The sequence below is a fragment of the Cervus elaphus genome, chromosome 15, assembly GCF_910594005.1.
Source record: "Cervus elaphus chromosome 15, mCerEla1.1, whole genome shotgun sequence".
Taxonomy (NCBI): Eukaryota; Metazoa; Chordata; class Mammalia; order Artiodactyla; family Cervidae; genus Cervus; species Cervus elaphus.
Genome location: NC_057829.1, coordinates 93,668,415 through 93,740,503, shown reverse-complemented (window position 1 = coordinate 93,740,503; position 72,089 = coordinate 93,668,415). Strand labels below are relative to the sequence as shown.

General features: G+C 43.6%; 3 protein-coding genes across 3 annotated transcripts; all 3 read right to left on the bottom strand.

Annotated features, from left to right (window-relative positions):
* Window positions 1-4,243: 4,243 nt before the first annotated feature.
* LOC122708574 (olfactory receptor 13A1-like) lies at window positions 4,244-8,963 on the bottom strand (the record flags this gene model as incomplete). Its single annotated transcript, XM_043924783.1, has 2 exons — window positions 8,019-8,963; window positions 4,244-4,255 (listed from the first exon to the last, which is right to left on the bottom strand). Coding segments are annotated over exons 1-2 (957 nt in total), but the record flags the coding sequence as incomplete, so codon positions are not given.
* Window positions 8,964-49,036: 40,073 nt separating this feature from the next.
* Window positions 49,037-49,975, bottom strand: LOC122708621 (olfactory receptor 13G1-like). Its single transcript, XM_043924903.1, has one exon. It carries the CDS (start codon window positions 49,973-49,975, stop codon window positions 49,037-49,039), a length of 939 nt encoding a protein of 312 aa, XP_043780838.1.
* A 16,536-nt stretch (window positions 49,976-66,511) lies between these two features.
* Window positions 66,512-69,344, bottom strand: LOC122708573 (olfactory receptor 13A1-like). Its single transcript, XM_043924781.1, has 2 exons — window positions 69,211-69,344; window positions 66,512-67,472 (listed from the first exon to the last, which is right to left on the bottom strand). Exon 2 carries the CDS (start codon window positions 67,430-67,432, stop codon window positions 66,512-66,514), a length of 921 nt encoding a protein of 306 aa, XP_043780716.1. The 5' UTR covers window positions 67,433-67,472; window positions 69,211-69,344.
* Between the last annotated feature and the right edge of the window lie 2,745 nt (window positions 69,345-72,089).

The following is a 72,089-nucleotide window of genomic DNA, read 5'->3' as shown; positions in this document are numbered from 1 at the left end:
ATATTTTTGTCCCTTTTGATAAATATAACCAGGTATTTTGTTTGTCCCAGCATTTTAAGTATCTCTATGTCATGTTGTCCTTGAGAAACACCTCTACCATCCTATAGCTTTGACACAACTAAAGTTTTTCTTTTTAACAGGAGAATCACATTTCTTGTGACTGCTGGTGAATATGGCTTTATGGTATATATCTTTCTCTATCACTTGCTGAGATTGTCATATTTTGTTTGTCCCTTTTCTTCCTTGATGTTTTGGTTTATTTCTGTCCTGTTGATATTCTACTAATGATTACCCTTAAGTCTGAAAGTACATAGACTTATTAACCTGAAGAGTTAATCAATATCACTTAATCTGATCAAAAAGAGACCTTTAGCATACTTTTCTTATCTATTTTCCAAGCAATGGATCTTCCCTGGTGGCTCAGAAGGTAAAGCATCTGCCTGCAATGCAGGAAATGCAGATTCAATCCCTGAGTTGGGAAGATCCCCTGGAGAAGGAAATGGCAACCCACTCCAGTACTCTTGCCTGGAAAATTCCATGGACTGAGAAGCCTGGTAGGCTATAGTCCATGGGGTTGCAAAGAGTCAGACACAACTGAGAGACTTCTCTTTCTTTCTTTCTTTCTTTTCCAAGCAATACACCACTCCTTCCCAAATGTTAGGAATTTTAGTTTCATAACAGTAGTTTTAGATTTGTCCAAATGTATTTTCTTCTGTTTTTGTAAGTCAACTTTTGCAATTACTTTAATATTTATAGTCATCTTATCAAGTCAGTATTTGTATTTAAATATTCACTTTACTGGTTTCTTTGCCTGCTTATTCTACATCATATTTTGTATTTCTTGGATTCCTGCTCCTTGAAGTGTAAATTTACACTCAGCCAGGGCTTATGGGGAGAGAATGGAGGACACGTTTGGAATCTCTAGTGAGCCTTTTCTCTGCAAGACAGCTGCTGGCTGTGGCCTCTCCCCACAGGCTCCTTGACCTTCCTCCATGGGTCAAGTTCCCCTGAGCAGTAGCTTCAGTGGCAACAGTGTTTTCTATCAGGTTGATGTAGTGCACTGGTTCTCCCTTCCCTCCTAATCACAGGAAGGACATACAGCTATCCCCAAATTTCCTTAAGAGGCAACCCAGCAGTCATGAATCCTTAGACTGAAGAGGTGAAAAGTAGAATATTACTTCTCTGGGTACCCAAAAGGCAATAGATAAGCAAGAAGGGAGTAAAATAGAGACTGAGTTGAAAATATGCTCAAAGAGTTGCTTTAAGGAAGCTCTCCTGAAAATTCCCTCTTACTTTGTATGTAAAAGGATCAAGAACAGACAAATTAAAGTGTGGGCAGGCAAGTATGTAACATTTAATGCACTCTGGGCTAAAAAGAATGACCTTGACAAAAGTCAAAAATCTCTTCCAAGTTAAACAAAAATAGAGAACACACAATTTCCCAGGTACAAAGGGCCAGCTGGCTTGGACCAGGAACAAAACTTTTCACATCAAAGGAACTGGGGAGCATAAGCATGTGTTCTCTTATCTGCCCCTGGTTCTACCTTCATCTCAGAGCTGCTGTTGAAGATCGCGGATCAAGCAAAACTGTTTACTTGTGTGCAGAAGTTTTAACCCTCCAGGTGGAGGAAGGGGCCCTCCTGGATTCCAGGGGCATGGTTGCAGCGTCCTAAGACTCCAACGACGATGCCAGCACAGAGTTGTGGGGAATGGCCGGGGGGGTCGGCAGGAGCAGGGTGGGGGGCAGGCAGTGGCAGGTTGACATGGCAAGAGAAGAATCTGCCTAGGACAGTGATGTCTGTGGAAGGATGGACTCAGAGCGGGGACCAGCCATTGTAAGACCCACCAGAGGGCGCCAGAGAGAGGCAAAAGGAGAAACACCTACTGAAGCTATTTGTTCTTTGCTACACACAGACATCACCAGATAGATGGTCGATACCAAAATCCGATTGGTTATATTCTTTGCAGTCGAAAATGGAGAAGCTCTATATACAGTCAGCAAAAACAAGACCAGGAACTGACTGTGGCTCAGATCATGAACACCTTGTTGCAAAATTCAGACTTAAATTGAAGAAAGAAGGGAAAACCACTAGACCATTCAGATATGACCTAAATCAAATCCCTTACAATTATACACTGAAAGTGAAAAATAGATTCAAGGGATTAGATCTGATAGACAGAGTGCCTGAAGAACTATGGACAGAGGTTCGTGACATTGTACAGGAGGTGGTGACCAAAACTATCCCCAAGAAAAAGAAATGCAAAAAGGCAAAATGGTTGTCTGAGGAGGCCTTACAAACAGCTGAGAAAAGAAGAGAAGCTAAAGGCAAAGGAGAAAAGGAAAGATATATCCATCCAAATGGAGAGTTCCAAAGAATAGCAAGGAGAGATAAGAAAGCCTTCCTCTGTGATCAATACAAAGAAATAGAGGTAAACAATAGAAAGGGAAAGACTAGAGATCTCTTCAAGAAGATTAGAGATACCAAGGGAACATATCATGCAAAGATGGGCTCAATAAAGGACAGAAATGGTATGGACCTAACAAAAGGAGAAGATATTAAGAAGGTGACAAGAATACACAGAAGAACTATACAGAAAAGATTTTCATGACCCAGGTAATCACCGTGGTGTGATCACTCACCTAGAGCCAGACATCCTGGAATGTGAAGTCAAGTGGGCCTTAGGAAACATCGCTATGAACAAAGCTTTTCTAAAGCCAACTTATATATCTTCAAGTTCTCAGTCCATGTACTGCTGAACCCTAGCTTGAGGGACTTGGAGCGTTACCTCACCAGCATGTGCAATGAATGCTATTGTACAGTGGTTTGAACTTCCTTTGGCATTGTCTTTCTTTGGGGTTGGAATGAAAGCTGAGTTTTTCCAGTCCTGTGGCCACTGCTGAGTTTTCCAAATTCACTGCCATATTGAGTGCAGCACTTTAACAGCATGACCTTTGTGGATTTGAAATAGCTCAGCTGGAATTCCATCACCTCCACTAGCTTTGTTCTTGGTGATGCTTCCTAAGGCCCATTTGACTTCACATTCCAGGATGTCTGGCTTTCGGTTAGTGATCACACCACTGTGGTTACCCAGGTCATTAAGCAGAAGATGGTGAGAGTGAACATCAGCATTTTAGAAATCAGTGAATTAAATTGAAAAGGAATGGGAAAATTTAATTCAGATGACCACTGTATCTACTGCTGTGGGCAAGAATCCCTTAGAAGGAATGGAGCAGCCCTCATAGTCAACAAAAGAGTTCCAAATGTAGTACTTGGGTGAAGTCTCAAAAATGACAGAATGATCTTGGTTCATTTCCAAGACAAACTATTCAATATCACAGTAATTCAAGTCTATGCACCAACCACTAATGCCAAAGAAGTCTCAAAAATGACAGAATGATCTTGGTTCATTTCCAAGACAAACTATTCAACATCACAGTAATTCAAGTCTATGCGCCAACCACTAACGCCAAAGAGGCTGAATTCAAATGGTTCTATGAAGACCTACAAGACCTTCTAGAACAAACAAACACCAAAAGAAGATGTCCTTTTCATCATAGGGGATTGGAATGCAAAAGTAGGAAGTCAAGAGATACCTGGAGTAACAGGCAAGTTTGGCCTTGGAGTATAGAATTGAAGCAGGACAAAGACTAACAGTTTTGCTAAGAGAATGCACTGGTCAGAGCAAGCACCCTCTTTCAACGACAGAAGAGATGACTCTACACATGGATACCACCAGATGGTCAATACTGAAATCAGATTGATTATATTCTTTGCAACAGAAGGAGAAGTCAGCCAAAACAAAACCTGGAGCTGACTGTGGCTCAGATCATGAGTTCCTTTTTGTATAATTCAGACTTAAATTTAAGAAAGTAGGGAAAACCACTAGGTCATTCATGTATGAATGATAACCATATCCCTTATGATTATACTGTGGAAGTGACAAATAGATTCAAGGGATTAGATCTGATAGAGTGCCTGAAGAGCTATGGCTAAAGGTTTGTAACATTGTACAGGCAGTGGTGACAAAAATCATCCCAATGAAAAATGCAACAAGGCAAAATGGTTGTCTGAGGAGACCTTAAAAATAGCTGAGAAAAAAAAAAAATAGCTGAGAAAAGGAGAGGAGACAAAAGGAAAGATATACCCAACTGAATGCAGGGTTCCAAAGAATAGCAAGGAGAGAAAAGAAAGCCTTCTTAAGTGAGCAATGAAAAGAAATAGAAGAAAACAACAGCATGGGAAAGACTAGAGATCTCTTGGAGAAAATTAGAGATAACAAGGGAACATTTCATGCAAAGATGGGCTCAATAAAGGATAGTAACGGTAAGGACCTAACAGAAGCAGAAGAGATTAAGAAGAGGTGGCAAGAATACACAGAAGAACTGAACAAAAAAGGCCTTAATAACCCAGATAAGCACAATGGTGTGGTCACTAACCTAGATATCTTAACTGCTAAGTTGAAAAGAATGTACAAGAAATGCTTGATGCAAATTAAGGTATAAAAACATAATCCACACCAAGCAATCCACTGCTAACCAGAACTGCCACATCCCCTCCAACTGCATCTGCCTGCCTATCCCCCTGCCTCCCTTCTGAGGTGACCACTGTCCCAAATTTCCCTTCTAATTTTCTCAATAATTTTATTACTTGTACTGTTTCATTTTTCTTACTTTTGTGTTTCTAGACGTGATTCCATCATAACCTCTATGCACCTTGTGAGCTGCAGGTGCCAGTTAGTGACCAGGGTGGTCCACTATCCATCAGATCACTCCCATGTTTCTGTTGCTGCAAAGAGTGTTGCTCAGACCATTTTCATGCATGCTTCCTGGAACACTTTGCAAGAGCATCTCTAGATCAGGTGTGTCAAGGGCTACATGATACATAACACCATGTGACTTCCTAAGTATTTGAACTTATGTCATCTGGTCCCATAACTTCCTGGCAAATAGAAGGGGAAAAGGTGGAAGCAGTGACAGATTTTCTTCTCTTGGGCTCTAAAATCACTGTGGATGGGGTCTGCAGCCATGAAATTAGAAGATGATTGTTTCTGGGCAGGAAAGCTGTGTCAAACTTGAGTGCTAAGTTGCTTCAGTTGTGTCTGACCCTGTGACCCCATGAATTATAGCCTACCGGCTCCCCTGTCCATGGAATCCTCCAGGCAGGAATATTGGAGTGGGTTTTCATGCCCTTCTCCAGGGGATCTTCCAACCCAGGGATCGAATCTGTGTCTCTTATGTCTCCTGCATTGGCAGATGGGTTCTTTACCACTGGCACCATCTATTAAAAAGCAAAGACATCACTTTGCTGACAAAGGTCCATATAGTTAAGGCTATGTTTTTTTTCCAGTAGTCATGTATGGATGTGAGAGCTGGACAATAAAGAAGGCAGAGCACTGAAGAACTGATGCTTTCAAACTGTGGTGCTGGAGAAAACTTGGGATTCCCTTGGAAAGCAAGGCAATCAAACCAGTCAACCTTACAGGAAATCAACCCTGAATGTTCATTGGAAGGATTAATGCTGAAACTGAAGTTCCAATATTTTGTGTACCTAATGCGAACAGCTGACTCATTGGAAAAAAACACTGCTGCTGGGAAAGATTGAAGGCAGAAAGAGAAAAGGGTGACAGAGGATGAGATACTTGGATGGCATCACCAATTCAATGGACATGAACTTGGGCAAACTCCGGGCGATGGTGAGGGACAGGGAAGCCTGGTGTGCTGCAGTCCACGGGGTTGGGAAGAGTTGGACATGACTTAGCAACTAAACAACAATAAAAACTCTTATCAGCTGTCCAAGTGGTCCTGTCCATTTGCAACACTAAGTACTAATGGGTTTTTTAATGTTTACCCATCTAACAGATTAATGGCAGTTAATCCTGGTCCCAATGTGCATTTCTCTGATTATGAATGAAGTAGAGAATCTCTTCATGAATGTTTATTCTTCAAACTTGTATCTTCTTTTGTAAAATGCCTACTTATGTACTTACTCTTCCTTTGTGGTTTCTTTCTCTCATTGTTTGTAGGAATGTATATGTATCCTAGTTAATGATCCTTCTTAAGTTTTATGTATTGCATTGATTTTTCCTTCTCTTTGGGCTATGTTTTCACACTATTTGTCGAATTTTTCTTATAAACAGTTTAAAATTATCAGTCTTTTATTTTGGAATTAGCACTTTTTTGACTTTAAAATCTGTCTTTGCCCTAGAAAGATCAGAAGGCTAGTTGCCATTTTTAAAGTTCTGCCTTTCATATTTATATCTTAAGTCATGTGGAACTGATTTTTGCATATGTTAGGGGCTAAGGATAAAATTTGTTTTTCCCATATAGATATTAATCATCCCGGGACAGTTAACTAGGCTTTATGGCTCATACATGCAATTTCAGCTGTGGTGCACACATTGATGCTGTCTGTGAATGGTTTGCTCTGTCTGAGCTGAGACCAGGACACAAACTGAGAGGAAGTAGAGTTTCCTCAACTCAGGAACAGGACTTCTCAGGTCCTGCAGCCTCTCTGTTATTTTTCACCCCTTCCTTAGAAAATGTTAAGTTTCTCCATTACTAAGTCTAAGCCATGGACATCCAGAAAACAGTCACTTCTACTGTTGGGCAGAGAGAGTTCCAGGTAAGGCTGACCACACAGGCTCCCCTACTCTGGGGGTAAACCATGGGCCTCTCCAACCTCATATCCCTGAGCTATGATGCAGCTTGCATCCAGCCTGCTAAGGGACCCTGCACCTGCATGCCTGCTCTGCTTCTCCAAGGCCAAGGATTTCGATCTTCCCTGGGGTGGGGGAAACCACTCTTGTCTGGACACCAGCCTCAGATTCCCCTGGGGATTTGCCTTTGGCCTCAAAAAGCTTGACTGTTTGGTTGTTGATAAGAGCATTGGAATTTTATCTTAACTCCAAGCTGCACACTCAGACTTTTCGTTATTCCTTTGTTTTCTTCTTTCATGATATATGACCACTTTAAGACTTACTGATGTTGCCTCGATGATAAAAGGTTTAGAATAGAAGAAAGACTGGGAATGAAACATCAATCTCCCTACATTCTCTGAAGGAAGTTTTATTTGATTGAACATGTTTATCTGAAGAGACCCATTATTCATCTATGCAACACCAAGAACAAGAACTAAAATGTAGGGAATTCCCTGGTGGTCCAGGGGTTAGGACTTGGTGCTTTCATTGCTCTTGGCCTGGGTTCATTCTGTGGTTGGGGAACTAATTCCACAAGGTTGTGGTACAGGCAAAAAAATAAAAAAGAACTAAAACGCGGTCAAAGAGACAGTTGTTACATGGATTTACAGTTCAAAGTAGAACCAGGGAAGGTTGAGTAAGGCCAGGTAGATTAGGAGTCAGATTGTGTGGTCAAACAGAACAGGTGACAGGACTCTGAGCCCAGGTAAAACAAGGGATAGTTCCATGAGGCCCAGGTAGAACATGACACAGGCTGAGTGAGGCCGAGCGGAATGTGGATGAGTTATGTGGGCTCCAGGCAGATGTGCGGACAAGCTCTAAAGGCCCAGGTAAAGCGGGACCTGGCCATGTGATGCCAGGTAACCAGCTGCAGGAGGCAGAGGGAGGGGCTGTTGGGGAAGATGAAGGAAGTTGAGGGATGTGGCAGGGTAACTTGAAGATCAGGACCCAACCGTGCACTGAGGGAGGGTCTGTGCAGAGACCACAGAAGGTGAGAAGATACAGCCAGTGGCCCTTTCAGCTGGAGCTAGTACTGTGTGGCAGGTTGGGACAACCAAGGAAAAGCTGAGTTGAGAGGGGCCTTGAAGAAGGTTGAGGGTCAGGTTCCTGGAGGCCACCCAGGGGTGGAGAGATGTTTACCTGGATGCAAGAAGGCCACCTCCCAGGACCTGGGTCTACAGTTCTGCAGCTGAGGCCTTATTGGGTGCACAGGGCCCCAACTCGAGGGTAAGGGTACTGAGAGGATGATAGCCAGCTCTTTCTCCTCCAAGCTGGTCTCAGGGAGGCAGCCCATGCACCCCAGGGCGGAGAAGGGCTTGCACAAGTCTCCCCAGGGCATGTTTAACCTCCGTGTTCCTCAGAGAGTAGATGATGGGGTTCAGGGTGGGGCTCAGCATCGTGTAGAGCACTGCGGACACCTTGCTTCTCTCAGGGCGGTAGCTGGAGGCCGGACTGATGTAAGCACAGAACACTGCGGAGTAGTACACGGCGACCACCAGAAGGTGGGAGGAGCAGGTGGAGAAGGCCCGCCGCCTGCCGGCAGCCGAGCGCATGCGCAGGATGCTGGCGACGATGCAGCCGTAGGAAGCCAGAGTGAGCAGGAAGTTGACGACTCCATAGAAGGCATCGGCTAAGACAGTCATGATGCTGTTCACAAGTGTGGGGCTGCAGGAGAGCAGCAGGAGTGGGGGGATCTCGCAGAAGAAGTGTGCGATAACGTTGGGGCCGCAGAAGGACAGCCGCGTCATCAGCCCAGCGTGCAGCGACCCGTTGAGGGCACAGACGGCCCACACGCCCACGGCCAGCAACCTGCACAACCGCCGGCTCATCCATGTGCTGTAGTGCAGCGGGCGGCAGATGGCCACGTAGCGGCCGTAGGCCATGACCGTCAGCAGCAGCAGCTCGGAAGATGCGGACCAGGTGAGGAAGAACAGCTGGGCCATGCACCCCGGGAAGGAGATGGTGTTTTCCTCGAAGGCCAGGCCCGCCAGCGCCTTGGGCAGCACAGATGAGGTGCAGACAATATCCATGGCAGCCAGATTACAGAGGAAAAAGTACATGGGGCTTTGGAGGCTGGCGCTGTGGCTGACCACGGCGATGATCACAGCGTTGCCCGTGAGTGCCACGGTGTAGAGGGAGAAGAAGCAGCCGAAAAGGGGCAGCTGCAGGCGGGGGTGCTCCGAGAAGCCCTGAAGCACGAATTCTGTCACCAGAGTCTCGTTGGACCTTGTGGCCCAGCCGGGAGCAGCCCCAAGGCCGTGCTCCATGTGTGCACAGACCTGTGACAGAGGTTACACGACGCTGGCGCCAGACTCTACCCAGGTGACCATCTCAGAAGGCAGCCTGGTCTTGGAAAGGAAGGGCTGACCCGACTGCTTCACAGGAGTCTGTTTATTCCTTAACTTCCAAACCCAACACTCTTCCGAAAGCCGTATACCCTTCATTTACTTCTCTTTTCATTTTGTACTCCGAGAAACACTGTCCTCTAGCGCTTCTAGCCCCATCCCCGTCCTCACTTCCTTGTTTGTGATCCACTTACAGCTGAGCCAGTTCCCAGGCGCCACGGCTGAGCCCCTCCCCCAGCCCATGCTCCCGCCTCCAGCCCCATCTCCGTAAAGGACATACTGCTGCTTTTCAGCTGTTCCCCCTGGGTTCCCATCTCCATCTTTTCTGAACTTGTGCTCCTTGCACTTCAGGATTACTTCTGTGGCTGATCCTGCCCTCAGTCCGACATCACTCCTATCTACCCCCAACCCCAGACCCGTGAACTGCAATTCTGCCTCAAACTACAGGCTTTCAAACTCAAAATTCAAACCTAAACTGTTGGCCCTTGCCCCAAATGTGTTCATCGTGTAGTTTTACAGCAGCAGAAGGTAACTCACCCATCCTCCTAGTCACCCAGCCACCCAAAACCCTGGGTGTAGGCTTTGGGGCAACAGGACCTCGCTTGGACCACATCAAGCTTTAGTTCCTGGTCATGGAGGTTCTCAGAATATATTTGTTCCAGGAGCCTTTTATGGTTTTCTTACTTCTCAGCCTCTGGTTCCCGAGGCCTGTAGGCAGAGCTTCCTGCACAATGTTCACAGATGCTCCATCTGTCATTCACAGATATGTACCTAACTTCAAGCTTTTTGTCACCACCTGTATGTCCGGTTTCTCCCTCCAACACCCTCCGGTATGTTCCCAACTGGGTTAACGGTGATGCCCTGGGATGAACACCTGATCCTGAAATTTCATTCCCCTCTGTGAAGCTCACCAAGACTTAGCAGAGTGCTCAGGTGAAAAATCACAGAAAACTAACCAAACTGATCGCATGGACCACAGCCTTCCCTAACTCAATGAAACTATGAGCCAGGCCTTGTAGGGCCACCCAAGACGGACAGGTCATGGTGGAGAGTTAAAACATGGTCCATGGGAGAAGGGAATGGAAAACCACTTGAGTATTCTTGCCTAAGGAACCCCATGCACAACATGAAAAGGCAAAAAGATACAACAATGAAAGATGAACTCCCCAGGTTGGTAGGTGCTCAATATGCTACTGTAGAAGAGTGGAGAAATAACTCCAAAAAGAATGAATAGATAGAGCCAAAAGGAAAACAATGCCCAGTTGTGGATGTGACTGGTGACGGAAGTAAAGTCTGATGCTGTAAAGAATATTGCATAGGGACCTGGAATGTTAGGTCCATGAATCAAGGTAAATTGGAAGTGGTCAAACAGGAGATGGTAAGGGTGAACATCAACATTTTAGGAATCATTAAACTAAAATGGACTGTACTGGACAAATTTAATTCAGCTGACCATTATATCTACTACTGTGGGCAAGAATCCCTTAGAAGAAATGGAGTAGGACTCAGAGTCAACAACAGATCGGGAATGCAGTTCTTGAGTGCAGTGTCAAAAATGACAGAATGATCTCTGTTCGTTTCCAAGGTCAACCATTCAACATCACAGTAATCCAAGTCTATGCCATGACCACTAATGCTGAAGAAGCTGAAGATGAATGGTTCTATGAGGACCTACAAGACCTTCTAGAACTAACACCAAAAAAAGATGTCCTGTTCATCATAGAGGACTGCAATGCAAAGGTAGGAAGTCAGGACATACCTGGAGTAACAGGCAAGTTTGGCCTTGGAGTACAAAATGAAGCAGGGCAAAGGCTAACAGAGTTTTGCCAAGAGAATGCACTGGTCATAGCAAACACCCTCTTCCAACAACACAAGAGACACATGGACATCACCAGATGGTCAATAGCAGAATCAGATTGATTATATTCTTTGCAGCCAAAAATGGAGAAGCTCTATACAGTCAGCAAAAGAAAGACTGGGAACTGACTGTGGCTCAGATCATAAACACGTTATTGCAACATTCAGACTTAAATTAAAGAGGTAGGGAAAACCACTAAACCATTCAGGTATGACCTAAATCAAATCCCTTACAATTATACAACGAAAATGACAAATAGATTCAAGGGATTAGATCTCATAGAGAGCCTGAAGAACTATAGACAGGGGTTCATAACATTGTACAGGAGGCGGTGATCAAAACCATCCCCAAGAAAAAGAAAGGCAAAAAGGCAAAATGGTTGTCTGAGGAGGCCTTACAAATAGCTGAGAAAAGAAGAGAAGCTAAAGGCAAAGGAGAAAAGGAAAGATATACCCATCTGAACGCAGAGTTCCAAAGAATAGCAAGGAGAGGTAAGAAAACCTTCCTCAGTAATCAATATTAAAAAGTAGAGGAAGACAACAGAATTGGAGAGACTAGAGATCTCTTCAAAAAAATTAGAGATACCAAGGGAACATATCATGCAAAGATGGGCACAACAATGGTATGGGACAGAAATGGTATGGACCTAACAGAAGCAGAAGATATTAAGAAGAGGTGGCAAGAGTACACAAAAGAACTACCCAGAAAAGATCTTAATGACCCAGATAACCATGATGGTGTTAAGTCAAGTGGGCCTTATGAAGCATCACTATGAACAAAGGTAGTGGAGGTGATGGAATTCCAGTTGAGCTATTTCAAATCCTAAAAGATGATGCTGTGAAAGTGCTGCACTCAATATGCCAGCAAATTTAGAAAACTCAGCAGTGGCCACAGGCCTGGAAAAGGTCAGTTTTCATTTCAATCCCAAAGAAAGACAATGCCAAAGAATGTTCAAACTACCACACAATTGTGCTCATCTCACACACTAGCAAAGTAATGCTCAAAATTCTCCAAGCAAATCTTCAACAGTATGTGAACTGAGAACTTCCAAATGTTCAAGCTGGATTTAGAAAAGGCAAAGGAACCAAAGATCAAATTGCCAACATCTGGTGGATCTTAGAAAAAGAGAGAGAGTTCCAGAAAGACATTGACTTCTGCTTTATTGACTATGCCAAAGCCTTTGACTGTGTGGATCACAGAACCTGTGGGAAAGTCTTCAAGAGATGAGAATACCAGAACATCTGACCTGCCTCTTGAGACATCTGTATGCAGGTCAAGAAGCAACTTTTAGAACCAGACATGGAACAACGGACTGTTCCAAGTTGGGAAAGGAATATGTCAAGGTTGTTTATTGTCACCTTACTTATTTAGCTTCTATGCAGAGTACATCATGTGAAATGCCAGGCTTGATGAAGCACAAGCTGGAATCAAGATTGCCGGGAAAAATATCAACAACCTCAGATATGCAAATAACACCACCCTTATGGCAGAAAGCAAGAGGTACTGAAGAGCCTCTTGATGAAAGTGAAAGAAGAGACTGAAAAAGCTGGCTTAAAACTCAGCATTCAATAAATGAAGATCATGGCATCCAGTCCCATCACTTCATGGCAAATAGATGGGCTAACAGTGGAAACAGTGACAGACTTCATTTTCTTGGGTTCCAAAATCACTGCAGATGGTAACTGTAGCCATAAAATTAAAAGACACTTGCTCCTTGGAAGGAAAGCTAGAACCAAACTAGACAGCATATTAAAAAGCAGAGATATTACTTTGCCAATATTACTTTGTCTAGTCAAAGCTATGGTTTACCCAGTAGTCATGCATGGATGTGAGAGTTGGACCATAAAGAAAGCTGACCACCGAAGAACTGGTGCCTTTGAACTGCGGTGTTGAAGAAGACTCTTGAGAGTCCCTTGGACTGCAAGAAGATCCAACCAGTCAATCCTAAAGGAAATCAGTCCTGAATATTCATTGGAAGGACTGATGCTGAAGCTCTGATATTTTGGCCACCTGATGTGAAGAACTGACTCATTGGAAAAGGTTCTGATGCTGGGAAAGATTGAAGGCAGGAGGAGAAGGGGACAACAGAGGATGAGATTGTTGGATGACATCACCAACTCAATGGACATGAGTTTGAGCAAACTCTGGGAGTTGGTGATGCTTCAGGGAAGCCTGGCATGCTGCAGTCCATAGGGTCACAAAGAGTCGGACACAAGTGTGTGACTGAACTTAACAGGTGAGCTGATGCTCCTTACCTCTTGAGATGGCCCCATGACCCCTCTTGCAGGTTTCCTCACTGAGGCATCAGTACCCACCCCAACCCTCAACTGATAATCCCTGGAGGTGCCAGTTCTTCACACAGCTTCTTCCCTGGAAATACCCTCTGGTTTCCACCTCCTCTTACTCTGCCCGCAGGAAAAAGACCTTCATCCTTCAAGGTGTGTCACTACATGTCCTACTTCAGGAAGCTCTTCCCATCCTTATGATCATCTCAAGAAAACTCATCTTCTCCCCACTTTCCTCCCAAGAGCTTTTGCTGTTCAGTTCCCATGACAGCCCTCAAAAGCTTCCATTGTCTTCCATGTACTGACTCTTTTCTCTAAAGGCTTTTCCACAGTAGGATCCACAGCCCATTTTTCTTCCTATCTCAATGCTGACCTCTGAGATCAACAGAGAGCGTTTCTCAATCAAGGTTCAAACAATAAATGAATGAGTGACTTTCATGACCATATTGGGCTCTTCACTGACCCCAAACTCGTCCCTTACCAGCCAGGAATTTAAATAGAAAGTGTTTCCACCAAGGCCATCAGGGGCTCTGTTATCACTGAAACTGGGGGGAGGAGTGGTACTCAGCAGACCCTGGCAGCATCTGGCAGCTACGCTGTGGTGGCTTCCATCCAGAATCGGGACTCTGTTGCTGCTGCATCGCTATCACTCCCGCAGGCTCTCACCCAAGCTGAAGGTGTGCCAAGGCCAACTCCTGCCCATACAGGTAGTACGTCTGTCTGACCGTGCTTCCTTGCTGTCACAGAAATGGAAAATTGCTTCCACTTCATCACCACTTGAAAATCTCACACTAATGCCTCTCATTAGCAAAATCAAAGTCACAGCAAGAACCAGCCTAAGGAGCTCTAGGAAACCCAGGTTTTGCATCACAGTCAATTTGGTCAGGCAGTAACACACAAGTGGGTGGTGGGTTCTGCTCCCAACAACAGAGCAGTGATCACACTGGCCATTCTTCAGCTAATAAGCATCATCTGTAGTCAAATGTTAAAACCACCACTTGAAATCTTCAAAGAGCGTTCAGAAGGAGGCAGGTGTCAGGTGGGAATCTACCTGGGGAAGGAGGGATCTTTCTGAAGATTTCTGCTTTATGGCTTTTCACCTAAGGCTACTCACAAGCCTGTGCAGATGTGAGTCTGGTAAGATAAGCTGAAATCTGAAATTTTATAGGGTTTGTTTTGATGGAGAATATTCACCTCACATTTATTCACAATAGCCCAAATATGGAACATCAATGAAAAAAATGGGTTAACAAACTGAGGTATATTCATAAAACTGGAACATTGCCACAGAAGAGACTGAACTAAATACATAATAACATCGATCACAAAGCAAAGGGGAGTGAAAATAGGCTGGTCACAAAGAAAATACATTATGTGACTCCATTTATGTGATTTTAGAACAGGCAAAACTGATCTCTGACAGGAAAAAATGAGATCAGTGCTTGCCTTTGAGGGCCTGAGTGGGGCTGACCAAGAAGGAGCATGGCAGGAATTCTGAGTCAAGAAAGTGTCCTGCATTTGACAGAGATGGGCTACTTAGCATTGCACTTGTCAAAACATCTGTCACATGGTTCATCTACGATGCATGTGTTTCATTAGGTAATCCAGTGGTAGAGAATCCACCTGCCAATGCAGAGACACTGGTTCGATCCCTAGGTGGGGAAGATCCCTTGGAGAAGGAAATGGCAACCCACTCCAGTATTCTTGCCTGGTAAATCCCATGGACAGAGGAGTCTGAACAGTGGACTAAAGTCCATGGGGTCACAAAGAGTCAGATACAAATTAGTGACTAAACAACAATTTCCCTTAAAAACTGCAAATAAATCTTATGTTTGGTTTTAAAAATGGCATAGGTCATCCACCCTGAAACTGCTTTCTGTGTGTCTCAGGCCTCAGCAAAGGGGTGATGGGAGCCACTTGCTGAGAAGGGGGAGACAAACGGCTGCTTGGTGCTGTGTTAAGCCTGGAGACCCCAGGCACTGATGCCTTTGGGGCAACTCTATCAAGGTGTAATTTGAAAATTTTTCACTGATGTGTATGTCAGTGAAGCCACCACCACTCTCCTGTGATCTCATGTCTTAATGCATAGATGGACACAGGAATAAGTGTGTGTGTGTATACACAGCACACCCTTTCTACCTCTGTCCTCTGAGACCAACTGAAGCAAGGAGAGATGAGTAACTATGAGAATCCAAACTTTTATCCCTAAAGATCAGTTTCCAGTAAAAAGACCCAAGTTTGATTCCATGAGTGGGGCAAGGAAAGCACAAGATGAGTTCAGAATATCTTCCTTTGTGCCAAAATGTGAGAAATTGCTCAAAGATTAATGACAATACATCAAAAGGAGACAGAGGCAGTCTGACAGGGTTCCAACTGGTAAAGTCTTAACCCATTTGAGAACTAAAATAAATAATGTTAAGAAAGGACTAAACTCCACTGAGAAAGATTCGTGAATCTACACTTAACGTTAAATAATTTGAGAGAAGGGACAATATGTTCTTAAAGTATATACAGCTAGTGAATTTCATAGGAAAAGGGACTCCCAGACCATCAGTCATTGTAAAAATTGGTGGATGAGTGAAAGTTGGCCCAGAGGCAGGGCTTTTACCTAGTCTCTACTTGGATTATTTTCCCCACATTTTATCTGCTAGTCAGAGAGGTAAACAGTAAGTTCCCTTTATCACCTTCGCCGAGTGGCAATAGGCAGTTCTGCTGATGAGGGGCAAGCATCTGCCCTGGGGTATATGCAGGAGTCTGCCTGCTTCTTCCAGTGCCTTGTGGAAATTACATCAGAGACGTCAGGAATGGACTGGGAACTTCACCCCAGTAGACACTGGCCACCCCCTGCCTGGACCTGGCCTGGGAGACTGCCTTGCCTGGGCTAATCCACCTGCCAAAATTCATGTATTCTCTGTATAATATTTTGTATACACAGCTTAGATTAAATGATAAGATTAGAATGACTCATTTAAAAAAAAATCAAGAATTGGTCTGATTCCTGTCCATTTTCCTGAACAGAGACTATTTTAATGCCTGTCTTCCTGCTGGCAGGAGAGGTAAGTATTCTTATCCCTGTATTTCAGGTACAGGAACTGACATCCAGAGGGTATGAATCACGTGCTCCCCAGCCCCAACACACAGAGGACCAGGCGAAGGATTCTCTGGATGCACATTGAGGGAACTTCACACTCATGCAGGCTGTTTGGGAGTAGAGCTTGGGCTCTGAAATGTCCATCCAAAGAAGGCCAAGAGTTGAGCTGCTGGGGCTGCCCCATGCAAGAGAGGACGCCAACTGTCTGGAAATGAAGTGGTACTTTCATGGAGCTTGGGGCAGCCTCACAACAGCCCACAGGCATTGAACAGGGGAATGATCCTACAGGGCTGACCACCCACCTGAGAGCTGAGATCCAGCAGAACATGGCTGCTTTGGGCCCAAGTTCTGTTCAACTTGAGATGCCCCAGGGCCCATCAGCCCCAAGGTGGAAGCTTTGTGCCCCACCCGAGAGCCCAGCCCTCTTATCACTGTCCTGGCCTCTCTGAACTTTCTCTCCTGGTTTTTGCTCTGACTTGAAGGTCAAATGATGTGAATGTTTATTTAGGCGGTTTCTTGTCATCCAGGGGCTTGGTGAGCTCTGATGTGACTGGGTCAGTATTTTTCTTTCATTGAGAGGCAGGGTCAGGGACTGTTGACAAGGGGTCAGAGGCTGCTGCTGCTACAGCAGTTTCTCAGAGTTCTCTGGAGGCCATGACTGAGTGAGAGGACCCCTAAGTCTTGCCTAGTCATAGATTTGGGTGTTAGATTCTTCAAAGTTTGCTTCATTTCAAAAGTAGATTTATTGCATTACAGATGAGTAAGAAAACCAGGTTTTGAACATGGGTAAAAATAACATGTATGAATGAAAATGGTCATTAAAAAAGGATTTTTTATATAATTTATATTCTTTTATATAATGGAACATAAGACCAAACTTTTCTACCATATTCTTATCTTTGATCAGTAACTTCCCAAAAAAATTTGAAGAAGTGTTAGTTCACTTAGAATACAGTGCCAGAACTCCACATTGAGTTCCAAGAACCGTGACAAAACTCCATTTGTAGTGAGAAGTAAATATCTGTTCTCTTAATAACTCATGATAGAACAGCCATACTTACCTCCCCTTTGTTGGCTCCTAGTGGCCTCAGTGGATGTTCTGGACAGAGGCTCCAAAGTCAGCACTTTGTAAGACAGGCCACGGATGCTCTCTGTCCTGCGAGAAGTCACTCTGCAGGGTCCTCCTGACTGCACCTCTGGGTTGAGGTTTGACTGGTCTTCAAGCAAACCTCTGTGTTTCCATGATCAAGCCAGGTGTTTATCCTGGGGACCCTGGGGAGGCAAAGTGGAAGAGAAAGCTCTCAGGGACAATTAAACGTGGCTCGAGGGTTCCTGACCAATGCTTCCTACCAAATAGGTGTTGAGGAGATATGTAGGCAGCAAGAGCCTCCCTCCATAAGGGCGAGCACAGCCCTTCCATGAAGACCATCCCTCCTGACCCCCGCTCCCCACATTCACCTGCAACATGCTGGCATCACAGCCTCAGACTGGCCTGTGTGGAAGCCCCTGTTCAGACCAAGTCAACTGAGGCTCTTTTGTCTTAATTGTGCCTTCTACTAACAATACCTCAGTTAAACTCATTCATGATAATATGGATCTATCCCTAGAGTATTTTTGCATGTTTTATGTGTATAACTACCTTTCCTACACAAGCAAGTTAATAAATTGCCAAAACTTCCTAAAACGATGTTCCTTTAGCACTTCAATTTATCCCATAATGGTCTTCAGTGTGGTTGTGGTTTGACTAAATTTACCTATTATTCATCATTCTTTCCATTTAATGAGGATTTTATTCCTTTTCTTTTATTTTTAATTTAAACATTTATTGAGATGAAATTCCCGCAACTTGAAATACCCACCTTAAAGTGAGCCATTGGGTGGCGCTGAAGTGAAGATTTTGTATCCACTTTATTGAGACATCTAGTTGATCCAGGAATCCTGTGGGAGTTACTCTGAGTATAATTTACAGTCAGCCTCAATATCAGCATCTGTGGATTCAACCAACCATGGATCATTAGTAATGACTGTAATATTTACTACTGAAAAAATGTCTGGGTGTAACTGGCCCACACAGTTCAAATTCATGTTGCTCAAAGGTGAACTGCGATCAACATTGAAAGTCACAGGTTATCATTTTGATGCTTATATACACCATGTCACCACCACTGCGCATGAGAGAGAACAGCCATGACATTCCTGGGTGTTGTCTTGTACCCTTGGCTTCAGTTTCGCCCCCAGCCACTTGCTTCCTGCCCCAGCACCACTGCGTTTACATCTAAATTCTATTCGCTTCTTCTAGGATTTCCCATAAATGGAATCATGCAATACCTCCAACTTTAAATAAATAAGTAAAACATCTGTGAGATTTATCCATGTTTTTCGAAGTGTTAGGAATGTGTTCATATTTCTTGATAGTAGTATTTCATGGTATGGGCAAACTATGATTTTCAAAAAAATCTATTTATCTATTGATAAACATTGTATTGCCTCTAGTTTTAAACCTTATATGAACAGTTGCTATGAATCTTTTCAGGCAGTCTTTTTATTGGTGCCAATATATGTTTTTATTTGCCTTGAGTGCACACTTAGAAACAAGTTGCTGGGTTATAAGGCAATGAGCTAAATTGTCTTCCAAGCTGACTGCCCCATTCTAGAATCCTTTGCCTTTCTCTGACAAATAATGATGACAAGCACTTTTCTTGTTCTTATTAACCATATATATATATATATATATATAATTCTATGAAGTGCCTGTACAAATGTTATTTTTCCATGGGTGGAGTGGGGCTTGCCCTATTATTGAAATGTGGAAGGCTTTTATAGTCTCAGGAAAGAAGTCCTTTGTCAAATATGGACTATGAAAAAGTGTCACTGTATTGTATATAGACATACAGTCTGTTTCTTCAACTCTATGCCTTGCCTTTTCATTTTCTTAAAGACTTCTTCCAAAGAGCAAAAGTCTTTGTGTTGATGAACTCTAATTTAGCTTCGATCTGTTTGCTTTTAATAGTTGTGTCCTTTTCATGACATTACTTGCTGACAAAGGTCCATCTAGTCAAAGCTATGGTTTTTCCAGTAGTCATGTATGGATGTGAGAGTTGGGCCATAAAGAAAGCTGAGCACCGAAAAATTGATGCTTCTGAACTGTGGTGTTGGAGAAGACTCTTGAGAGTCCCTTGGACTGCAAGGCGATCAAACCAGTCAATCCTAAAGCAAATCAGTCCTGAATATTCATTGGAAGGACTGATGCTGAAGCTGAAGCTCCAATCCTTTGACCACCTGATACAAAGAATGACTCATTGGAAAAATACCCTGATGCTGGGAAAGATTGAAGGCAGGAGGAGAAGGGGATGACAGAGGATGAGATACTTGGATGGCATCACCGACTCCATGGACATGAGTTTGAGCAAGCTCCAAGAGTTGGTGATGGACAGGGAGGCCTGGAGTTCTGCAGTCCAAGAGGTCGCAAAGAGTCGGACATGACTGAGCAACTGAACTGAACTGTTTTCTTTTACAATTAGTACCTTTGAGGCTTTAAGAAATATGTCCTAGATATGAAAATTTTCTTCTAACCTTACTTCCAGAAATGTTATGAATTTACAATTTCAGTCTTAGGTTAAGGTCCAAAATCTCTTTTTGAAATAGTCTATTGAAGCATAATTTACACAAAATAAATTGCACAAATTTAATGTGCAATTTGGTAAATTTTGACATAAATCTATTCCTGTGAAACCATAGTCAGTTGATGAACCCCTCTATCCCCCAGCGTTCTTCATTGCTCTTTGTTGTATCTTTCTTCCACACCAACCTCCACCTTCCCTTCCAGGATAACCACTTATGTGCTTTTCATCACCACAGATACATTTGCTTTTCAAAATTTTATAAAAATGGAACAATATAGTATGTGTTCTTTTTTGGTCTTCTTGTTTCTCTTACCAAAATTATTCTGAGATCCATCCATATTATAGCATCTATATCAATAGTTCAGCCCTTTAAATGACAAGAAGGAACACCTTGTATGGCTGTACCATGATTGGTTAGGGTTAGGGTTCAAGTCAGACTGCTCACACCAGTTCAAAATGCAGAAAAGGCACTTGGCAAAATTCAACATTTTCTCATGATAAAAATGAACAAGGAATGAAAAGGAACTTTCTCAACCTGATAAAAAGCACCTAAAAAATCCACAGATCCCACCACTCTTGGTGAAAATCTAGATGCTTTCCCCTTAAGATCAGAACATGTCAAGGATGTCCACTCATGCCACTTCTAACCAACATCATACTAGAGGCTGTAGACAGGGCAATTGAGCAAATTAAAAATGCACACAGATTGGATCATCTTTTTTCCAAGGTGGGTTTCCCTGGTAACTCAGATGGTAAAGAATCTGCCTGCAATGCAGGAAACCTGGGTTTGATCTCTGGGTTGGGAAAATCCCCTGGAGAAGGAAATGGCAACCCACTTCTGTATTCTTGCCTGGAGAATTCCATGGATAGAGGAGCATAGCAGGCTATAGTCCATGGGGTAGCAGAGTCAAGACATGACTGAGCAACTACCACTTGATACAGTTGATACAGCTTCCCAAGATGCCTTAAAAGCAGAGAGGATCTGGGGCTTAGGAGAGTGAAATGCACTTCTTGTTTAACCAGTGGGCTTGGGACAGAACAACCACTTCTGCTTAATAAATGAGCAGAGGGTCAGAGGAAAGCCTCAAACCAGAAACAGAAACACATAATGAGGTGCAGACTGGAGTGCAGTCTGCCTCTGGTTACTGCAAGGAAGTAATTTATTAGTCGGGCTGCAGGGAAAGCTGATGCTGTCTTAGCCCATGTCCCCTATTATTAATTGTCTCCAGATGTTAGCTAAATTAAATTGTTGGGCATCTTCAAAATGTTAAGCAAACCTGAAACATCTAGTGAATAAGTTTGAGGCAAGTTTAATGGAAAAGATCAAGTGTGAGGATGAATTCCAGGGCCCACAGCTCTGACCTGTAAGTGCTTCTATCTGCCTCCAAAGGCTTCACTTTGTATAACGGAGTACATATGAATTATCTCTATTGCCTTATTACAACTTTAAACTTGGAAAATTACTTTTTTCCCCTACCAAAACATACACTGCTACAGTTACTGTTTTAAATTTGAATTTAGAATTTGATTGCTACACTAGTGTCTTCTCCATGTTATAATACTTTTGAAGATACAGTGACTTTTATAAATATGTGATTGACTTAGTGGCACTTACTATGGCATTTAAGAGTTGGTGATGGACAGGGAGGCCTGGCATACTGCAATTCATGGGGTTGCAAAGGGTCGGACATGACTGAGCGACTGAATTGAACTTGGTGGCCTAAAAACCTTACAAACATTGTCTATACATATTAAGCCATTTCATTCTTCACTACTGCTTCCAGACTGTTGCAGTCTGACTTTTACATCTATCACCTTTACTCAGATTTTAATTGTCCTAGAAATTAACCCTATGGTTAAACTCAATTAAGTCTCATGGTTTTATTGAGTGCTCTCTCACTGGGTCTTTCTGTAGTACTCAGGGCTCTATTTTCCTTTCTTTTGCATCAAAGGCATGGCACTCTTCAGATGATACTGTTGTATCTTAGGTAATTCCTTAAACATTTTTTTAATTAGCAAAAACTTCAAACAAGAAGTGGGAAAAATAGTATAATAAATCCTTGTTTACCTATCAGCCGGTTTCCATAATGGTTAATACTTTGCTATTCTGAAATGCTGCTGTGAAAGTGCTGCACTCAATATGCCAGCAAATTTGGAAAACTCAGCAGTGGCCACAGCACTGGAAAAGTCAGTTTTCATTCCAGTCCCAAAGAAAGGAAATGCCAAGGAATGTTCAAACTACCACACAATTGGACTAATCTCACACACTAGCAAAGTAATGCTCAAAATTCTCCAAGCAAGGCTTCAACAGTATGTGAACCAAGAAATTCCAGATGTTAAAGCTGGATTTAGAAAAGGCAGAGGAACCAGAGATCAAATTGCCAACATCCATTGGATAATAGAAAAATCAAGAGAGTTCCAGATAAACATCTACTTCTGCTTTATTGTGGAGAAGGAAATGGCAACGACTCCAGTATTCTTGCCTGAAGAATCCCATGTACAGAGGAGCCTGGCAGGCTACAGTCCATAGGGTTGCAAAGAGTTGGACACAACTGAGCAACTTTTACTTTTTCATCTTCTGCTTTACTGACTACACCAAAGCCTTTGATTATGCCAAATTAAAAGACACTTGCTCCTTGGAAGGAAAGCTATGACAAACCTAGACAGCATATTAAAAAACAGAGGTATTACTTTGCTAACAAAGGTCCATCTAGTCAAAGCTATGGTTTTTCCAGTAGTCATGCATGGATGTGAGAGTTGGACCATAAAGAAAGCTGAGCGCTGAAGAACTGATGCTTTTGAACTGTGGTGTTGGAGAAGACTCTTGAGAATCCCTTGGAAAGCAAGCAGATCAAACCAGTCAACATTAAAGGAAATCACCCCTGAATGTTCATTGGAAGGACTAACGCTGAAACTGAAACTCCAATCCTAACATGAAGAACTGACTCATTGGAAAAGAACCTGATGCTGGTCAAGATTGAAGGCAGGAGGAGAAGGGCATGACAGAGGATGAGATGGTTGGGTGGCATCACTGACTTGATGGACATGAGTTTGAGCAAGCTTGGGGAATTGGTGATGGACAGGGAAGCCTGGTGTGCTGCAGTCCATGGGGTCGCAAAGACTGAGTGACTGAACTGAACTGAACTGAAATTCTTTGACTGTGTGGATCACAACAAACTGTGGAAAATTCTTCAAGAGATGGGAATACCAGACCACCTGATCTGCCTCCTGAGAATCTGTATGCAGGTCAAGAAGCAACAGTTAGAACTGGACATGCAACAATGGACTCATTCCAAATTGGGAAAGGAGTACATCAAGGCTGTATATTGTTACCGTGCTTATTTAACTTCTATGCAGAATACATCACACAAAATGCCAGGGTGGATGAAGCACAAACTGGAATCAAGATTGCTGGGAGAAATATCAATAACCTCAGATATGCAGATGACACCACCCTCATGGCAGAAAGCAAGAAGGAACTGAAGAACCTCTTGATGAAAATGAAAGAGGAGAGTGAAAAAGCTGTCTTAAAACTCAGCATTCATAAAACTAAGATCATGACATCTGGTCTCATCACTTCATGTCAAATAGGTGGGGAAACAATGGAAACAGTGACAGACTTTACTTTTTTGGGTTCCAAAATCACTGCAGATGGTGACTGCACCCATGAAATTTAACGACTCTTGCTTCTTGGAAGAAAAGCTATGACAAACATAGACAGCATATTAAAAAGCAGAGATATTACTTTGCCGATAGAGGTCTATCTAGTCAAAGCTATGGTTTTTCCAGTAGTCATGCATGGATGCGAGTTGGACCATAAAGAAAGCTTAGTGCTGAAGAATTGATGCTTTTGAACTGTGGTGTTGGAGAAGACTCTAGAGAGTCCTTTGGACTACAAGGAGATCAAACCAGTCAATCCTAAAACAAATCAGTCCTGAATATTCATTTGGAAGGACTGAGGCTGAAGCTGAAGCTCCAATATTTTGGCCACCTGATGTGAAGAACTGACTCATTGGAAAATACCCTGATGCTGGGCAATACTGAAGGCAGGAGAAGGGGATGACCGAGGATGAGATGGTTGGATGGCATCACCAACTCAATGGACATGAGTTTGAGCAAGCTCTGGGAATTGGTGATGGACAGGGAGGCCTGAAGTGCTGCAGTCCATGAGGTCACAAAAAGTTGGACGCAACTGAACTGAACTAAACTGGATTTTAAAGACTACACAGAGTTTGCACTGAAACATCCGGTGAATGAACACATGTGGGGGCTACTGGAGTCACCAAAGGAGGAAGGAGTTCAGCTCAGAGAAAGTCCATGAGTCGCGGTGCTAACCTTAACTAGCGGCACTCCTGCCTCTCACTGGCACTGTGTTGTGGGGCAGGAGAGGACGCAGGCCCCACTAGCTATCAGCAGAAAGAATTCCCATGGAAGACACCCAAGAGAGGGTGAGCACATTCTGCAGAGCACCTTAAACTCCCTCAAGGTCCTTTGTCACACTAATCACCTTCTTCCAGGAGCATTCAGCCATCGAGTGCCTTCAAGATCCACATTCTGCAGCCAGGCCTCTGCTTCACCTGCTTCACCTTCACCCTTCAGGCACCTCTGACCCCGCTCTGTAATGCCCCAGCCCTTTCTCTGAGCTCTTCTGGCCAACTGCATGCCTCCAGCTCCACCTTCCACCCTCCACCCATGTGCCCTGAGCTCTCAGACACACTGCTGTGTCTCCATCAGCTCACACACCAGTTTGGCATCTGCAGAAAGTGTGACGGTGCACCATGTTGTGTCCTGGGCTTGATAGTGCTGGGGAATTGAGTCTGGAGGTAGTCCCTACACAGCATCATGTTTTTGACACATTTTGTCCTTTAACTGTATTTTCACAAGTTGTTGTTGTTATTATTATTATTATTATTATTATTATTATTATTGCTAGGAGTTAATGCAAACATCTATGTATTTAAACTCTACATTTGTGTAATGTCAAAGGGGTTTCAAGGGGCCCTATTTCTGTTGGTTTGAATTCAAAAATATCCAGAGCACATGTTTCTAAATGGAAGGTACTAGGTGTCAATGAATTTAGTCTTTGTTCCCAGTAGAAGATGCCACCTAATGAGTACATTCTAGGTTATGATAACTTGTCATTTCAGTTTCCTTGAGCCAGCATTTGATACTTTTAGACAGTGAGTTTATAGTTTTTCTGCTAAAAATGTAAGGACTTTTGTGAGGGCTGCCTTGACATCCTTGTTCCTCAGGGTGCAGATGAGAGGGTTCAAGGTGGGGCTCATGGTAGAATAAAGCACTGCCATCACCTTGCCAGTCCCTGGAAGTAGCTGGAGCAAGGGCTCAGGTAGGTGTAGATGATGGTGGAGTAGTACATGGTCACCACGATGAGGTGGGACGAGCAGGTGGAGAAGGCTCGCCACTTCCCCTCAGCTGTACAAATCTCAGGATGGTGGAGATGGTGAAGCCATAGGACACCATGGTGAGCAGGAAATTCAGCACAGCAAAGATGTCACAATTGCCATGATGTCCACATAGGTGGAGGAGGAGAAGAGTGGGAGCAGAGGGGGCATCTCACAAAAGTGGTTGACCACATTGGGGCCGCAGAAGGTCAGCTGTAGCATCAGGCAGGTGTTGACTCCAGCTCCGATGCCCCACACAGCCCCCGCCAGTGCAGCACACACCCTGGGGCCAGCAGATTGACATGTAGTGGCCGTAGGCCATGACCGTGAAGAACAGCACCTCCCCCGTCACTGAGGATAACAGGAAGTACATCTGGGCCATGCAGCCCCCACAGGAGATGCTCTTCTTCCCTGCCACCAGAATCTCGAGCAGCTTGGGCACCGCAGTGCATGAGCAGAGAGCATCCAGCACAGACAGGTTGACCAGGAAGAAGTATGTGGGGGTACGGAGCCTGGGGCTACAAGTGATGGCAGCCATAATGAGGGAATTGCCACAGAGCACCATGGTGTAGAGAGACAGAAAAAGGCTGAAGAAGAGGACCTGGAGCTGTGGTGTCTGAGAAGCCCCAAAGAATGAATTCTGTTACCAGTGACTGATTCCTCATGGCTTTGGACTACTCTGCTCAGACTCTGTCTTTCTCTATAGCTGCACTGGAAAAAAGTGTGTGGAATTTAAGGTCTATATAGATAGGTAGGTCAAGATGCCTTCACAGCTCAGACCCACCCAGAATTAGAGTAATTTTATGTCTCATTATCCTCAGGCACCATCAACTAAGAAGCTCCTCTCAGAAATGGGCAGCAGCTCTGTCTATCTGCTGTCATTGCCCCGGACAGAGCTCATGTGTCTTCCCATGTGCTCTCATCGCCTTCACAGCAGAAAGACCTGCGAAGTGCAAACCTGACTGTACGGGGGCCTGCTAGAGGCCTTCAGGAGGACAACATCCCCGTGTTCCATCCTAGCCACAGACTGTCCAGCCTCATCCCTCCTCTCAAATCCCATCCTGTTTGCCAACCCCAGACATGGGCTTCCACCTCAGTGAGCACCATACCCTGATAGGCAGTCTGGGCTTAGGGAGGGCTATCTGCTTTGGTGGACAGGGCTGATTCCAGGGGAGGACAGGAGGACAGGCCCAGAGTCAAGAGGGAGAGTCTAGTCACTGAAGGGAGAAGAACCGAGGTATAGGCTGAGAGGTCCAGGCAGGAGCACTCACAGAGATGGGTCAAAGGTGATTCAGACAACCCCTGAGCAGGCAGGAGCTCATAGTCAAAGCCCAAGGCAAACACAAGAGGGGCACAGAGGAAAGTGTTTCCCCCAAGCAGTTTTCTGATGCTGTTGTTTCTGCCCCACTGAACACCCAGACCCCAGAATGATGCCTCCAGACTGGGGAAGGGTGGACTCATGGACACTGGTAGGGATTTGGATCCACTCTGCAGAGGTGACCTTGCTCACGGCCCTCATCCTGTCTGACCCTGTGCTGACATTTTAGAAATAAGCACAATTTCAGATGAATTTCACATTCCTCAGTCTTGTTTGTTGTTCATGAACGTAGACACAGAGAAACATTTCAAGAAGAAGCCTGTAAATGACAAGTGCAGAAGCCTTGGTTTGCTGAGAAGGCTGTGTGCCTCTGAGCACTTCAGAAAGACACACAGTTTTTAAGGCTTACAGAGTCTCTGAACTGGACCTGGAACAGGCTTGCCTGCCTCAGGCATATTATGTGTCTCTAAAGACACACTGGCCCTTTCCAGACAACCAGCAAATTATTCCCAAGAAAGCAATGCTATTGTTCCAGAATAGATCACAGTTTTATTTATTATTGAGTGAGAGAATCTGTTTCTTCCACCCCAGGCCCAGATCAGCTTAAAGGAAAGGTCACTGATAACCACAGACGCCCCCAGGCAGGGGTTAGTCAATTAAGTCTATAAGTGAAGCACCTTTTAAGAGTTTCCTATCACAAACGAGTGACAAGTATTACTGTAACTATTCTAGTTATGACTTTAGAGTCTCAAAGCAGAGTGCATGTCTTCCCCAAGCACACTCAAGGGTCGTTCAAGCAGCTCAAGGAAACTGTCTCTGCCTATGTGTCAGGTGTGAGTAGCCCTGGCATCTTCACTTTGCACAAGGCCTCAGAGACCTTTACCATGGGAAAGATGGCCAGCAAGCCTGGGGAAGGGGCTCCAGCTCTGAATAGTCTCTGCTAAAGACTTAGTTCTATGCAATCACTAAACACATCATTCTGGCCACTAGGCCTGATGTCTGGCCATCTCAGGAGTGAGAAGACTGCAGAGTGAGCTGCTTCTGGAGCTGTGAGCACCTGGGGTCAGAGAGGTGCAGAGCCCAGGCGTCAGGGGGACACAGTGCGGACAGAGGTGAGGGCCGAGGAAAACCTGGCAGCCCTGAAAGGTACAGGAGCCCCCACTCTACTCTCATGCCACGGGGCCAGGGCTGAGCCTGCATGGATCCTGTGCCTTCAGCTGGTTTAACGACTCAGCAAAATGATGGTCTGTCAGACAGACATATTCTCTAGAAGAACAGAAATCAGTGAACACACTGGAAAGACTGTCCCCTCATGTCCAGGCCAAACCCTCTCACAACCTGGATCACAGCTCGTGGGCTCCACCAAGCCAAAAAGGCAGCATTCAGGCCACGGGTCCCTGAGATGCATCAGGTCCCTGCAAATATGATGGCAGATCCTAATCCCATGACCACACTCCCACCGAGGCCTCACAGAAGGGGCACTGTCCAGGAGGACGTGGGAGCAATGCCTCATGTTAGGTCAGGAAGTGTGAACAGCATAAGCAGTGCCCACTGTGGGGCAGGGCTGTGCTGCCCCTGGCATTCCCACATGTGCAGCAGTGTCCACGGGACGGTGGCGAGAACATGAGCACCAGTGCCTCTAGAGCCCAGCCCTTCCCCCGGCCGTTTCCCCACCCTGGCTGTCTGGGTTGCAGAGCTGGGAGGTGGCCTCAGCCACCACGTCCTCACCCCCTTTCCTTCCCTACTCACTTCTTGCTGCTCGAAACAAAACAGAACTGCTCAGTGAATATAAAAGGTTTATTGAGCTTAGTCATTCTCCCCTACACTAATTTCACAAAGCCAATCTCTTTCAGAGTAGCAAGAGAAAAGCTTCATGGTCAGGAGTAAATACAGAGCACTATTTAAAAAACGCTATACAAGCTGAAGCTTCTTTTCAAGCCTGCAGATGAACCGTAAGCTGCCCAGGGAGTCACCGCAGGCTTGACACAGAGGAAACAACCTCCGTCTTGAGCAGATGTTTCCTGAGTCTTGACTCGATGCAGAGCTGGGGATCCACAAAGGCCACCACAGCAAGATCAGCCTGGTTTAAATACACGCAGCTCTGAGCTCTGCTGTGTGACGTAACAGGTGGAGGTGCTAACCCACTGGGACCCAGCCTCAAAGATGGTCACTTAAAAGACTTCAGAAGTCCCAGGGACCTCTGAACTGCTGATGGCCTACAGACGACCCCAGGCTCAGGCATGGCCCTGTGGTCAAGGGAGGCAGCCTCAGCTCTCTGTCCAGGCTTCAGCTCAGCATGGACCAAATTGAATCCAGGGAAAGGGGCACACTTGGGCAGGAGCTGTCATTTTCCTCAAAGTAAGGCAGAGAAGAAACTGACATCCTCCCAAAGAGGCCACTGTGGGAGGTGTTTCCAGATGACAGATCCCAGGTTCACACCTTTGACCCCTGGTTCATCATGGAAATACAGAGCTGAATGGCTCCCCATCAGTGATGGAGTCAAACCTTCCTCTGTGATGAAGACACAGGTGCAGAAAAGAGGGTGTTACCCAATCACAGACCTGTCTGTGCCAGAACAGACAGTCCCGTCTGGGACCAACACTTCTGATCCTTCAGACCTGCAGTTGGAGAGGCTCTGCTGGAGGCAGAATCAGGAACTGCTGGTGGCCCCTGGGGCTAACACAGGCTCCAAGGAGGGAGTGGGAAGGAAAGCATGAGTCTGAGTGGCGGGTGGGGTTTTGTAGGACAGGCCAACAACAGCAACAAAATAGCAGCTAAGTGGTGGCCAAGCCAGGCTGAGCACCTACTGTGCGCCAAGTTCTAGTATTTTTCAACAAAATAATTTTATTTATTTATTTTTGGCACTGCTGGTTCTTCATTGCCACACAGGTTTTTCCTCAGTTGTGCTGAGTGGGGCTACTCTCTAGTTGTGGTGAGAGGACTTCTCGTTGTGGTGGCTTCTCTTGCTGTGGAACACGGGCTCTAGGGTGCATGGGCTTCAGTAGTTATGGCTCCCCAGTTCTAGAGCACAGGCTCAATATTTGGGGCGCATGGGCTTAGCTGCTCCAAGGCATGTGAGATCTTCCCAGATCAGGGATCAAATCTGTACCTACTGTATTGGCAGTCGGACTTCCCACCACTGAGCCCCCAGGGAAGCCCCCTCTTATCTTTTATTTTTTTACATTGTATTTGCATTTTCTCATCTTTGCTGAGTTATAATTGAGACATAAAAATTGTATCTATTCAAAATGTATGAGTTGATTTTTTTTTTCCCGGCAGTTTACATTTTTTTGTGGTAAAATGCCGTGACATAATGTTGACTACTTTAACCATTTAAAGTGCACAATTCAGTGGCGCTAAGCACTTTTACAACATTTTGCAGTCATCACTATCTAGTTCCAGAACTTCTCCGGCATCCCAGTGGAAACTCCATAAATTTTAAGTAGGGACTGCACAGTCTGCTCCACAGCCCCTGTCAACCACCACTCTGTCTGCATCTACATATTCTGGACATTTTCTATCAGGAATCAGGCATTTTCAGTCTGGCTTCTCTCACTGAGAGTAATGTTTCCAAGTTTCCCTCAAGTTGTAGCAACAACAAGTAGACATACAGTAAGTATTAACTGCAGGGCCACGGCTGACCTGTGGTGACCTGCACCATGGCTGACCTGCAACATGGGTGATCTGTACTGTGTGTGGGTGACCTGGTTGACCTGCACTGTGAGTGACCGGCACTGTGGGTGACCTGCCCTCTGGGTGACCTATACTTTTCTATACACCTGAAACTAACACAGCATTGTAAATTAACTATACTTCAATTTAAAAAAAAAATACAACAGTTTTTTAAAAGTATGTGGATGGAGACATATATACCACGCTAACACTAATCAAGACAGGCAGGAGTAACCATATCAATTTCAGACAGTAGACCTCAGAGCAAGGAAAGATATCAGGTATAAAGGGTGTTCCATAATATAGTTGTGTTGTTTCTCCAAGAAGACACAACAATTCTTAACATGCACCTAACAAAAGAGGTTCAAACTATGTCAGACAAAGTGACAGAACTTTAATAGTGATGCAGGGAGATCAAGATGATGGAATAGGAGGATAAGAAATTATAGCAAACATCTTTTCTGACTACAATGGTATGAAGCTAGAAATCAATTATATAAAGAAAAATGGTAACAACACAAAGGCATGGAAAGGAAACAACATGCTATTAAAAAAGATAACGGTGGGAGGGGCGGTCCAAAAATAACAGAGGAATAGGACAAGGAGACCACTTTCTCCCCCACAAATTCATCAAAAGATCAGTTGAATGTTGAACAACTTCCACAAAACAACTTCTGAACGCTGGTGGAGGATACCAGGCACCCAGAAAGATAGCCCAATCTCTTTGAAAGGAGAAATCTTGAGGCAACTGTAAGAGAAGGACTGAAAGCCAGAGGCAGGAGGTTTAATTCCAGAACTTTAGCACATCAGAAAACTCCTGACTCCAGGGAACATTAATAGACAGGAGCTCACCCAAAAGTCTCCATACCTACACTGAGACCAAGATCCACCCAACAGCCAACAAGTTCCAGTGCAAACACACCACACTAATTCTCCAGTAAAACAGGAACACAATCCCAAACACTAAAAGACAGGTTGCCCAAAGCCATACCAAACCCACAGACACCCCAAAACTCACTGCTGGATACTTCATTGCACTCCAGAGAGAAGAGATGCAGCTCCACCCACCAGAATGCAGATGCAAGCTCCCCCAACCAGGAAACCTTGACAAGCCACTGGTCCAACCCCACGCACAGGGAGCAGACTCCACAATGAAGAGGAGCCATGAACTTCCAGCCTCAGAAAGGGCACCCTAAACACAGCAATCTAAACAAAATGAAAAGGCAGAGAAATATTCAGCAGGTGAAGGAACATGACAAAAACCCGCCAAACCAAAGCAAAGAGGAGGAGATAAGGAGTCTACCTGAAAAAGAATTCAGAATAACAATAGTAAAGATGATCCAAAATCTTGAAAACAAAATGGAGTTACAGATAAATAGACTAGAGACAAGGATTCAGAAGACACAAGAGATGTTTAAAAAGGACCTAGAAGAAATAAAGAAGAGTCAATCAAAAATGAACAATGCAATAACTAAGATTAGAAGCAATCTGGAGGGAGCCAACAGTAGAATAACTGAGGCAGGAGAGAGGATAAGTGAGGTGGAAGGTAGAATGGTGGAAATAAATGAAGCAGAGAGGAAAAAATAAAAAATTAAAAGAAGTGAGGACAACCTCAGAAGCCTCTGGGACAATGTTAAATGCCCCAACATTTAAATCAGGGCTTTCCTGATAGCTCAGTTGGTAAGGAATCTGCCTGCAATGCAGGAGAAAGAAAGCGAACGTTAAGTCACTCAGTCATGTCCGACACTTTGCGACCCCATGGGCTGTAGCCCACAAGGCTCCTCCGTCTATGGGATTCTCCAGGCAAGAATACTGGAGTGGATTGCCATTTCCTTCTCCAGGTGGTCTTCCCAACCCAGGGATAGAACCCAGGTCTCCCACATTGCAGGCAGACGCTTTAACCTCTGAGCCACCAGGGAAGACCCCGGTTCAATTCCTGGGTCAGGAAGATCTGCTGGAGAAGGGATTGTCTATCCACTCCAGTATTCTTGGACTTGGACTTGCCTTGTGGCTCAGCTGGTTAAGAACCCACCTGCAACCTAAATGGTGGATTTTTCTATTTCTTCTTTTACTTTTAATGCATTTTGATGCTATTCTGTTGCAGACATACATGTTTAGGATTGTAATGTGTTATTAGAAAATTGACCCCTTTACTATTATGCCTTTCTTTATCTCTATTAATTTTCCTGTTGTGGATTCTACTCTGTCTGAAATTACTATAGCTACATTGCTTTCTTTTGATTAGTGTTGTTATTGGATGGTTCTCTCTATCCCTTTAATTTTTTTTTCCATTTATTTTTATTATTTGGAGGCTAATTACTTTACAATATTGTAGTGGTTTTTGTCATACATTGACATGAATCAGCCATGGATTTACATGTGTTCCCCATCCTGAACCCCCCTCCCACCTCCCTCCCCATCCCATCCCTCTGGGTCATCCCAGTGCACCAGCCCCGAGCACTTGTCTCATGCATCCAACCTGGACTGGCGATCTGTTTCACACTTGATAATATACATATTTCGGTGCTGTTCTCTCAGATCATCCCCCCTCGCCTTCTCCCATAGAGTCCAAAAATCTCTTCTAATGTTACCCTAATATTGAAACCAGATAAATACATTATAAGACAGGGGAATTATCAAAAACAGAAAAGTCTGAGAAACTGTCACAGTTAAGAGGAGACTAAGGACACATAACTAGAAATAATGTATCCTGGTTGGGATCCTGGAATTGAAAAAAGATATTAAGTTAAAATTAAAGAATCTAATATGCCTATATTCTAGTGACTATAGACAGTAGTTAATAATAGTGTATCAACTTTGTTTATTGCTTGTGATGAATCTACCATATTAATGTTAAATGTTAGTAATATGAGTCTGAGTGTGGGTACAGGGGAACACTGTACTACAGCTGACTGCTAAGGGTTTTTTTTTTTTGGCGATGATGAAAACGTTCTGTAGAGACGGCTGCATAACTCTGTGAATATGCTAAAAACCACTGAACTGTACACTTGAGCAGGATGAATTTTAGGATATGTGAATTAAATCTCAATAACGCTTTTATAATTTTTTAATAAAAGGAAGCAAATTCATGAACTACACATTTTTAAATCATTAAGTTCTATTTTGTTACTTTTATGATATGTTCAAATTATATTAAATTGATGCATGTACACATTAGCAGTACTCCCAGGTGGAGGCTTAATAAATATTTGTTGGGGAAAAAAAAAAAAAAAGAACCCACCTGCAATGCGGGAGACCTGGGTTCGATCCCTGGGTTAGGAAGATCCCCTGGAGAAGGGAAAGGCTATCCACTCCAGTATTCTGGCCTGGAGAATTCCATGAACTGTATAGTCCATGGGGTCATAGAGTCAGACACAACTGAGCGACTTTCACTTCACTTCGCTTCAAATCATAGGCGTCCCAGAAGAAGAAATAAAACACAAAGGTCATGAAAAAATACTTGAGGACATAATGGTTGAAAACTTCCCTAAAATGGGGAAGGAGAGAGGCACCAGAGAGTCCCAAACAGGATAAACCCAAGGCAAAACACCCCAAGACACATGTTAATCAAACTAACAAAGATCAAACACAAAGAGCAAATATTAAAAGCAACAAATAACCCACAAGGGGATCCCCATAAGGATAACAGCTGATTTTTCAATAGAAACTCTTCAGGCCAGAAGGGAATGGCAGGACATACTGAAAGTGATGAAAGAGAAAAACCTACAACCAAGATTACTCTACTGAGCAAGGATCTCATTCAGATATGAAGGAAAAATCAAAAGGTTTACAGACAAGCAAAAGCTGAGAGAATTCAGCACTACCAAACAAGCTCTTCAACAAATGCTAAAGGATCTTCTCTAGACTGGAAACACAGAAAAGGTTTATAAACTTGAACCCAAAACAACCAAGTGAACGGTAGCAGGATCATATTTATCAATAATTACCTTAAATGTAAATGGGTTAAATGCTCCAACCAAAAGACAAAGTCTGGCCGAATGGATACAAAAACAAGACCCCTATATATGCTGTCTACAACAGACCCACCTCAAGCCTAGGGACACATACAGACTGAAAGTGAGGGGCTGGAAAAAGATATTTCATGTAAATGGAGACCAAAGGAAAGCAGGAGTAGCAACACTCATAGCAGACAAAAATAGACTTTGAAATAAAGACCATGATAAGAGACAAAGAAGGACACTACATAATGATCAAAGGATCAATCCAAGAAGAGATATAACAATTATAAATATACATGCACCCAACATAGGAGCACTCCAATACATAAGGCAAATGCTAACAAGTATGAAGGGGGAAATTAACAGTAACACAATAATAGTGCGGGACTTTAATATCCACTCACACCTATAGATAGATCAACCAAACAGAAAATTAGCAAGAAAATACAAGCTTTAAATTATATAATGGAACAGTTAGACCTATTTGATATCTACAGAACATTTCACCCAAAAACAATGGATTTCACCCTTTTATCAAGTACACACAGAATATTCTCCAGAATAGATCACATCCTGGGCCACAAATCTAGCCTTGGTAAGTTTTTTTTTTTTTTTGGTAAATTTTTTAAGAATGAAATCATTCCAAGCATCTTTTATGATCACAATGTGGTAAGATTAGATGTCAACTACAGGGGGAAGAAAAACTATTAAAAATACAAGCATGTGGAGGTTAAGCAACACGTTTCTGAAAAACCAAAAGATCACAGAAGAAATCAAAAAGGAAATCAAAGTATGCATAGAAACGATTGAAAATGAAAACACAACAACACAAACCTATGGGATTCAGTAAAAGCAGTGCTAAGAGGGAGGTTCATAGCAATACAAGCCTACTTCAAGAACAAGAGAAACATCAAATAAACAACCTAATGTTACACCTAGAACAACTAAAAAAAGGACAGAAGAACTCCACAGTTAGTAGAAGGAAAGAAATCATAAAAATCAGAGCAGAAATAAATGAAAAAGAAATAAAGAAGACTATAGCAAAACTCAACAAAACTAAAAGCTGGTTCTTTGAGAAGATAAATAAAATAGACAAACCATTATCCAGAACACATCAAGCAAAAAAGGAAGAAGAATCAAAATCAATAAAATTAGAAATGAGAATGGAGAAATCACAACAGACTACACAGAAATACAAAAGATCATAAGAGACTACTATGAGCAAGTATATGCCAATAAAATGGACAACTTGGAAGAAATGAACAAATTCTCAGAAAAATATAACTTTCCAAAACTGAACCAGGAAGAAATAGAAAGTCTTAACAGACCCATCACAAGCGTGGAAATCAAAACTGTAATCAAAAATCTTCTGACAAACAAAAGCCCAGGAACAGATGGCTTCACAGGTGAATTCCACCAAAAATTTAGAGAAGAACTATCACCTATCCTACTCAAATTCTTCCAGAAAATTGCAGAGGAAGGTAAATTCTCAAACTCATTCTGTGAGGCCACCATCACCCTAATAGCAAAAACCAGTCAAAAATGCCACAGAAAAAGAAAACTACAGGCCAATATCACTGATGAATATAGATGCATAAATCCTCAACAAAATTCTAGCAAACAGAATCCAATAACATATTAAAAGATTATACATCATGACCAAGTGGGCTTCATCTCAGGGATGCAAGGATTCTTCAATATTCACAGATCAATCTATGTGATACACCATATTAACAAATTGAAAGATAAAAACCATATGATAATATCAATGGATTCAGAGAAAGCCTTTGACAAAACTCAACACCCATTTATGATAAAAACTCCCCAGAAAGCAAGCACATAAGAAACATACCTTAACATAATAAAACAAATGCACAGCAAACATTATCCTCAATGGTGAAAAATTGAAAGCATTTCCTCTAAAATCAGGAAAAAGACAAGGATGCCTACTCTCACCACTACTATTCAACATAGTTTTGAAAGTCCTAGCCACAACAATCAGAGAAGAAAAAGAAATAAAAGGAATCCATATTGGAAAAGAAGAAGGAAAATTCTGTTTGCAGATGGCATGATACTCTACATAGAAAACCCAAAAGATACCACCAGAAAATTACTGGAGCTAATCAGTGAATATATAAAGTTGTGGATATAAAGTTAATACACAGAAATCCTTTGCATTCCTATACACTCAGTTCAGTTCAGTCAGTCATGTCTGACTCTTTGTGATCCCATGAACTGCAGCACGCCAGACCTCCCGGTCCATCACCAACTCCCAGAGTTTACCCAAACTCGTGTCCATTGAGTCAGTGATGCCATCCAACCATCTCATCCTCTGTCGCCCCCTTTTCCTCTTGCCTTCAATCTTTCCCAGCATCAGGGTCTTTTCAAATGAGTCAGCTCTTTGCATCAGATGGCCAAAATATTGGAGTTTCAGCTTCAACATCAGTCCTTCCAATGAACACCCAGGACTGATCTCCTTGAGGATGGACTGGTTGGATCTCTTTGCTGTCCAAGGGACTCTCAAGAGTCTTCTCCAACACCACAGTTCAAAAGCATCAATTCTTCAGTGCTCAGCTCTCTTTATGTTCTAACTCTCACATCCATACATGACCACTGGAAAAACCATAGCCTTGATTAGACAGACCTTTGTTGGCAAAGTAATGTCTCTGCTTTCTAATATGCTATCTATGTAGGTCATAACTTTCCTTCCAAGGAGTGTCTTTTAATTTCATGGTTGCAGTCACCATCTGCAGTGATTTTGGAGCCCAAAAAAATAAAGTCAGCCACTGTTTCCACTGTTTCCCCATCTATTTGCCATGAAGTGATGGGACCAGATGCCATGATCCTGGTTTTCTGAATTTTGAGCTTTAAGCCAACTTTTTCACTCTCCTCTTTCACTTTCATCAAGAGGCTCTTTAGTTCTTCTTCACTTTCTGCCATAAGGGTGGTGTCATCTGCATATCTAAGGTTATTGATATTTCTCCCAGCAATCTTGATTCCAGCTTGTGCTTCTTCCAGCCCAGCGTTTCTCATGATGTACTCTGCATATAAGTTAAATAAGCAGGGTGACAATATACAGCCTTGATATACTCCTTTTCCTAGTTGGAACCAGTCTGTTGTTCCATGTCCAGTTCTAACTGTTGCTTTTTGACCTGCATACAAATTTCTCAAGAGGCAGGTCAGGTGCTCTGGTATTCCCATCTCATTCAGAATTTTCCACAGTTTGTGGCAATTCACACAGTCAAAGGCTTTGGCATAGTCAATAAAGCAGAAATAGATGTTTTTCTGGAGTTCTCTTGCTTTTTTGAGGATCCAGCAGATGTTGGCAATTTGATCTCTGGTTCTTCTGCCTTTTCTAAAACCAACTTGAACATCTGGAAGTTCACAGTTCATGTACTGTTGAAGCCAGGCTTGGAGAATTTTGAGCATTACTTTGCTAGTGTGTGAGATGAGTGCAATTGTGCAATAGTTTGAGAATTCTTTGGCATTGCCATTCTTTGGGATTGGAATGAAAACTGACCTTTTCCAGTCCTTTGGCCACTGATGAGTTTTCCAAATTTGCTGACATACTGAGTACAGCATTTTCACAGCATTATCTTTTAGGATTTGAAATAGCTCAACTGGAATTCCATCACCTCCACTACCTTTGTTCAAAGCGATGCTTCCTAAGGCCCACTTGACTTCACATTCCAGGATGTCTGGCTCTAGGTGAGTGATCACACCATCATGATTATCTGGATCATGAAGATCTTTTTTGTACAGTTTTCTGTGTATTCTTGCCACCTCTTCTTAATATCATCTGTTTCTGTTAGGTCCATGCCATTTCTGTCCTTTATTGAGCCCATCTTTGCAATGAAATGTCCCTTTGGTATCTCTAATTTTCTTGACGAGATCTCTAGTCTTTCCCATTCTGTTGTTTTCCTCTATTTCTTTCCATTGATCACTGAGGAAGGCTTTCTTATCTCTCGTTGCTATTCTTGGGAACTCTGCATTCAAGTGGGCGTATCTTTCCTTTTCTCCTTTGCTTTTCACTTCTCTTCTTTTCACAGCTATTTGTAAGGCCTCCTCAGATAGTCATTTTGCTTTTTTGCATTTCTTTTTCTTGGGGATGGTCTTGTGCCCTGTCTCCTGTACAATGTCATGAACTGCTGTCCATAGTTCATCAGGCATTCTGTTTATCAGATTGAGCCCCTTAAATCTATTTCTCACTTCCACTGTATAATAGTAAGGGATTTGATTTAGGTCATACCTGAATGGTCTAATGGTTTTCCCCACTTTCTTCAATTTAAGCCTGAATTTGACAATAAGAAATTCATAATCTGGGCCACTAACAATGAAAAAATGGAAAGAGAAATTAAGGAAACAATCCCATTCACCATTGCAACAAAAAGAATAAAATACTTAGGAATATATTTACCTAAAGAAGCAAAATACCCATATATAGAAAACTATAAAACCCTGATGAAATAAATCAAAAATGACACAAATAGATGGAGAAATATACCATCTTTGTGGGTTGGAAGAATCAATATAGTGAAAATGAGTATACTACCCAAAGCAATCTTCAGATTCAATGCAATCCCTATCAAGCTACCAACAGTATTTCTCACAGAACTAGAACAAATAATTTCACAGTTTGTATGGAAACACATAAAACCTCAAATAGCCAAAGCAATGTTGAAAAGAAGAATGGAATTGGAGGAATCAACCTTCCTGACTTCAGACTACAGTCATTGAAACAGTATGGTATTGGCACAAAGACAGAAATATACATTAATGGAACAAAATAGAAAGCCTAGAGATAAATCCACACACCTATGGGCACCTTATCTTTGACAAAGGAAGCGAAAATATACAATGGAGAAAAGACAATCTCTTTAACAAGTGGTGCTGGGAAAACTGGCCAGCCACCTGTAAAAAAAATGAAACGAGAATACTTCCTAACAACATACACAAAAATAAGCTCAAAATGGGTTAAAGATCTAAATGTAAGACCAGAAACTATAAAACTCTTAGAGGAAAACATAGGCAGAACACACTGTGACATCAATCATGGCAAGATCCTCTATGACCACCTCCCAGAGTAATGGAAATAAAAATTTAAAAATGGGACCTAATTAAACTTTAAAACTTTTGCACAATGAAGGAAACTATAAGCCAGGTAAAAAGGCAGCGTTCAGAATGGGAGAAAATAATAGCAAATAAAACCACTGACAAAGAATTAATCTCCTAAATATACAAGAAGCTCTTGCAGCTCAGTACCAGAAAAATAAACAACCCAATCAAAAATGGGCCATAGAACTAAACAGACATTTCTCCAAAGAAGACATACAGCTGGCTAACAAACACATGACAAGATGGTCAACATCACTCATTATCAGAGAAATGCAAGTCAAAACAACAAAGAAATACCATCTCTCACCAGTCCAAATGGCTGTCATCGAAAAGTCTACAAACAATAAATGCTGGAGAAGATGTGGAGAAAAGTGACCCTCTACCACTGTTGGTGGGAATGCAAACTAGTATAGCCATTATGGAGAACAGTGTGGAGATTCCTTTAAAAACTGGAAATAGAACTGCCATATGACCCAGCAATCCCACTGCAGGGCATACACACTTAGGAAACCAGAATTGAAAGAGGCACATATACCCCAATGTTCATTGCAGCACCACTTATAATAGCCAGGACATGGAAGCAACCTAGATGTCCATCAACAGATGAATGGATAAAGAAGTTGTGGTACATATACACAATGGAATATTACTCAGCTATAAAAGAGAACATGTTTGAATCAGTTCTAATGAGGTTGATGAAACTGGAGCCTCTTATGCAGAGTGAGGGAGAAGGCAATGGCAACCCACTCCAGTACTCTTGCCTGGAAAATCCCAAGGACGGAGGAGCCTGGTAAGCCAAAGTTCATGGGGTCTCGAAGAGTCAGACATGACTGAGCGACTTCACATTCACTTTTCACTTTCATGTATTGGAGAAGGAAATGGCAACCCACTCCAGTATTCTTGCCTGGAGAATCCCAGGGACAGAGGAGCCTGGTGGGCTGCCATCTATGGGGTCGCACAGAGTCAAACATGACTGAAGTGACTTAGCAGCAGCAGCAACATACAGAGTGAAGAAAGTCAGAAAGAGAAACACCAATATAGTATATTAATGCGTATATATGGAATTTAGAAAGATGGTAATGATAACCCTATATGCAAGACAGCAAGAGACACAGATGTAAAGAACAGACTTTCAGACTATGTTGGAGAAGGTGAGGGTGGGATGATTTGAGAGAGTAGCATTGAAACACGTATATTACCGTATGTAAAATAGATGACCAGTGCAAGTTCGATGCAGGAAGCAGGGCACTCAAAGTCAGTGCTCTGGAACAGCCCAGAGGGATGGCGTGGGGAGAGAGGGGGGTTCAGGATGGGGGGACACATGTGCACTTCTGGCCAATCCATGTCGATGTATGGCAACAACCAACACAATATTGTAAAGTAACTAGCCTCCAATTAAAATAAATGAAATTTAACTTAAAAAAAAGCAGTGGGCCAATGAAGAAATCAAAGAAGTAATCAGAAAATACCTTGAGGCATATGAAAATCAAAATGCAACTTTCCCAAAGTAGCTCTAAGAGGGAGGTTTGTGGCAATACAGACCTACATCAAGAAACAAGAAAATATAAATAAGTAAATAACAATCTTCTATCTAAAAGAATTAGAAAAAAATAACAAAGCCCAAAGTCAGCAGAAGAAAATAAATAATAAAGATCAGAAAGTAATTAAGTAACATAGAACCAAAAAAAAAAAGAAAAGAAAAGATCAATAAAACCAAGGGCTGGTTTTTTAAAAGATAAGCAAAATTCATAAGATTTGAGTCGGGCTCATTAGGGGAAAAGACAAAGGACCCAAATAAGCAAAATAAGAAATGAAACTACAACTTATGTCACAGAGATACAATAAAATCATAAGAAAATTTTAGGTACAGTTATATACCAAAACATTAGACAACCTATAAGAAGTGTATATATTCCTAAAAACCATAATTTTCCAAAACTGAATCGGGAAGAAAAAGATAATATGAGCAGACCAATCCCAAGTTATGAAATTGAATATGCAGTCAAAAACTTCCAGCAAACCTTGTCGTTGGGTGGCTTGGCTAGCCGAGTGTGGCCGGAGCTGCCGCCATTTACTAATGCTATGCAAGGAGGGACCTGCATTGACACCTGATGCACACTAGCTGGGTGTCAACCTGCAGCTCTCCTTAGGTGCCAAAGAACAAGAGGAAAAGTGAGGTATTTGACCCCCCACACACACACACCTCTTACTGCATTTGTTGTAAAAAGTAAATGAGCTCACAAATCTAACAACTGAATGTGTTGATGAATCTATTAAGAGTTAATAAAAGAATACAGTCACCGTGGGGCTTCCCTGGTGGCTCAGTTGGTAAAGAATCTGTCTGCAATGTGGGAGACCTAGGTTCGATCCCTGGATTGGGAAGGTCCCCTGGAGGAGAGCATGGCAACCTACTCCAGTATCCTTGCCTGGAGAATCTCCATGGACATATGAGCCTGGCAGGCTACAGGCCATGGGGTCGCAGAGTCAAGAGTCTTCTCCAACACCACAGTTCAAAAGCATCAATTCTTTGGTGCTCAGCTTTGGCACGAATGAAAACAGTGACAGACTTTATCTTCTTGGGATCCAAAATCAATGCAGATGGTGACTGCAGCTATGAAATTAAAAGGTGCTTGCTCCTTGGAAGAAAAGCTATGACAAATCTAGACAGCATACTAAAAAACAGAAACATTACTTTGCCAGCAAAGGTTCATATAGTCAAAACTATGGTTTTTCCAGTAATCATGTATGGGATGTGAGAATTGGACCATAAAGAAAACTGAGCACTGAAGAGTTGATGCTTTTGAACTGTGGTGTTGGAGAAGACTCTTAAGAGTCCCTTGGACAGCAAGGAGATCCAACCAGTCCATCCTAAAGGAAATTAATCCTGAATATTCATTGGAAGAACTGATGCTGAAGATGAAGCTTCAACACTTTGGCCATCTGATGCAAAGAACTGACTCATTGGAAAAGACCCTGAAGCTGGGAAAGATTAAAGGCAGGAGAAGGGGATGACAGAGGATGAGATGGTTGGATGGCATCACCAACTCAATGGACATGAGTTTGAGCAAACTCTGGGAGTTGGTGATGGACAGGGGAGCCTGGTGTGCTGCAGTCCATGGGGTCACAAGGAGTTGGACATGACTGAGTGACTGAACTGAATTGAACTGCTTCCATTGCTCCTCCATCTATTTGTCATGAAGTGATTGGACCAATGCCATGATTTTCATTTTTTTAATATTGAGTTTTAAGCCAGCTTTTTCACTTTCCTCTTTCACCTTCATCAAGAGGCTTGTTAGTTCTTCACTTTCTGCCATAAGGATGGTGTCATCTGTATATCTGAGGTTATTAATATTTCTCCCCACAATCTTGATTTCAGCTTGTGTTTTATCCAGTCCAGCATTTTGCATGATGTACTCTGCATATAAGTTTAATAAGCAGGGTGACAATATACAGCCTTATTGTACTCCCTTCCCAATTTTGAACCAGTCCATTATTCCATGTTTGGTTCTAACTGATGCTTCTTGACCAGCATACAGGTTTCTCAGGAGGCGGGTAAGGTATTCCCATCTCTTTAAGAATTTTCCACAATTTGGAAGATGGTTATTTTAAGGTTCTAGCCTGCCATCTTCTAGGTCTGCTAGCTCCCCAGTAAAGTCTCTTCCTTGCCTCAACACCTCCTCTCTAGGATTCATTGGCCTATCATGAGGCAAGCAGAGCGAGCTTGAACTAGGTAACAATTTGGTTTAGCCAGCCAGGAGCCTTGCTGCTTGCAGCTAGCCAGCCCCAATCAGGGAATATTGGGGCAGGACCCTAGCAGCTCCCAGGACCATTTGTTGTTCTGAGAATCTTTCCTTCAAGATTCCCTGAAGTGGCACCGGCTTCCCCCAAGCCCTTAGCAGTTGAGACAAGGAACCAACAAACTTCTAGAGTTGACAGACTCAATTATGTTTGGAGGGTAAGTCTACCCAATTTGACAGCTGGTTCAGCCAGTTTGCTTGTTTTATGTGTCCTTTTGTGTTGAGAGCCAACAGGCTCGATCTTGCAGGGTAAGTCACTCTGGTGTGCACACCGGGAATATTTCTCCCCTTCAATCTGGTCTTTTCCTTTATGGGATAAGCCAATTTGGTTGGGTAACCATTTGCAGAGGGGAGGTGCTGTTGGACTGTACCCTGAACCAGTTCATTGGGAACTAGTCCTCATGCAGCAAGTTCACCCTAGTTGAAATTAGCTCATTTGAAGGGTAATTTTATTTACCTGATTTGGGAACTGGTCCAGTTGCGACTTCCCTTGTAGCTCAGTCAGTAGAGAATCTGCCTGCAATGCAGAAGACCTGGCTCCAATTCCTGGGTCAGAAAGATCCCCTGGAGAAGGAACTGGCAACCCACTCTAGTATTCTTGCCTGGAGAATCCCCATGAACAGAGGAGCCTGGCAGGCTACAGTCCAAGGGGTTGCAAGAGTCGGACACGACTTAGCAACTAAACCACCACCACCACCAGTTGGAACCAGTTCACTTGGGAGCTAGTTCTTATGGGAGTGGGTACCCTAGTTGGAGTTAGTTCATTTGTTTTACAAGGATAAATTTATTTACCCTGTCTGGGAATTGATTTGTCTGAATGCCTCAATACTGGAAGCTGTGCAATTTTTTGTTGGAAGAATTTTCCACAGTTTGTTGTGACCCACACAGTCAAAGGCTTTAGCGTAGTCAATGAAGCAGAAGTAGATGCTTTTCTGGAATTCTCTTATTTTTGCTACGATCCAGCAGATGTTGACAATTTGATCTCCGGTAATGTAATGAAGTACTATCAGCTATAATAACCCTGATTTAAAAAATAATTTTGAAGTGCATTAGATATGCAGAACTTGTTAATTTTATAACTGGAATTTAGTATCCTTTGACAATAACTCTTTAACCTTACCCCCACCCCTAGCCCCTGTTAACTGCCACCCTACTGTCTATTTCTGAGTTTGAGTTTTTAGATTCCACCTATGAAAGAGATCATACAGTATTTATCTTTCTCTATCTGAATAACTCAGCCAAACATCACAAATAGCAGATTTCAGCTTTTCATAGGGCTGAATAGTATTATATATATATATAATTATTATAAACTTTATTATTATAAACTATATAAACTATATATAATTATTATAAACTATATATACTCTAATGCTATATATATATATATAACTGCAGTGTGGACAGGAATGTGGATCTCTCAAGATCCTGACTCAGTTCCTTTCAGTATGTATACACAGGAGGAAGACTGTTGGATCATGTGTGCTTATGCTCAGTTGTGTCCAATTCTTTGTGACTGCATGGACTGACTGTAGCCCGCCAGGCTCCTCCGTCCATGGGATTCTCCAGGCATGAATACTGGAGTGGGTTGCCATTTCCTTCTCCATGTTGGATTATAATGTAGCTCTATTTTTAATTTTTTGAGGAACTTCCATACTGTTCTCCATAGTAGCTGCACCAGTTACATTCCCACCAACAGGGCACAAGGATTCCCTTTTCTCCATACCTACACTGTGACCTTATGAAAAGCTGTAGGTGCCCTATACTTAGCTGAAAACTGAGTTTAAATAGGAAAAATCTTTATAATGACTCCATTCTTACAGTTTATTTCTACCCAGTTTTGCCTATTTTAGGTCACTTTGGGGTGCTAAAAACAGTTGTGGCATTTAAAAACATTTATTCTGGAGATTATAATTGTTATCTGCTTGAAGGCTAGTCTGGTACAATCTAATTAAAGATTATCAAACTAGGAAAAAATCCATTGCCTCTTTTTTAATTTCAGTATTTAAAAACATTATTTATTATGCATAGATTTTGTTTTGAAGTAAAGAAAGAACAAGGGAACTTTCTGAGAATTTGAATGTCAGGCTTGAGGAAAGACAGAAGGCCAACACTTGCAGGATAATGCCTGAGGTGCTAGTGGGCACACTGACATCTTCATACACACACCAATAATGAATACAGTCCCTCCCAAATGAATTGATCTGGAAAAACCTGGAATGACATGTAAAGAATTCTAAGCTGTGAGAAACAGTTTTCATAAAACAACAAATACAAAGTGATACCCTATTTTTTATTGAAGTACAGTTGTGTTAGTTTGGGGTATATAACAAAGTAATTCTTTTATATATATGCATATTTTTTTTCAGATTCTTTTTCCTTATAGGCTATTACAAAATATTGAGTAGAGTTCCCTGTGCTATAATACAGTAGGTCCTTGTTGGTTATCTATTTTATATATAGTAGAGCATATCTCAGCAGTGGCCACAGGACTGGAAAAGGTCAGTTTTCATTCCAACCCCTAAGAAAGGCAATCCCAAAGAATGCTCAAACTACCACACAATTGCACTCGTCTCACATGCTAGTAAAGTAATGCTCAAAATTCTCCAAGCCAAGCTTCAGCAATATGTGAACCGTGAACTTCCAGATGTTCAAGTTGGTTTTAGAAAAGGCAGAGGAGACCAGGAGGGAACTAAGATGGCAGAGGAATAGGACGGGGAGACCACTTTCTCCCCTACAAATTCATCAAAAGAACATTTGAACGCTGAGCAAACTCCACAAAACAACTTCTGATCATTAGCAGAGGACATCAGACACCCAGAAAAGTAGCCCATTGTCTTCAAAAGGAGGCAGATCTCAGTTACCCCAAGTCTGAGGCTGTGTCCTGAATGGCAGTATATTCCCAGTGCCTAGTGTAGAGCACGACACACAGCAGGTACCCATCAAGTCCTACGCAGCTCAGTGATGGCTGCAACAGTTAGAACTGGACATGGAACAACGGAAAAGGAGTATATCAAGGCTGTATATTGTCACCCTGCTTATTTAACTTATATGCAGAGTACATCATGAGAAACACTGGGCTGGAAGAAGCACAAGCTGGAATCAAGATTGCCGGGAGAAATATCAATAACCTCAGATATGCAGATGACACCACCCTTATGGCAGAAAGTGAAGAGGAACTAAAAAGCCTCTTGATGAAAGTCAAAGAGGAGAGTGAAAAAGTTGGCTTAAAGCTCAACATTCAGAAAACCAAGACCATGGCATCTGGTCCCATCACTTCATGGGAAATAGATGGGGAGACAGTGGAAACAGTGGCTGGCTTTATTTTGGGGGGGCTCCAAAATCACGGTAGATAGTGATTGCAGCCATTAAATTAAAAGACACTTACTCCTTGGAAGGAAAGCTATGACCACCTAGATAGCATATTAAAAAGAAGAGACATTACTTTGCTAACAAAAGTCTGTCTAATCAAGGCTATAGTTTTTCCAGTGATCATGTATGGATGTGAGAGTTGGACTGTGAAGAAAGCTGAGTGCCGAAGAATTGATGCTTTTGAACTGTGGTGTTGGAGAAGACTCTTGAGAGTCCCTTGGACTGCAAGGAGATCCAACCAGTCCATCCTAAAGGAGATCAGTCCTAGGTGTTCATTGGAAGGACTGATGTTGAAGCTGAAACTCCAATACTTTGGCCACCTCTTACGAAGAGCTGACTCATTGGAAAAGACCCTGATGCTGGGAGGGATTGGGGGCAGGAGGAGAAGGGGACGACAGAGGATGAGATGGCTGGATGGCATCACCGACTTGATGGACATGAGTTTGAGTAAACTCCGGGAGTTGGTGATGGACAGGGAGACCTGGCATGCTGCGATTCATGGGGTCGCAAAGAGTCAGACATGACTGAGTGACTGAACTGAACTGAGAGCATATCTGTTAATCCCAAACTCCTAATTTATCTCCCCCATTCCCCTTTGATTACCTGTATATGTGTAGAAGTACAAACAAAAAAATACTGTTTATATCAGAATGTTACAGGTAGCTAACTCTCAATAGGATAACAAGGGTTTTACTTTCATATATTCTCCTTTCAAATGTCTTATTTCCTAGTTTATTAGCATAGAATCCATTTGTAGTTAAAAGAAACCCCATTATCCTCTTCAGGGAATTCCCATGGCACAAAGAGCAGCAGAGACCAGGAGTCCATATGAGCTAGGAATCTGAGCCTCATGGGGGCTACCTTGGCTGGGCTCTTCCCTAGGGGATCTGGACACGTATTTCAGTGCAGTGCCTCCCCCAACATGGAGGTGGGGACAGGCACCTCTCATGCAGATTCTGGCTTCAGGGTGCATGTCTGGAAGCACTTCCTGCAGCCATGCTTACCCTAAGGTCACAGCAGCACGGATGGAGGTCAAACCACACGGTGTGGTACCAACAACTCTCAACACTCTGCTGACCAACACCTCCCACTCCCACCCCCACCCCCTCCACACACACACATCGTGTCCTGTGTAAACTCGGACGCTCCAGGATTGTATTGAGAATTCTGCCACTGGCCACCATTTCAGTGACACTTCCCAATTTCCACAGGTTTCATAAATCTCACAACCATGAAGCTTATTTCTGATTAGGAAAATAAAAAGAATGGTGATCATTCACTGACTAACCATGTCACAAAAATGTCTCTACCAAGTCTTTCCAAAACTAAGTCTGATGGTCTCATTGGTAGAAATCACCCCTGTATCTTTCATTCTTTCTGCAGTCAGTGGTATTTACAGGGTGCCTGTCTTGCACATGGTGCACATTGCTTCCAGAATGAGCCAGTTTAGAGGAACAACCGCTGGTTCAAGTGTAAGAAGGTGGACCTTGTGGTTGTCCTCAAAGTGTTTACAGCCTTCAGGAGACAGACAAGCACCATAGCAGGGGAAGATTTGCTCAGAGGAAACAGTCCCCAGGGAACCAAGAACACCTTTCCCTCAAAAGGCCCCTTCTGTCCCCGTCCCTTCAAGCCACACAGGTTCCCCACACCCCTCCCCCCAGCCCTGTGAAGTTAAATCACAAGGGAACAGAAAGGGCTCGCCCATGAAGAGCCCCTCTTACCTAGCATCTCCCTGGGTCCCAAACCCTCCTGAGCCCAATCTTCCTGCAGCCCGGTTCTGAAGGGAAGGACAGCTGAGTTTGTGGTGGAGGGGGAAGAAAAGGAAACAGCCTGGCCACTTTCTACACTGATGCCAGTAACATCTTTACATCATAGACTTGAAAAAGCCTTGCCAAAATATTCTCCTAAAAAGCACTCACATTTAAAAAGACCACTCCTGGAAGTTTGCTACCAGGGGGAACCTATCCTCCTGAAATCTGCCCCCCACCCCCACCCCCGCCAAAACACACTGGAAATCCTATCCTAAAGTAGAATAGGATTACCCTATCCTACCTTAATCCCTCTCATCTCTGCTCATCTCCTCCTGTGACTAAGGCAAAGGCCACCCATTGTTAATGCAGAAGCCCAAAAAAGAAGCGCTGCAGCAAAGTCCAGGCTTCTTGGAAAACGAAGATGTGGGCATCTTGGGAAGAAGTTGCTATAGAAGGGCTGAAGAAAGGGCCAGGCGCAGCTGGTGATCTACTACATGCTTCTTGGGTCATGAAACTGTCATAAGTCATCCCAGGATTCACCAGAGAAGGACAGGGTGAGACTAGGAGGTTAAGGGGCTTCCTGAAAGCGGAGGAGAGATGCCCAGAGCTGGTCCCACGGTCACTATACAGTGCAGTAGGGTGTGACCTTAGGAAACAGGATGGGGCTCTTCCAGACAACAACCATGTCCCAGTTTAGGGAAAGCCACACTGGGGCCCGCCCTCCAGGCACGAGGACCTTGCGGGGCGCGACCTCAGCAGCAGGACAGCAGCCTCCTGAGCGCCGCCTTGACCTCCACGTTTCTCAGCGAGTAGATGAGGGGGTTCAGGGAGGGGGCCACGGAAGTGTAGATCACCGAGACCAGCTTGTCCTTGTCCAGTGAGTAGCTGGACGCAGGGCGGATGTAAGTGTAGATGACGGTGGAGTAGTACAAGGTGACCACCAGGAGGTGGGAGGAGCAGGTGGAGAAGGCGCGCCGCTTGCCCACCGCCGAGCGCACGCGCAGGATGCTGGCGACGATGCAGCAGTAGGAGAGCGTGATCACCGAGAAGTTCCCCACCGCCAGGAAGATGTCTGCCGTGAAGGCCATGGTTTCATTCAGCTGGGTCGGGGCGCAGGAGAGCTTCAGCAGAGGGGGGATCTCACAGAAGAAGTGCTCCACCACGTTGGAGCGGCAGAAGGGCAGGCGAAGCAAGAGACTTGTGTTCACGCTGGTGTTGATCAGGCTGACTGTCCACACCACTCCAGCCAAGAGCGTGCACACCCGGGGGCCCATGAGGGCGCCGTAGTGCAGGGGCCGGCAGATGGCCACGTAGCGGTCATAGGCCATGGCCGAGAAGAGCAGCAGCTCAGCCCCCATGGACCACGTGAAGCAGAAGAGCTGGGCCATGCAGCCCCCATAGGAGATGGTCTTGCTGGCCACCATGCCCACCAGAAGCTCAGGCAGGATCGTGGACGTGCAGAGAATGTCCACCACAGCCAGGTTGACCAGGAAGAAGTACATGGGGGTGTGCAGGGCTGGACTGGAGCTGATGACCACCACAATGAGCAGGTTTCCAGAGAGGGCCACTGTGTACAGAAGCAGGAAGCCGAAAAAGAGCAGCGTTCGCAGCCCAGGTGTTTCTGAGAATCCCAGAATGAAGAAGTCGGTGACCAGCGTCTGGTTCATCACAGCCCTGGAGGGTGCCAGCATGGTCCCTCTGAGACCATGGGCACTGCTCTGACTCAGGCTGTAGAGAAAGAGTTTGAACTTGTTCTGAGTGCTCCCTTGTGCAATTGTGTGCATGACCCACTTAAAAAGAGGATTTTAAAACTTATTTTGGTAATAAAAATGGAACTTTGTGCTCCTGATAACTGTGGACCCCTGGGAACTTTCAGTGAGAGCGACTGCCCCCCGAGGTGTTGAGAGGCTCAAATCCCCACCCCTCTCTGCCGGTGCAGGACTGGGATGGCCACTCACAGAAAGTCCCAGGCTCTGATTCCTGGTCAGTGTGCAAGCACTGGGCTTCCCCAGCCTTCATGAAGTACATGTGGGGTGGGGTTGGGGTGGACTTCCAGGGGAACCCTGGGGAGGGGGCTTCTGACCTCTGTCTCCTATTTGAAAATCTGTATTTACAGCCACTCATACACTCAGACAGTGTCTGGGAACAGAGGAGGAACAGCAAGAAAAATAACCTGCTGTTGGAAACAACCTCTTTCCCAAATCCCCATTCTCCTCCTGGACTCACTACATCCAGCCAGTGCTGACGGAGGTCAACCAAGAGTCTTCACACCACTGTCCAGCGACTTGTGAGTGGTCACTGGAAAGCCAGGGGTCAGAATGGAACTAGATCCTGATTCAACACCAGATTCTCTGCTGCCAGCCCCTGCACAGCCCACAACATGGAGCACCCCCCTCAGCCCACCAAATCAGAGACAAATCACCACCAAAATGCTTCACCTGAATCAAAAAAATCTCCCCAGATAATCCTGAAATAGTGGAAACTCAGGCCCATGCATGCCAGCTTCCAAATGGAGATGCAAATGCAGATGTCCTGGCTCTCTGAAAACCAAGATTCTGTGTGGGACTCTGCTGATTTCAAACTAGTGCTTCTTGAAGTTATTTCACCACTTAGATCATAGCACTTTAATTAAGAAGGAAGATGGTCTGCATAAAGCTGGTGACCAACAAACTACTTCATGGTGTTGGCTAAGACCTGGCCTTCCTGTGCCCAACTGCTTTAAAGCCAATATCTGAAGGTTAGGGCTTTCACTAAGTTCTACAGAGACAGGTCCCTGTGAGCAGTGGCCTGAGAATGACACCCAGACCACCAAATTAAATGTGTTCACTGGTGCAGAAAGCAGTGACAGTTTCCAACCAACCATCTCTTATATGAAAGGAGAGAAAGAAACACAAAGATAGGAAGAGAGAGAAAGAGATTTTAGATCATATTTTGTGCACAAAATATGTGCTTTTTACTGAACTTTCTCAAATATGACAGCCAAAGTGGTCTCATGGCTCTTAGTCACAGGAAAATATAATCGTCCAGCCAAATCAGAACATTGTTTTTCATCTATATGACACATGATGCATACAATACACATTCAATTATAGTATGTGCTTACAAAAGATGGAAAATATCTTTCTGGAATTTCTGATATCCTCTCAAGAAACTTCCTTCTCCGTCCTATGAAAAAAATTTTGAAGAATTCTCAGCAGTCATTAGGAGATAGAAATGATTTAAAAAAAAATACAGTGGATTCACCTGGTATAAAGAGTAGAGCCCATCAGAAACTTGTGGCCAAGGCTAGAGAAGCCCTATATTGTCTAATGTCAGCAGAGACACGACTCACAGTTCATGCTCAAGGGCCCTGAGGGGCCAATTAGCACAGAACCTGCTCTCCTTCGCTAGGCGAAACCTACCATGGATTCAGGACTCTCTGGAGAAGCTGACCAGCACCTTGGGGACAGATCTAATCACCACCAAGTAAGAACTGAGGTCACCCTTGGAAGCTGCTGGGACATGGACTGGTACTCAGACGTGTCCATCCAGGGAACGGTTGACCAGCAGCAGCAGCATGAACAGCTGCAGGATGTGCAGAGCTGACATATCAGACAATGAGATGGTGGTGGCACCCAGTCAGTCAGCAGTCTGGCCCATCATTTCTGCTGAGGACAGACACTGACCTCCCATCCCAAGAAGGAAGCACAAAGAAGTCATGGCTAACCCCTCAGGTGGTCACTGGCCCAGGGCTCTTACTGGTCGTCTCCAGATTTCAGCATCTTCGAGTGCTAATGGCCACATGGCCAATGCCACTGGCGACATTGCCCTCAGTGTCTGCTCTTTCACTGCTGCCTTCCTCACACAACCAGCAAGTGCAGATTTCACCCAATCATGGCTACAACTCCTCTTAACAATTACTTGACATGAGGGTGAAAGGGAAGATGCCCTGTGCTGTGCAAACTACACCTTGTCTAGAGTAACCCATGGCTACGGGCTTCCCTGCTCATGCATTGTATTAATTGTACAGCTGGGGACATCAGTCCCCAAGAACATTAAATATGGAATCACTGGTGACTGGTCAGCAGGTCTTCTTAGACTCATCCTGCTGATCTTGCCTGGATAACTTCAATTCCTAGTTTTGATCTAATCAATGATCCACCCATTCACCCTGACTCAGCACAGGGGTTTTATGTCTTCATTCTCCATTCTATGTTTTCAGAAAAGGGGTCAGCTTCTAACTTAGGGTGGTAGTAGAGAGTCAATATGCTACCACTGTTGTTGTTCAATCACTCAGTTATATCAGGCTCTTTGTGACCCCGTTGACTGCACCATGCCAAGCTTCCCTGTCTATCATCATCTCCCAGAGCTTGCTCAAACTCCATTGAGTTGGTGATGCCATCCAACCATCTAATCCTCTGTTGTCCCCTTCTCCTCTTGGCTTCAATCTTCCCAGCATCAGGGTCTTTTCAAATGAGTCAGTTTTTCACATCAGGTGGCCAAAATACTTGAGCTTCAGCTTCAGCATCAGTCCTTGCAATGATATTCAGGGTTGATTTCCTTTAGGATGGACTGTTTGAATCTTTTTGCAGTCTGAGAGACTAAAAGTCTTCTCCAGTACCATAGTTCAAAAGCATCAATTCTTCAGTGTTCAGCCTTCTTTATGGTCCAACTCTCACATCTGTACATGACTACTGGAAAAACCATAGCTTGACTAGACAGACCTTTGTTGGCAAAGTGATGTCTCTGCCTTTTAATTTTCTGTCTAGGTTTCTCATAGTTTTTCTTCCAAGGAGCAAGCATCTTTTAATTTCATGGCTGCAGTCACCATCTGCAGTGATTTTGGAGCTCAAGAAAATAAAGTCCTTCAGTTTCCATTGTTTCCCCCATCTACTTGCCATGAAGGGATGGGACCAGATGCCCTGATCTTTGTTTTTTGAATGCTGAGTTTTAAGCCAACTTTTTCGCTCTCCTCTCTCACCTTCTTCAAGAGGCTCTTTAGTTCCTGTTTGCTTTCTGCCATAAAGGTGATGTCATCTGCATATCTGAGGTTATTGATATTTCTCCTGGCAATCTTGATTCCAGCTTGTGCTTCATCCAGCCTAGCATTTAGCATGACATACTCTGCATATAAGTTAAATAAGCAGGGTGACAACATACAGCCTTGACATACTCCTTTCTTCCCAATTTTGAACCAGTTCATTGTTACATGTTCAATTCTAACTGTTGCTTCTTCATCTGCATACAGGTTTCTCAGGAGGCAGGTAAGGTAGTCTGGTATTTCTATCTCTTTAAGAATTTTCCACAGTTTGTTGTGATCTACATAGTCAGATAGTCAGAGGCTTTAACATAGTGAATGAAGCAGAAGTAGATCTTTTTCTGAAATTCTCTTGCTTTGTCTATGATCCAGTGGATGTTGGCTATTTGATCTCTGGTTCCTATGTCTTTTCTAAAACCAGCTTGTATTCTGGAAGTTCTCAGTTCACATACTGTTGAAGTCTAGCTTTGAGGATTTTGAGCATTATTTTGTTAGCATGTAAAATGAGTGCAATTATGTGGTAGTTTGAACATTCTTTGGCATTAGAATGGAAACTGACCTTTTCCAGTTTTGTGGCCACTGCTGAGGACTACCTTTACTTATGTTTGATAAATAAAAGTATATACTTTGTACAACATGGGTTTTTTAGGGTGTACAACATGATTTGATATGTGTAAACTGTGAAATGATTACCACAGTAAAGTTAAATAACACATTCATAATCTCACAAAGTTGCTTTTTAAGAATGCTTAATGTTTACTCTCTTAGTAAATATTGAGTATACAGCATGGCATTATTAACTCTCAACTCCATGCAGTGGATTCCATCCTGAGAACTTACTGGTCTCATGACTGAGAGTTTGCACTGTTTGATCCCCATGTCCCTGTTTCCCACACTCCCAAGCTCCAAGCAAGCACCACTCTACTGTTTCTATGTGATCAGCTTGTTAGGCCCCACAATACAAGCAGTACCGTACAGTACTTGTCATTTTGTCCACCACGTCTCACTGGGCATGGTGTCCTCCAGGTCCATCCACGTTGTCACAAATGGCAGGGTGATATTTGTAACTGTTTGATGGAATCTTTAGTATTTTCTAGCGTAAGCTCATGCCATCTGCAAATACAGATAGTTTTACTTTTTTCTTTCTGATTTGGATACTTCTTTCTTTGCCTCTTTGCCCTGCCTAGGACTTCCAGTACTGTGGTGAATCAAAGTGGTGAGAGCGGGCATCCTTGTCTTATCCCTCATCTAGAGGAAAATGTTTCATTCACCACTGAGGATGTTAGCTGTGGGACTGTCATATATGGCCTTCATTATGTTGAGGTACCTTCTTTCTATACCTGATGCTTGGCAGGTTTTATCCTGAAGGATGTTTTATTCTGTCAAATATTTTCTCGGCATCTATTGAGATGATCATATGGTTTTTATCCTTTATTCTATCAATGTGGTGAATCATATTGATTGATTCTCATATGTTGAACTATCCTTGCATCACAGGGATAAAACACCACTGATTATACCTCTTAATGTGCTGTTGAGTTGGTTTACTAATATTTTGTTAAGACTTTTGCATCTATGTTCATCAAGGATATTTGCCTGGAATTCTTTTCTCATAGTGTCCTTGTCTGACTTTGGTAACAGGGTAATGCTGGCCTGGTAAAATGAGTTTACAAGTGTTTCCTCCTCTTCATATTTTTATTAGAGTTTGAAAGTGACAGGGTTAACAGGTAGGAAGGCGAGAGGTCCCCAGGGGACAGGAGGAAATAAACTGCAAGTGGCAGACATTCTTTTCTCAAACCTTAGGCTGATAACGGCTCAACAAACCAGTATTCGTGTGAGTTGTTTTATGGCCAGAGATGACACACCTTTGCCATCCTATCTCAAACATGTGTATTGTGGGAGAGGGCCTGGTGAGACTCCCTCAGCCTCGAGGTGTTTCCCTTGTCTGATTAGCAGCCATCGAACATACAGAAAATGCCTTGCTAAAAACTAGCAAGGGGGAACTCTTTCTGCCCCTTTCTGATGTCTATGTCAGATGCTTTCTCTACCTCTTTTTATACTTTAATAAAACTTTGCTACAGAAAAGTTCTGAGTGATCAAGCCTCATCTCTGGCCCCAGATCCAGAGGCCACAAATCCTGGTGTTGTTCATGGCTCACAGCAGCAACCTTTCAAAAGGACTGGTGTTGATCCTTCAGTATTTTGTAGACTTCACCCATGAAATCATTTGGTCCTGGGCTTTTCTTTGTTAGGAGGTTTTTCTACTATTACTATTAATTATTACTGCATTAATCTCTTTACTCACTAGTTTCGTTCAGATTATGTATTTCTGATCAGTCTTGATAGGTGATTAGGTTTATAGAAATTTATTCATTTCTTCTATGTGATCCAATGGGGGAGGGTATAATTGTTTACAGTATTTCTGTATGACTGTCTATCATAGTATTTCCTATGACTGACTGATCTGAGGGTTATCACTTCATCTTGTTTATTGTTTCCTGTGCTGTGCAAAAGCTTTTAAATTTAACTAAGTTCCATTTGTGTGTTTTTGTTTTTATTTTCATTACTCTAGGAGGTGGATCAAAAAAGATTTTTATGTCAGTGTTCTGCCTGTTTTCCTCTAAGAGTTTTATAGTTTCTGGCCTTAGATTTACATCTTTAATTCATTTTGAGTTTATTTTTGTGCATGGTGTTAGGGAGTGTTCTAATTTCATTCTTTTACTGTAGCTGTCCCGTTTTCCTAGCACTATTTATTGAAGAGGCTGTCTTTTCTTCATTGTATAGTCTTGCTTCCTTTGTTGTAGATTAATTGACCATAGGTGTGTGGGTTTATCTCTGGACATTCTATCCTGTTCCATTGATTTATAGTTCTGTTTTTGTGTCAGCACCATACTGTTTTGATGACTGTAGCTTTTTAGTATAGTCTGAAGTAAAGGAGCTGATTCTCCCAGCTCCATTTTTCTTTTTCAAGATTGCTTTGACTATTCAGGATCTTCTGTATTTCCATACAAATTGTAACAATTTTTTAATCTAATTCTGTGAAAGACTACCATTGGTAATTTAATGGTAATTGCATTGAATCTGTTGCTTGCTTTGGGTAGTATAATCATTTTGGTAATACTGATTTTTCCAAACCAAGAACTATTTCTGTCATCTTTGATTTCTTTCATCAGTATCTTATAGTTTTCTGAGTACAGGTCTTTTACCTGCTTGGGTAGGTTTATTCCTAGGTATTTTATACATTTTGATGTGATGGTAAGTGGAATTGTTTCCTTCATTTCTCTTTCTGTTCTTTTTCTGTTAGTGTATAGGAATGTAAAAGATTTCTGTGAATTAATCTTGTATCCTGCAACCTGAATCAAATTCATTTATAAGCTCTAGTAGTTTTCTGGTAGCATCTTTAGGATTTTCTATCTATATTATCACATCATCTACAAACAGTGACAGTTTTTACTTCTTCCTTTCCAATTTGTATTGCTTTTATTTTTTTTATTCTCTGATTGCCATGGCTAGGACTTCCAAAACTATGTCAGATACAAGTGGTGAGAGTGGACATCCTTGTTTTGTTCTTAATCTTTGAGGAAATGTTTTACTGTTTTCATTATTGAAAATTCCCATTTCTTTGGGGTCAGTTTCTGAATTTTTACTATCTTCCTTTCGTGGTGTCATGTTTGCTCTATTATTCATGTTCTGTTTAGCCTTGAATTGCTCTCTGTGCATTCAAAGGAGCAAACACCTCTTCCAGTCTTTAAGGACTAATTTTGGCAGCTAAAAAACTTCTTTTAGGTCCCTGGGCTGATGGGACTGTTTGTGGGAACTCAGCTGAGTGGGTTGGAGCCCAGTCAAATGTTTACTAGTGAGTCCACAGTAGGGTTTGCATATGGAAGTCCCATTAACAGGGTCTCTCTCCTAGGTGGGTGTGAATTCTGTCTGGTCTTTGAGTTGATAGCACTGTCTCTAGGATCTTGTTCAGTCGAGCTAACACTAGACAAAGATCTGTTCAGGGACAGCAGACAGTGCTATCAGGTTCACAGATGTGTGTGACTTGGGCAGGCAAGAGTCCCCCAGATGCAGCTGAGAGGAGGTGGTGCTGAGTCACAGGGCTGCTTTCAGGAAGCATAGCCAAGACTGGGTCTGAGGTAGGCTCAAGGCACAAAGAAGGGTGTCTTCTGCCAGGTTCCTGTGGAGTCAGGACTCCCTCTACTGCAGCCTGAGTGGAGCTAGGTCCCAGGGCTGCTTCAGGATCCAGAGTTGGACCGATATCAGCAGACCTGCCTCTGGGAGCACAAACAGGCATGGCTCCACGTGGGTCACTGGGCAAGTTGGAGCACACTCACAGCCGGGAGGAGTCCAGCCAAGTTACAAGACCACGTCAGGACCTACAGACATACCAGGACTAAACGGTTTGCCTCAGGGGCACAGACACTCACTTCTCCCAGTGTGGACCCAGGTTTTTTAGTTCTTCCACATCCCTCAGGAGGAACACTGCAGCCTCTCCCCTCACCACTTCCCACCCCCATGTTTGCCCTGTATTATCTTTGATTCCACAATCCTACTAATCATCCAAGCCGATCCCCTTGACTCATAACAAATTTTATTCCAGCAGGGAGTCCAAACATCCATGCATTCATTAGAAATTTGTAGATCAGATCTGGCATCAAACCCCAGCTGAGCCTCAGGGATGCTGGTGAAGGCCTGGCCACATCTGTGCCCTTCCTAAGAATTCACACAACACACATTTGGCAGGTGTGAAGTGGGGGTTCAGACACAGCAGCAGCTCTGCCTCGTTCTCTCAGTGTGCCTGGCTCCTGAATGCTTCCCTCCTAACTGGACCTCCACTTCCCTCTGAGGACTACACTTCAGCTCCTGAGCCACATCACTGCATATGAGAACAGGATGTCTTGCATATTTACATTCCAGCCTCACAGCCAGTGAACAGTGACTGGTCAGAGTGGCAGAATGAAATCCCACTGCCCTTACTTTTGCCAATTTTATGCACCAGAGCTCCCTGTGGGATCAGGCTGAAACTTCACCTGAAATCAATCACATTCCTGCTTCACTTCATCTCCTTCCCTACATGGTTTCCCTGGAGAATCTGCTTAATAAACCTCTTGCACAAAGTGCTACCTCTGGGTCTGGTCTAGGAAGCCCACCCAAGGCAGTCAGCCAATGACTGCTAATGGCTGATGATAGGTGTTTGGGTTGAGAAGCTACTTATAATTCAGGTAAATAATAACGCCAATGGAAAGTGTGTGTTATGGTCAATGATGGACTCCTGGATGGTGTGCCTTGGGGCCACCTTGTCCCACTGCAGGGGGAGCAGCACCAGCTTACCAAGGATCCAGATGGGTTCAGCACTTCCAAAGACTTTCACATATGCCCTATTTGATGCCCCCAATTCCACCCTTCCTGGGAGTTCCATGTAATGTGATGCACATGATTTTCAGTCCTGCTTTCAGAGAATGTTCCATCATCATCTCCATTCTTCTCATGCCACTGTCTCCCCTCCATGTCTACCTACTGAAGACTTCAAAGACAGGTCTCCTTTCAAAGGGCTGGGGGAGAAACACCTGAATATGTGGTTCAGGCTTTGGTACTGTGCACTTTGCTCCTTTGACTTCTTCAGTTGACTTCATTTCAGTCGCTCAGTCATGTCCGACTCTTTGTGACCCCATGGACTGCAGCATACCCATCTTCTCTATCATCAACTCCCGGAGTTTGCTCAAACTCATGTCCACTGAGCCAGTGATGCCATCCAACCATCTCATCCTCTGTCATCCCCTTCTCCTCCTGCCTTCAATCTTTCCCAGCATCAAGATCATTTCAAATGAGTCAGTTCTTCACATCAGATGGCCAAAGTATTGGAATTCAGATTCAGCATCACTACTTCCAATGAATATTCAGGACTGATTTCCTTTAGGATGGACTGGTTGGATCTCCTTGCTGTCCAAGGAACTCTCAAGAGTTTTCTCCAACACCACAGTTCAAAAGCATCAATTCTTCGGAGCTTAGCTTGTAGTCCAACTCTCACATCCATACGTGACTATTGGAAAAACCATAGCTTTGACTAGATGGACCCTTGTCAGCAAAGTAATGTCTCTGCTTTTGAATATGCTGTCTAGGTTTGTCATAGCTTTTCTTCCAAGGAGCAAGCATCTTTCAATTTCATGACTGCAGCCATCATCTGAAGTGATTTTGGAGCCCCCAAAAATAAAGTCTGTCACTGTTTCCACTGTTTCCCCATCTATTTGCCATGAAGTGATGGGACCAGATGCCATGACCTTTGTTTTTTGAAATGTTGAGTTTTAAGCCAACTTTTTCACTGTCCTCTTTCACTTTCATCAAGAGGCTCTTTAGTTCTTCTTCGCTTTCTGCCATAAGGGTGGTGTCATCTGCACATGTAAGGTTATTGATATTTCTCCCGGCAACCTTGATTCCAGTTTGTGCTTCATCCAATCCAGCATTTTGCATGATGCACTCTGCATGTTATAAGTTAAATAAGTAGGGTGACAATATACAGCCTCGATGTACTCCTTTCCCAATTTGGAACCAGTCCATTGTTCCATATCCAGTTTTTTTTTTCTTTTTTCTTTTCTTCATTTATTTTTCATAGCTGGAGACTAATTACAATATTGTAGCGATTTTTGTCATACATTGACATGAATCAGCCATGGATTTACATGTGTTCCCCATCCCGATCCCCCCTCCCACCTCCCTCCCCATCCCATCCCTCTGGGTCTTCCCAGTGCACCAGCCCTGAGCATTTGTCTCATGCATCCAATCTGGGCTGGTGATCGGTTTCACACTTGATAGTATACTTGTTTCAATGCTATTCTCTCAGATCATCCCACCCTCGCCTTCTCCCACAGAGTCCAAAAGTCTGTCCTACATATCTCTGTCTCTTTTTCTGTCTTGCATATAGGGTTATTGTTACCATCTTTCTAAATTCCATATATATGCGTTAGTATACTGTATTGGTGTTTTTCTTTCTGGCTTACTTCACTCTGTGTAATGGGCTCCAGTTTCATCCACCTCATTAGAACTGATTCAAATGAATTCTTTTTAATGGCTGAGTAATATTCCATTGTGTATATGTACCATAGCTTTCTTATCCATTCATCTGCTGATGGACATCTAGGTTGCTTCCATTTCCTGGCTATTACAAACAGTGCTGCGATTAACACTGGGGTACATGTGTCTCTTTCAGATCTGGTTTCCTCGGTGTGTATGCCCAGGAATGGGATTGCTGGGTCATATGGCAGTTCTATTTCCAGTTTTTTAAGGAATCTCCACACTGTTCTCCATAGTGGCTGTACTAGTTTGCATTCCCACCAACAGTGTAAGAGCGTTCCCTTTTCTCCACACCCTCTCCAGCATTTACCGCTTGTAGACTTTTGGATAGCAGTCATTCTGACTGGCATGTAATGGTACCTCACTGAGGTTTTGATTTGCATTTCTCTGATAATGAGTGATGTTGAGCATCTTTTCATGTGTTTGTTAGCCATCAGTATGTCTTCTTTGGAGAAATGTCTGTTTAGTTCTTTGGCCCATTTTTTGATTGGGTCATTTATTTTTCTGGAATTGAGCTGCAGGAGTTGCTTGTATATTTTTGAGATTAATCCTTTGTCTGTTGCTTCATTTGCTATTATTTTCTCCCATTCTGAAGGCTGCCTTTTCACCTTGCTTATAGTTTCCTTTGTTGTGCAAAAGCTTTTAAGTTTAAGTAGGTCCCATTTGTTTATTTTTGCTTTTATTTCCAATATTCTGGGAGGTGGGTCATAGAGGACCCTGCTGTGATTTATGTCGGAGAGTGTTTTGCCTATGTTCTCCTCTAGGAGTTTTATAGTTTCTGGTCTTACATTTAGATCTTTAATCCATTTTGAGTTTATTTTTGTGTATGGTGTTAGAAAGTGTTCTAGTTTCATTCTTTTACAAGTGGTTGACCAGTTTTCCCAGCACCACTTGTTAAAGAGGTTGTCTTCTTTCCATTGTACATCCTTGCCTCCTTTGTCGAATATAAGGTGTCCATAGGTATGTGGATTTATCTCTGGGCTTTCTATTCTGTTCCATTGATCTATATTTCTGTCTTTGTGCCAGTACCATACTGTCTTGATGACTGTGGCTTTGTAGTAGAGCCTGAAGTCAGGCAGGTTGATTCCTCCAGTTCCATTCTTCTTTCTCAAGATTGCTTTGGCTATTTGAGGTTTTTTGTATTTCCATACAAATTGTGAAATTATTTGCTCTAGTTCTGTGAAAAACACCATTGGTACCTTGATAGGGATTGCATTGAATCTATAGATTGCTTTGGGTAGTATACTCATTTCACACTATCCATGTCCAGTTTTAACTGGTGCTTATTGACCTGCATACAGATTTCTCAGGAGGAAGGTAAGGTGGTCTGGTATTCCTATCTCTTTCAGAATTTTCCACAGTTTGTTGTGATCCACACAGTCAAAGGTTTTGGCATAGTCAATAAAACAGAAGTAGATGTTTTTCTGGAACTCTCTTGCTTTTTCTATGATTCAGTGGATGTTGGCAATTTGATTTCTGGTTCCTCTGCCTTTTCTAAATCGAGCTTGAACATCTGAAAGTTCATGGTTCACATACTGTTGAAGCCTCACTTGGAGAATTTTGAGCATTACTTTTCTAGCATGTGATATGAGTGCAATTGTGTGGTAGTTTGAGCATTCCTTGGGATTGGAATGAAAACTGACCTTTTCCAGTCCTGTGACCACTGCTGAGTTTTCCAATTTTGCTGGTATATTGAGTGCAACACTTTCACAGCAACATCTTTTGGGATTTGAAATAGCTCAACTGGAATTCCATCACCTCCACTACCTTTGTTCATAGTGATGGTTCCTAAGGCCTATTTGACTTTGCATTCCAGGATGTCTGGCTCTAGGTGAGTGATCACACCATTGTGGTTATCTGGGTCATGAAGATCTTTTTTGTATAGTTCTTCTGTGCATTCTTGCCACCTCTTCTTAATATCTTCTGCTTCTGTTAGGTCCATAACACTTCTGTTCTTTATTATGCCCATCTTTTCATGAAATTTTCCCTTAGTATCTCTAATTTTCTTGAAGAGATCTCTAGCCTTTCCCATTCTATGTTGTCCTCTATTTCTTTGCATTGATCACTTATGCTTTCTTATCTCTCCTTGATATTCTTTGGAACTCTGCATTCAGATGGGTATATCTTACCTTTTCTCCTTGCCTTTAGCTTTTTTTGATCTACACTTTATCACTGTCCAATGTCTGAATAAATTGTATAGACCATTAATTACAGCAAATGTATTCATGCAACCAACAGCACTGATTGATCCTCTATTATGTACCAGAGACTATGGTATCTATTTAAGATATAACAGTAAGAGAAAATAAACATGACCTCTACCTTTAGTGAAATTACAGCCTATTTCAGGAGGAACACATTAATAAAATGATCACTCAAGTTAATTTCAAATCACAAGTATATGTTCTGTATAAAGGCACAAAGATAATAGTAAATTTCTTGTTAAAACCAAACCTATTAAAAAAAAAAAAACAGGTCAACATCACTAAAGTACTGAAAGAAAAATTCCTAGGAATTCCATACCTAGCAAAAACATCTTTCAAATATGAAAGTGAAATAGTTACATTATATGTAAATGGTCAAAACATCCCAATTAAAAGGCAGAGAGTTTTAGATTGGCATAAAAACCATGCTGCCCACTCAGAAAAGCACTTTAAATATAAAGGCACAAGTACATTATAAGTAAAAGGGTGGAAAAAGATGTTCTATGTTAATGACAGTCAAAAGAAGACTAGAGTGATGATGTTAATATCAGACAGTGTTCATTTCAGAGCAAAAAGTATTGCCAGGGATAAAGAAGGTCACCTAATAATAAAGGGTTAGAATAAAATTTGAAACAATTAATTAATATGACATAAGATCGTTAAATTTTTATGTACCCAAATTACAGACTTTTGAAATATATGAAGTAACAATTGATAGAACTTCATGGGGAAATAGATAAACCCACAGTTATAGAGGGAGATTTCAGATTTCCTCTCAGTAATGACAGCAGAAGTAAAGAGAACAGCAGCAAGGACACAGCAACCTGAACACCACCGCCACCTGACTTCATCCGTTCTTACATAACACTCTGCCCGGTAACAGAATACACGTTCTTTTTGAGGACATCTAAACACTTACCATGAAAGACCATATACTAGATCATAAAATAAGTTTCAACAAATGTTAAAGGATTTAAGTCACAGAAATAATGTGTGCTGACCACAGTGAAATTGAGTTAGAAGTCAATAATATATATACACCTGCCTGCAAAATGTTCAAACACTTTGAAATATAATGCATTCCTGAGCAGCACAAGTCATTCAAGAAATCAGGAAGTTAGACCACATTCTGAACTTAATGAAAATGAAAAGATACATGAGAATATGTGGGATGCTGCTAAAGCAGAAGTTAAGGGGATATTTTTAACACTATATCCGTGTAGAATGAAACAAAAAATCCAATTTCATCCCATGAGCAAGAGGAAGCTACTCAATAGTCTAAGCAGGGGAATGACATAATGAGATTTCAGTTGTTTACATGCCGTTCTGTCCAGCACTAAAACATATGAGGCAACCAGAACTCTCACCCACTGCTCTGGGAGTAAAACATGGTTCAATCACTTTGAAATAAAGAGTGGTAGTTTCTTATGAAACTAAAAAATACACAACTTTGCTCCAGTAATTCTGCTCATAATTACTTACTGAAAAGAAACAAAGGTTCAGTCATGTCCGACTCTGCGACACCACAGACTGCAGCCTGCCAGGCTCCTCTGTCCATGTGATTTCCCAGGCAAGATACTGGAGTGAGTAGCCATTTCTTTCTCCAGTGGGTCTTCCTGACCAAGGGTCAAACCCATGTCTCCTGCTTGGCAGGTGGATTCTTTACCACTGAGCCACCAGAAACAAAAACAGGTGTGTGTGTGTGTATATATATATATATTCATAAAAGCTCTATTCCTAATAGCCAAAGTTATAAATGATGTTACCAAACCACACGCAAAACAATAAAACTGAACAATTTTCTTACACTACTCAAAAAATTAACTCAAAATGGGTTGAAGATTTACATATAAGACCTGAAAGACCTGAGGCCATAAAATTCCTAGATGAAAACATAGGAAACAAATTCCTTGCCATGGGTCTTGGCAATGATCTTTTTGGATATGACACCTAAAGCACAAGCAACAAAATAAAAAATAAACAAGTTGGACTATATCAAACTAAAGGTTTCTGCACAACAAAAGAAACAGTCAACTTGAAAATGTAACCTACTGAGTGGGAGAAAATATTTGTAAATCATATATCTGATAAAGGGCTAATACCCAAAATTTGTAAAGACCTGATAAAACTCAATAGCGAACAAGCAATCCAAATGACAAATGAATTCAAATTAAATGAACAAAGGACCTGAATAGACATTTTTTTCCAAAGAAGATATTCAAATGGACAAGAGATATGTGAACAGATAGTCAACATCACTGACCACCAGGGAATGAAAATAAAAACCACAATAAGGTACCACTCCACACCTGTTAGAATAGCTACCATTAAACAAACAGAGATAACAAATGCTGGCAGGGATGTGGATAAAAGGGAATCTTGGTTCACTTCTGGCGGGCCTGTAAATTGGTTCCATCACTATGGAACAGTATGAAGGGTCCTCAAAAAATTAAATATAGAATTATCATAAGGTCCAGCATACCACTTATGGGTATATATCCAAAGGAAATGATATCACTCTGTCAAAGATATATATATAGATATATATATCTACACATATCACACATACACACACACACATATATACCATAATAAGAAGAAAAATCTTTCTTTAAAAAGAAGGAAATCCTACCATTTGCTACAGCATGAAGGGACCTTGAGGGCATTATGCTAAGTGAAATAAGTCAGACAGAGATATATACTGTATGATCTCACTTAAATGTGGAGTCTAAAAACCCTTACATAGAGAAAGAGATCAGATTTGAGGTTACTGGAGGCAGGGGTGGGACTGGGGGTAGAAGGAAGGGGGTCAAAAGTCACAAGCTTGCAGTTATAAGCAAGTCCTGGGATGAACATACAGGAACACAAGTGTGAGGTACACTGGGAAGCTGCTGAGATTGTAGATCCCAAAAGTTCTCATCACAAGAAAAAGGTTTTTTTCTTTCTCTCATTTTTTCTTGTATCTGCATCAAATGATCCACTTGGCTGGGGCTGAAGGTGGTCTTCCACCTGTCATGCAAGCCCTTGAGGACCTCCAGGTCTACCAGGGATGCCTCTGAGGTCCAGTGTCACATAAGCACTCACAGCAGTGGGCCTGGGGTTCAGCACTGAGGCTGTAACTGCAGCTCCACATTTGGTACCCTGCAACTATTAAGGATAAATGTGCCCTTTTCTTAAAGAAGAAAAAGTAAATAAAACCACAGCTCCTTCTGCAGGTCCTTAGGTGGAAGGCTGGATTCCGCTGTCTCTCTCCACCCCTGGGTGCCAGGACCAGGAGCTCCCAGACACGGCAAAGAGCACCGCATCTTGTGTTTTCCCCACATGCCAAGGGGTGTCTGATTGGAGAATCGGGGCCTGGGGGGCCCCACATCAGAAAGTACCAGGCAGTGTGCACACTGGGTGAGTCTGACTCCTGGAACTCCCCAGCACATGACCCCGGGCATGGGAAGGGGCCAGCCACAGCACCAGGTGCCAGGTGCTGGGAAAACTAGTCTGCAAGGTGCCGGAGGGGGAGCTGAGGGACTCTGCCTGCCTCCTGCCCTTCCTCCTCGCCCCTGCTGTCTCTCCCATCACCCCTTTAACCCCTCCCCGTTGAAGCCCTGATAGCATCCATCCTTAGGGCTTTGGAATGCTTAGTTAAGGACCGCCTGGAACACCGGGAGCACCCCCAGGATCACACATTACAGGTAAAGTGTTGTCCCTCAGTCGTGTCCGACTCTGCAACCCCATGGACTGTAGCCCTCCAGGCTCCTCTGTCCGTGGGATTCTCCAGGCAAGAAGACTAGAGTGGGTGGCCATTTCTCCATTACAGGTAAGTCTATCACATCAGCTACCTTCTCGCTCTTTGCCTCTTGCATCAGACTCTCAACGTCCTATTTTGAAACTCGCTGTTTGGCCTGCAAAGTCCACATCAGCCACTTCCCTTCTTTACTGGACTCAGAAAAACACTTTCCTGAGCGCCACCTTGACATCCTTGTTCCGCAGTGAGTAGATGAGGGGGTTCAGGGTGGGGCTGACGACTGTGTACAGCACGGCGACAACTTTGCCGTTTTCCAAGGAGGAGCCGGACCCCGGGAGGATGTAAGTGTAGATGACGGTGGAGTAGTACAAGGTGACCACCAGGAGGTGGGAGGAGCAGGTGGAGAAGGCGCGCTGCTTGCCCACCGCCGAGCGCATGCGCAGGATGCTGGCGATGATGCAGCAGTAGGACGCCATGGTGAGCAGGAAGTTGACCACCCCGAAGTAGACGTCCGCGACTACTATCATGACGTTGTTCAGCGTGGTTGGGCTGCAGGAAAGCCGCAGCAGCGTGGGGACTTCACAGAGAAAATGCTGGATCTGATTGGGGCCGCAGAATGTCAGCCTTGTCATCAGGCCTGTGTGCACGGACGTGCTGATCGCACTAACTGCCCACACGCTGCCGGCCAGCAGGGCGCAGACAGGCCGGCCCATCCACGTGCTGTAGTGCAGCGGGCGGCAGATGGCCACGTAGCGGTCGTAGGCCATGACCGTCAGCAGCAGCAGCTCGGCCCCCAGAAACCAGGTCAGGAAGAAGAGCTGAGTCAGGCATCCCTGATAGGAAATGGTGCCACCCTTGACCGCCAGGTTCTCCAGCAATTTGGGGAGAACTGTAGACGTGCAGATGATGTCTAAAACGGCCAGGTTGGTGAGAAAGAAGTACATTGGGGTATGGAGGCCTGGGTACAGGCTGATGGCCGTGACAATGAGGGTGTTCCCTGCAAGAGCCCCCAGAAAAAGAAGGAGGAACAAGACCAGGAAGAGACCCCGGAGCCCAGGCTCCTCTGAGAAACTCTGCAGGGCAAATTCCTCCACAGCTGAGCGGTTGTGTGTGTCCATGCCATGGTCGAGCCCTTGCAGCCTCTGGGACACAGCCGACCTGGCACAGGGAGACATTGTGGGGGGGGGGGGGGGCCAGTGCTGCGGGAAGCATATAATTAAGGTATCAGCCAAGGTCCCAGCACCCAGGGAGACATTCAGGGAAGGTACTCCACTCTGCTCCCTGGTGGCCCCCATCATCCCCACAGACACCCCATCTCACGACCGCCTCCATCCCTCCCTGGACCACGCAAAAGGGAAGTCTGAGTCCTCCTTGCTTTGGTTTTGAACACTTCCTGCAGCATCCAGAGTCATGGAAGCTCTCTATTGCATGTGTGCTGGGCCCACCACAGTGTGCGGTAGTCCCCATCAAGCCCAGCACAGAACTCCAGATTCCCAAAAGGAAAACCCAGTCAACTGGGTCAGGGCTTAGGGAAGGGAGGAAAGTTTTACCCTTGCCAGCTGCAAAGTGGGTGCTCACAGGGGAGTACAGGGTCTTGGAGGGGAATGAGTGGCCGAGGGCACAAAGGCGCTAGCTCTTTGGGGAAGGTCACCCTCAGCTGTTGGAGTCAGCTGTGGACGGATCTGGCCACAGCCCATTAGTTGCAGTCGCAGCTGCCCAGCCCTGCCTGGGCTACTCCTGGCTGCGCCCTCAGGTAAGGCAGACTCAGTGAGACCGAGGAGTCTGTGTCATCAGGGCTCGTGGTTCTGACTCCATCCCTCACTCCCCACCTGGGTGAGGGGCAGGCTGGACTGGGGGCTGGGACACAGGAAGGAAGGACACACACAGGTCAACATGGCCACAAGACCCCCAGCTTTTACGCTAACCCAGCTCCGTGGCCTCCCCCACAGCCTAGCAACCTGTCCCCCAGCCCTCCAGGACCACCAGGCCTCCCTGAGTCCAGCTCAGTTGAAGAGACCATCTTTCTTGTGCCTATGAGCAGTTAGATCAATGTGCTCAGGGGAAGGGAGGCCACTGTGCCTGCCTCCCTGTTGCCAGCCCCAGGCAGCCCCAGCGGATGTTATGACCTGCCCCGGGGGTTTAGGAGGGCTGAACCCTAACCCTAGCTGGAAACAAGTGTAAACAACACAGGAAGGCTTGTCATTCCTGTGGAATACAAGCAAAGACATGTGGTTTGCAGATGTGTGTCCTCAGCCGTAATCCGTGGTGAAGCTCCAGGGCAGGGAGGGTGCTGGCCACCCAGGGGGCCGCGCCAGCCACTCTGCTAGCCCTCTCACCCTCACTGCTCCCACCCCTGCAGAGCTGAGGGGCCGCTGAGGTGTAGGACGGGTTCCCACTGCTGGTCACCGCGGGCCCTGTCCAGTGCCACACACCACACACACCCCTTCTTAGCAGTCACCCGCCGTTTGTAGGCATGAGCCCCCAAAGCCCCGCTGGCTGCACAGCTGAGCCGCCTGTGTCCCCTCTGGCCATGCTGGCTGGCTGCCCACCGAGCCTCACCCCTGATTCCTGGAACCCCAGCTGGGCCAGGGGCCTCAGGACCTTGTTTCTCTTAAAGAGCTCGACCTGTTTAGAAACCTAGCCACACTGCTGGGTTCCTTCCTCCTACCGATCTGGGACAAAGATAGGTCACAGACAAGCAGGTGTGCTGCAGGTTCCTGGAATGTTAGTTTCAGGCTGGGCTGGTGAAAGACAAGCAAAGCAATTTTGGCATCATTTTTTCCACAATAAAATAGGTCAGGACAAAAACAAATCTGTCTTTTGCAGAAACATCAAAATGAAACCTAGGGAAGGTGGTCCCAAAGGCATGAAGAGACAAGGACAGAGAGTTACTCACTGTGAATGTCCGTGATGATCCTCTGCTCAGCTCCTGTCCTAAAGAGACGACGTTTACATTTTCACGGAAAAATACAAGAAATTCTTCCTCTGGTGGAAGACTAGACGTAACCTGAAGCCCATCTCCCAGTTCAGTGACTCCTTTGTCTGCTGCTGACCTTTAAAAAGAGTCCGTCCCCTCGGGTGGATGCTGAGGCTCGAGGGAGCGAGGAGCACCACCAGCCACATCTCTCAGGGAGCAATTACCCCTCCTGCAGGCAAACGAGGGCCTCTGTGGGCACAGTCCCCAAGCTGAGCAGAACCAGGACCCCAGTGGGCAGAGAAGGGCCAGGGCGCCTGGTGTCACAGGGGTGGGGCTCGGGGCAGCAGGGCTCAGTGTGAACACAGCGTTAGCTGGTGGCTTCTCTGCCAAGGGTCTCTCCCGTGTATAAGACAGGAGCTGTGTACAACCAGATCCTGTGAGAACGATGGGTTTCATCTTAAATAGATTTAATTTTTAAAACAGTTTTTAGATTTCAGTACAGGGAGTTCCCTTAAGCACCTGCGCGGTTTCCCTGGATGTTTAAGCCTCGCTTTTGTGTGATGTACCTGTTACATTAGTGACCCACACTGACGTTATCAGCCGAAGTCCAGTTCATCCAGACTGCACTGCTTTTCACTCAGCGTCCTTTTTCTGTCCCAGGAGCTCATCAGGACACATGACATTTAGGGTTCTCTTGGCTGACAGTGTCTCAGACTTTCCTAGTTTTGGTGACCTTGGCAGTTTTGAGGGGTGCTAACCAGGCATTTTATAGACGTTCCACTGTTGGGACTTTGCTGCTTTTCTTGTGATCAGACAAGGGTGAAGGGTTTGGGAGGAGATCACAGAAGTGAGGAGCCATCCTCAACACGTCATATCAGAAGACATACTATCAACTAGACTTTCACCGCTGATATCGGCCTTGACAAGATGTCTGTGGCTTCTGGAAAGATAAAAAGCAAGTATCATTTCAAGAAGCCACTTTTAAAAGTCTGAGGTTGACAACTGCAGTGCCAGCATATGTAGGAAGCAGCTGTTTCCTGAGCCTGGGTAACAAACAGGGTCAAGAGGGAAGCAGAGGAAGGTGTGACCCCTACCCGCCTCAGTGCCCACCCGGCACCCAGGACCTCGGCTGCAGGCAGAGCCCAGCTGGAGGAAGCCCTGTGCTCCTCCCCCAGCCAGAGTCCCTCACCCACCCTTCATCAGCGCCTTCTTCACCACCTTCCCCTTGGACAGAGAGCAATTGGCCCAGAAGCTCACAGAACACATCTAGAAAGCAATCTCAGAGGTTTTAACCATTATTAAAATATTTTCACAGAAATATAACAGACAATATTAAAATCTGTATGGGCCAAAAAAGACCCAGAATAGCCAAAGCTGTCTTGAGAAAGAATTACAAATCTGGAGGCTTAACACTTTCTAATTTCAATCTATATTACCAAGATACAGTAATCAAAAGAGTATGGTATTGGCATAAAAACAAGTATAAATATCAGTGGAACTAAATAGAGAGCCCAGAAATAAGCTCACACAAAATGGTCAATTAATTTATGACAAAGGATCCAAGAATATATAATGAGGAAAGGACAGTCTCTTTGATAAATGGTATTGGAAAACTAGGCAGCCACATGCAAAAGAATAAAACTACTTTACACCATATGCAAAAATTAACTCAAAATACATTAAAGACTTGAATATAAGATCAAAAACCATAGAATTTCTAGAGGACAACATGGGCTAAAAACTCCTTGACATCAGTCTTGGCAATCGTTTTATGGATGTGTCACCAAAAGGGAACAAGAGCAAAAATAAACAAGTGAGATTATGTCAAACTAAAAAGTTTCTGCACAGCAAAAGTAACCATCAACAAAAGGAAAAGGCAACCTACTGAATGGGAAAACATATTTTCAAAGCATATATCCAATAAGGTATTTAAATATCCAAAATACATTTTTTAAAAAACTCCTACAACACAGTTCAGTTGCTCAATTGTGTCCAACTCTTTGCAACCCCATGGACTGCAGCACGCCAGGCTTTGCTGTGCATCACCAACTCCCAGATCTTGCTCAAACTCATGTCATCCAACCATCTCATCTTCTGTCATCTCTTTCTCCTCTCGCCTTCAACCTTTCCCAGCATCAGGGTCTTTTCGAATGAGTCAATTCTTCACATCAGATGGAAAAAGCATTGGAGCTTCAACTTCAGCATCAGTCCTTCCAGTGAATGAATATTCAGGACTGATTTCCTTTAGGATTGTCTGGTTGGATCTCCTTGCAGTTCAAGGGACTCTCAAGAATCTTCTCCAACACCACAGTTCAAAAGTATCAATTCTTCAGCTCTCAGCTTTCTTTATGGCCCAACTCTCATATACAAACATGACTACTGGAAAAATCATAGCTTTGACTAGATGGACCTTTGTTGGCAAAGTAATATGTCTGCTTTTTAATACGCTGTCTAGGTTGGTCATAGCTTTCTTCCAAGGAGCAAGTGTCTTTTATTTCATGGTTGCACTCACTGTCTGCAGTGATGCTGGAGCCCAAAAATAAAGTCTGTCACTGTTTCCATTGTTTCCCCATCTATTTGCCATGAAGTGATGGGACTGGATGCCATGATCTTCATTTTTTGAATGTTGAATTTTAAGCCAAGTTTTTCACTCTCCTCTTTCACTTTCATCAAGAGGCTCTTCAGTTCCTCTTTGCTTTCTGCCATAAGGGTGGTGTCATCTGCATATCTGAGGTTATTGATATTTCTCCCAGCAATCTTAATTCCAGCTTGTGCTTCATCCAGCCCTGCATTTCACATGATGTACTCTGCACATAAGTTAAATAAGGAGGGTGATAATACACAGCCTTGACGTGCTC

Bases quoted from the DNA above. Each gene is read 5' to 3' on its own strand.
- LOC122708621 (XM_043924903.1), bottom strand. From the start codon at position 49,975: ATGCTGGCACCCTCCAGGGCTGTGATGAACCAGACGCTGGTCACCGAC.
- LOC122708573 (XM_043924781.1), bottom strand. From the start codon at position 67,432: ATGGACACACACAACCGCTCAGCTGTGGAGGAATTTGCCCTGCAGAGT.